This window comes from Triticum aestivum, chromosome 4D (assembly GCF_018294505.1).
Source record: "Triticum aestivum cultivar Chinese Spring chromosome 4D, IWGSC CS RefSeq v2.1, whole genome shotgun sequence".
Taxonomy (NCBI): Eukaryota; Viridiplantae; Streptophyta; class Magnoliopsida; order Poales; family Poaceae; genus Triticum; species Triticum aestivum.
In genome coordinates this window covers 417,639,964-417,712,052 of record NC_057805.1, presented here as the reverse complement: position 1 = coordinate 417,712,052, position 72,089 = coordinate 417,639,964, and the positions used below count along the sequence as shown (strand labels likewise).

The 72,089-nt window shown below is 47.2% G+C and overlaps 1 protein-coding gene, 1 long non-coding RNA gene and 1 pseudogene across 2 annotated transcripts; 1 reads left to right on the top strand and 2 right to left on the bottom strand.

Moving 5' to 3' along the window:
• Positions 1-8,414: 8,414 nt before the first annotated feature.
• On the top strand, positions 8,415-9,543 carry LOC123100155 (uncharacterized). Its single transcript, XR_006448367.1, has 3 exons — positions 8,415-8,822; positions 8,987-9,061; positions 9,258-9,543. It is a non-coding gene; the product is annotated as an uncharacterized lncRNA (long non-coding RNA).
• Positions 9,544-38,762: 29,219 nt separating this feature from the next.
• LOC123100154 (pentatricopeptide repeat-containing protein At5g47360-like) lies at positions 38,763-40,359 on the bottom strand (annotated as a pseudogene).
• Positions 40,360-41,646: 1,287 nt separating this feature from the next.
• On the bottom strand, positions 41,647-46,091 carry LOC123100153 (cyclin-SDS-like). Its single transcript, XM_044522126.1, has 7 exons — positions 45,283-46,091; positions 45,000-45,170; positions 43,875-44,041; positions 42,634-42,762; positions 42,355-42,535; positions 42,167-42,211; positions 41,647-42,036 (listed from the first exon to the last, which is right to left on the bottom strand). The coding sequence occupies exons 1-7, from the start codon at positions 45,946-45,948 to the stop codon at positions 42,004-42,006; spliced, it is 1,392 nt and encodes a 463-aa protein (XP_044378061.1). The 5' UTR covers positions 45,949-46,091; the 3' UTR covers positions 41,647-42,003.
• Positions 46,092-72,089: the final 25,998 nt, after the last annotated feature.

The following is a 72,089-nucleotide window of genomic DNA, read 5'->3' as shown; positions in this document are numbered from 1 at the left end:
ACCATGTACTCCTACATGGCCTCTCACCGCTACCTTTACCAAATCGTGTTCACACACTTAGCTCTCACACAGTAGGACATGTTCACCACTTTCCAATTCATTCCCGATGAATCAGACCTGACACAACTCTAAGCAATAGCAGGCATGACAAACAAGCATGAATGAGTAGGCACATCAGGGCTCAAACAACTCCTACTCATGCTAGTGGGTTTCATCTATTTACTGTGGCAATGACAGGTCATGCAGAGGATAAAGGGGTTCAGCTACCGCAGCAAGTAACAGATGAATCGTTGTTGTCCTAATGCAGTAAAAGAGAGCAGGAGCGAGAGAGTGGGATTGTATCGGAATGAACAAGGGGGTTTTGCTTGCCTGGCACTTCTGAAGATAGCATTGAGTCTTCATTAGTGTCAACGATCACAACGCCGGAACATCGTCTACCGAGAGGGGACAAATACCGGCAACAGAGAAGAAATACAATCAGTGCAATGCACAATATGATGCATGATCATGACATGGCAATATGAATGTGTTTTGAGCTAATGCAACTAGCAACATATTAAATGGAGTTGGTTTGAATCCAAGATTCAAATTCAAACTCCATATGTGGAAATTCAAATGCCATTTACATGATTTGTCCTAAACAGCAAGGTTAAGTTGCTCTAACATGCATGAAACCAGTGCAGATGGATAAATTGGATTTTTCTGATCATTTTTCATATATAATTTGTTTCATTTGGAGCTACGGTTGAATCTCTATGAATTTTAGAAGTTTAGGGCATTTTCTGGAATTCCTGAATTATTTTAAATCCAGAAAAGGATTAATTGCGTCAGCATGACGTCGTGGTGATGTCAGCAGGTCAAAGGCGCCAGCCCAGGTCAAACCTGACGGCTGGGACCCGCATGTCATTGAGACAGTGTTAAACTAAGTTAATTAGGGCCTGGGCCCACATGTCAGTGAGTGTGGGTTCAATTAGTGGCGCCATTAGCTGCTAATGACGCTGCCACGTCGGCACGCCGGAGTTGGGTCGCCGGCGACCATCCAGTGCGGCGGCGACTCGCTGGGGTGGCACTAGGGGCAGCGGCTGGTTGCGCTGAGGGCACCAGGAGGGAGCCCGTGCTCGACCGCATCCAACCGAAGAAGTTGGAGGGCGCGGGGTGTCCGGAAAATGGCCGGCGACGAGCTTTAGCGGCGGCGGGGCTCGGTGAGGTGCGGCGTTGTGGCTAGAGCAAGCGGGCAAGCAAAACGAGCAGCGGGGCAGCAACTACGTGCGTGTGCGAGTGTGTTGGGTCGGTCATTGTGATTGAAAGGCCACCGGAGCATCACCGGCGATGAGCTCGGGTGGCGGCGGGTTTCTGTATCCGATGAATCGATGACTACGGCGAGCAATCGAGGTGGAGGAGAGGGGGGTTCGGTCCGTGAGCTCACAGCGAAGACGTAGGGAAGGTCAGCGTGCTCGGGGAAGGCCTGGGGCGACGAGACGGCGGCGGCGATCTCGGCCGGCCGTGGTTGGAGATGTTGTTGCGGGCGTCGCTTCGGGGCTCTCCTCGTCGCGTGGCTCAGCAAGGAGGAACGAGGATGAAGTAGCGGAGCTTCCTAGCACAGCGAGAGGCGAGGGAGGTACGGTGGTCAGGCGGGCGGCAGCGGCGAGCTCGGTGGCGCTCGGGCGGCTGCTGGAGAAAGGGCAGAGGGGAGGGAGAGAGCGCAGCGAGTGAGGGAGAGGAGACAGGGGCTTCGGGGCGTCGTCGTGGCGTCGCCAGGAGGGGCCGGGGAAGCAGGAGGTGGCCGGATACGCACGTGCGCGCGCCACGCTTCCCCTCTGCCTACTGGCAGGAGGAAGAAGACGGCTCTGCCCTCGGTGGGCTGGGCCGCTACAATGCCAGAACAGGTAGGCCGGCCCAGGTAACTCTCTCTCTCTCTCTGTTTTCTAGTTTAATTTGTTTCTGTTTTCTATTTATTCTGTTTTGTTTTGATTTAGTAAAATACTAAACCATTTTAAAAACTCCTGAGAAAATTTGTGGGCACTTTTAAAATGTTTACTAACAGCCCTCAAATGTTTTCAGAATTATTGAAGCATTTAACATATTTATAGCCATTAAATGCTCCAATTCAAATACTTATGATTTAATCCAAAAATCCAAAAATGATCTAAGAATATATTCATCATTTTTGGCAGAGGTTTCCACCTTAACCAGAAATCATGAACTTTTCTTAGGGACATTTTGGGTTTATTGAAAAGATTTTAATCCATCCTAGTTGAGTTGATTTAATGCTAGGGTTTGAACATCCCCATTTCTAATTTCTTTCAAATATTAAACATGATGCACACATGACTAGCTAGCCTAGAGCAAACCAGAACTAGGGATGTGACAATCTTCCACTGTATTGATATCATATGGCGAATTACATATTTGTTACTAGCTAACGCTGAAGAAATCTTTACGCAAAGAACATTCATTTTCACATTGCTTGCCATGCATCTAGGTCATTCTATTTATTACCATTGCTGAAAGTTGTACTTCTGCATGCCGATAGTTTCAATTGAATAGCTCTCCCTAGATTTTTCTATAGTTCACTCCATCCAGTAGTTTGATAGCTTTCTGATTATTTCGAGAAAAATGATCTGTCTTGCAGACTGAAAACAATCTCATCCAGTAGTTTGATATTTTGGTCATTATTCCAAACTAATTGATCCATGTACCAGACCGAAAACAATTGGATGCTGACGCATTCATGGCCTGAGATTATTAACGAGTGAGGACATGCATAGGGTTGCTTCCTGTACATCACTATTTTCTTTCTACACGTACTATGTTGATTCTTCAGAGATCTCGTCTTCATGAGACTAGCGAAGGGGGTATACGTTAGGAAGAAAGGGAGATGAGGTGAGTTTCTGAAGTTCACCATCCAATCCAGATATCACAAAAGGTGAGCATTACTATTCAAAGGGATGACTAATTATTTAACCTCTTAATCTATTTTTACAGGAATTAACCAGATAGTATATGGGCTGAATAATTTTGAACTAGCTACTATTTCTAAATGGAGTGCCATGTTCAAATATAGGAAGTGAAGTTGTGGTGGGTTCTGAGCCATGCTTCAGGATCGGGGTGTACCGTATTATTTTTCTCCCGTTGCAACGCACGGGCTTTTTTGCTATAATAATAATAATAATAATAAAGCACGGATTGACTCCGTAGGTTCACCGTCATTATTTTTACACAAAGCCCCCTGAAGTTTTGGTCAATTAACCCACGTTGGATTGACTTTGTGGGCTCACCGTCATTATTTTTACACAAAGCCCCCTGAAGTTTTGGTCAATTAACCCATGCTCTAGATTTAGTTTTGTATACCTCCTGGTCATCGTCGGAATGACAAAAAAATGCTAAAGCGTGGATTCGAACTCAGGTTGTCTAGGAAAGAGAACTTAGCCGCTAGCCAACTGGCCCAGCTCATGTTTCATGCAGAAGGAAGAAACTTTCCTTATTTGATTATTCTTATGCAACTCTCAAAGCCTGGGCCAGGCGACTATCTCAAATCGTCCTTTTCGTCCGTTATCTGTTCGTTGTCAAACTAATTAGTCCCACCTCGCCCCTTTCAATTAAATTGAACTAATTTATATAGGCCTACGAGTTGTACTACATCACCAAGCAGCCTTGAGTCGATTGAGGGAGGATGAGATGAGGCTAATTACACGAGAAATAAAAGAAGGAAAGAGAAGCAAGGTCACAGAAATATAAGGAAGGAAAGGGAGGGAAAGAGAAAGGAAAGAGAGTCTTCCATATATGAAAAGAAAAGAAGGAAAGAGTAGTGGCGTGACAGAAATAAAGGTAGGAGGCTTTAAGTGACCTTATTCATTCATTCAATCTGCGCGTGGTAGGCGGGACGCATTTCATTCATTCAATCTGCGCGAATTAAAACGGGTAATGAACGGAAAAAGGACACTGATTGGTGGTAAATAAAGGTCACAATGACCAACCTGGTTCACGTGTCTTTTATTTTTCCACTTCCTTCACATCCTTTTCAAGTCATCATTGTTGGTTGCCTGCACCAATTGCCAACAAACAAATTTATTCACGGGATAAATGTAATAGTGTTATATGCTAATACAAACTTAGGACGCTGGTTGAAACCGGCGCAACTTTATTTTCACTATGCTCAATTTTCAACGGAACCAACCCATGCAGATCGAGGAGCTTCTTCATCTCCATAATAAGATGTCCACAATGGAACAAACATATGTTGCCTCGTCGCGATTGCTCTTTTGCTTGTGAGCTTTGGGAGGCCCCTGCCATATGGATGTAGATGAGCAAGAAGAGTTCAGAAAAACCATCTCATTTAAAAAAAATTAAAAGTGTTTTTTTGGCACCTGAAACTTGATTAGGGCACGTACAATGCAGGAGCTAGGAGTAAAATCCTGGCAGCTTTTGCATCAGCCTGGCTACTTTCGGCATCGACACATAACCTAGAGTCGGACACTAAAAAAGTATACACAATGTAGCCGCTAGGGCCGTATGATTGTGCATGTTAATTTGCTCACGATTTAAACGCTCTTGCATTGGAGCCGGCCTTAGGGTGATATTTTTAACCTTGTCATATGTTGGTCGTTAGCTATTAATGATATTCATGTATAATAACTGGTTCCACATGAGCTTGTCACTTCATGCTAACCTACATAGACAGTGTGTTATGTGGTGGATCAGCTCATCATCTTGCGATTGATCACATTTGGGTGTATTGTGAACACATAGACATCAAAACTATCGCGGACAAGCGCGGGGAAGAGGATAAGCTGCGAAACAGCAAGGGGTGTGTGATATTGATTTTCACCCGTTGCAACGCACGGGCCTTTTTCTATTTTGGACTCACAACATGTAAGGAGTTCCATAATGTTTTTTCTTGTTCATACATTGAATGGCCAGTAATTATTTGTTGCAAGCATTAGGTTTTTGACGGTGCATGCATAAGAAAGTACATACGAAGAATTTTTTTATGAGCAGTTCATTACCTTTTGATTGTAGCAATAATGTACATTTAAGTTCGTATTTGGGTGACAAGAGAGTCAAGGGTGGAACAAGGTCCCTTTTTTTAACAAGGTCCCTAGGTTTAATTGGGAAACAAGAAAGTTGCATCCGGGTGTTTTTTCTACGTAGCAATACATGAGCATGCAAGCATGCATCTCTTTGGGTAGACAAATACATGTATTGTGCATGTATTATGCTTTAACAAAACTAGATGATACCCCACAAATTGTTGCGGGAATACTTTGCAGCATATTTTTAATGTGATTCGTTATATGAATCATGAATATTTAAAGTAATAATACAAAAAAAACTGAAAATACCTATATTTTCGATTACTATATATATAGTTGTAAAATTCTTACTAAATATAAATAGCATAATAGAATAAAAAATCTCATGTATGTTTGCATGATCAGATTGGTCTTTTTTCATGCATGTTTCATGATAAAGTGGCATGATTGCATGTTGTTGAGAGACATATGGTAAGGGTAGTGGGGGTGAGCCTTTTCTCATGCATATTGTGCGATGATGTGGCATGCTTGCATGTTGAGAGGAATAATTAGTGGGGGTTGGCTATTTAGATATAGAAGTTGATGATTAAACTAAATGAAGTTTTTGCTTAACATGATTTTTTAGCATAGTACGGGCGCAGACGCTCATACATACACACATACAATCACCCCTATGAACAGACGCACGCTCACCCTATCCCTATGAGCAGCTCCGAGAGACGGAGCCGGCACATCATCTTGAGATTGACGAAGTCGTCAAAAACACCTTCATGATCGACGGAAACACTTAAGACGAATTTTGATAACATCATATGATCCATGCAAACGCCATGTGTTCTCCCATTGCAACGCATACCGGTCCATAAGCTAGGGACATGAAATTTGTTTTTTCTCCCGTTGCATCCAATGTGTACTTATTATCGAAGATAAAACTAAATTTTGCATGCTTTTATACTGATATATTTGACAGCAGAATTTTAATTCTAATATTTTAAATTGAAGAAAAACTTCGATATTTTGTGTTTCCCAAATTAAATAGCATATGAAATAAAAAATAGAATCTAAATTACTATCATATGCAAATCGCTGGTTTGTTGACTATTTTTATAATAACAAAAAGGAGTACTTTTTTGCCGATGTTCCATCCTTTATCGCCCTTTAAATAATTTTAGATCTTTTTTGCGGGGGAAATTGTTTTTATTTTCATGTTTTATTTGGCTGCAATGCAATGACAACATGTTCAGAGTGTATTCCCGTTGCAACGCACGGGCAATTTTCCTAGTCTCTCCCTAATAATAATAAAGCACGGATTGACTTTGTCGGGTTCACCGTCACAATGCGCTTTCTTCTCATGTTATAATACGCTTTTACGATTTGTATGGACAAAATTGTAATATAAACGAGGTGGTACTAATATTGCCATCGGTATAGAAAACGACTCGAATCGCTACTTTGTGCTACATTGTCCCTCCTACTTCGTACGCCAGCCATACTGGGCCGATATGGTGATGGGCTTCTCCCAGGCTTCATTGGATTATGATCCAAAAAAATAGCAGCTCCGTTAGAGGAAAAACAGAGGAGGGGGAGGGGCGGCGCTCATAGCGAGCTGCAGCTGGGGTCCATGGGAGGAGCTCGGGCTCCTCGGTGGCTGCCTGCTGCGTGGATTGGTTTGGGCGCACCGGGTCAAGGCCGGCTTCGGTGGGGCGCAGTGCGAGCTCTCTGCTCGGGCAGGAGGCGGCTGAGATGGGGCGCGGCGCTCCCCTCCTGCTGCGGCGCACGAGGGAAGGAGGAGGGGGTCGACAGAAAGGAGACGGGGAAGTGGAGGAAAGGGGGCAACCGAGGCGTCAGAGTTGGAGGCGGGGCAGAGAGCCAGCGGGCGGCAGAGGCACAATGGTCCGCCGGCTGCAGGCAAGACGGGATGCCCGCTGGAGGACGCGTGCGATTGTGTGTGAGGCGGCCTGCTACAGGGGCGTGCATGCGGCGCACGGGCAGGGTGGTTCGGCGAGGCATCGAGCAACATGATGGGCGTGGGCGGGGCACGCTGCCCGGGCGAGAGGAGGGGCAATAGGGAGGCGTGGAGGAGGCGGTCGTCGCTAGCGGCGGGGCCGCCCGCCGTCAACGCAGACGCAGCGACCGTCCATGGCGGCTTAAGTAGATATAGGAGGACGAAGAGGAGCTTGCGAGGGCCAGCGGCGCCAGCAGGTTCAAGCTCTCTGTAGAGGAGAGAGAGAGGGGGGAGAGAGAGAGAAGAGGAGAGGAACAAGGCAGAGTATGCACAGTACGTGTATGCGTACATGGATTTCATACGCAGCTAACAAACTCACGTATGCACAGTAAGTCCACACTCATGCACTGTACGACCGCCATCGACGAGGAGCTGGTTCCGCCGGCCGCGGCGACGTCTTACGCACGGCCGCTGTCGAAGAGTAGTCCCTTTTTGAATGTTCGCGTGTTGGTGAGGAAGGAGCTCCCCCTTTCTGAATTTTACATGACAATTTCTGCAGCTACATTGGATTTGTTCATGACCATCACCATGAATGTTCAGGTACGAATTTCTACTGGAGCATCAACACTCAGAACAATATCTATGCATGCAGAGAACAATTATACAAAGATGTGTGTGTCAGTGTGTCTATCAAACAATTCTAAACACTGCATGCATGTATTTGTTTATGTATCATTTACTGTTCACAAGTTATTATGGTCTCTAGGTAAGCTTAATGTAATTTCACATGAGACAATCATCATGCACATACCAAAAGAATATTAGTTTGGATGGGCATGAGATGACTGAATGATTGTCACTCATACAATAAAAGCACCTAGAAAGAATATCATATGGAATCAACCCTCTGAATTTTCAATGAGAAGATTTTGGATCAAAGATACCCTAACGTGGAATAGAGAAACCACCATAGCCACAATTATTATCGAAAGTGGTTGATATTTGTTATGAACTATTTCGACTACAAATAATAGAAAATAGGCCAAACATTTACTAGACTCGGAGAGGATGGGGCGTGCAATGGTGTTGTAATAGGCAGACGCCGAAGTAGATGGTGGCATATTGACCCGCTTACATATATTGTTTTTCTCCCGTTGCAACGTACGGGCACGGATTGACTTTGTCGGGTTCACCGTCACAATACGTTTTTTTCTCATGTCATAATACGTTTTTACGATTTGTATGGACAAAATCGTAATATAAACGAGGTGGTATTACTAATAGCATGTTCGTCGGTCCGTTCGACCTGATTCGTTCTAACCCTCCTGTAATTTTAGGTAATTAACCCGCAGTACAATTTAAAGTTTGTGTTTCGTTCCAGATTGGGCCTTTTTTAATGGGCCTGCAGAAAAACAATACGTGTAGGACACAGGAGCACGGGCTCCTCAATGCGTACGGTAGCGCCGCCGCCGCGCGCCCGTTCCTCTCTGGCGGCGCCGCCGCCCTGCTCTCGTTCCCCTCCCTATCCATCTCAATCTTCTCCCGCACCACCACGATCTTCAACCTCCTGCTGCCGTTTGTTTCCGATTTGGATCGGAGTCCGTGTTCCCCCAGGATAAGTGCTGCAACACGAATCCATGGCGTGCCCGACCCAGATTTCAGAGAGACTTGGCTGCCATTAGAAGGAGCCCTCGACCGGAATCTCCATTAAATCGCTTCATATCGCAACTTTTGAAGAGTCGTCCAGGATCGTCTCAGCCGAGTTCGCCGGAAGAAAATCCGCCGCCCAAGCGTACTACATCTGAGCCGGAAGAACATCCCCTGCCGGACATGCTACCCCAGAGGTATGTACTAGCTTTTGCCAAATTATTCTGTAAAATTTTCATCTACAGTCATAAAAAGTAATGTTCTTCTTGGTCTGGTCAGAAAGTACTGCACCTTTTTTCTGCAATCTTTGTATTTGTTCTGCTTGAAAAAATCTAGGACTGATCTCTCTGCCATTGTTCAGATCACATCTTCCTTTGCTAGAACACGTGAGCTGATTCCGACTTTGGCCTCAAGTTGCTCCCGTCAATGACAAGTGGTTAGTTTTATGGGGTTCACAATTGACTTTTTCAACTATAACACAATAGTCAGTGCATGAGACAGAGATAACTCATGTTGGATCGACACATCCATATCAGATAGCTATATTCAGCGCAAGTTATTGATATATTTCTTCAACTACCTCTCATTTACTGCATGTTGATTTTCTCATGAACTGCTTGCTGCAAATATAGGGAGGAGTGGGAGTGCTGTGTTCATGAAATTGAGTATCTCAGAAGAATTTGGTTTGGCACTTATTTTCCTCAACCTGTTATTCTTCAAATGTGCTTCCCATGGATTTGATAAATTTGGTGAGATAATGTTATGTGTCAGGTATGGCCATAAGATACTCATGAAACTTATTTTATTTTGCCTCACACAAGATGTATGTTGTTTAGACTCATGTACTGCCAGTACTGGTAGATCGATGATCTAAGGATCATATGAATGATTAATGGAGGATAATTCATATTCAGTTCTCCTCTCAATTTTTGTGGTGCCAAGCTTGATCTTTATCCATCTAACTGACTGAAAGTGCCTTCTAATCACTATTGAACGCATATGTTAGTTAGTTTGACTGTATACACCACACAAAAAGTAAAAAATGAATTCTAGAAAAAATTAGACACAAATACTACAGAACCAGTGGACCCTCGAGAAACAAAAGGCACACCTAAAGGATTTTTTCTTAACAAAATGTATTAATTTGACTATTTGAGTATAAAAAATGTGCAATCGCAATCTTGCTTTTTCAAGGAAAACAGGGGACTGCTACATACTCGATATGGATCGAGGCTAATTATTGATCTTCCAAGTTAAAAAATCTGAAAATAACTTTCATTTAGTAATGGATACATAGTCAAGAAAGGATGCCTTTCCCGAAAGATACAAAACAAAATCGTGTTCGTGTATGTCCGGCTGACAGATGAATCGATCTCCTTTCAAGTATCAACCCAGCAACCTTCGTGTACGTACATGTGTGCATCAAGGATGCACGGGTCCATTGGCCTGCGTACCACACATCCCTTCACTAATTCCATCAGTATCATTCTTAACAAGGTAAGTATGATTCCCTAATCCCTGATTTTATTAATTGATCTTTGATGCTTCATCCCTAATGTCGTTATACCTTATTGATTCTATAAAAGATCTCAAACAGGAACATACCATTTTTGAGGCTACGATTCCTATAACTTGCCTTGTCAATTTGATAAAATTACATGTGTAATGGAGGTTGTAACTTATTACGGTTTACATTGTCAGAATGATATCTGTGTCATCTCTGAACATATGTATATATTTGGTGTGCCGGATTTTCTGATGTAGATGCTATATAAGAGGAAGCTATTCGACAATCCTGCTCAAGTTGGTACGGATCAGATCGATTTTATTCAGTAAATATTTATGCTTGATAGATACAAGCCTCCCTCTTCTGTCCTTCTTTTCTCCATCCTCTACAGGTCGCCAGCACATGTGAATCGTTCTCGTCAAGAGCATGCTTGTGACATCATTACTATATGTGATGCAGGCAAAAGGATGCTGTCAGAATGTAAAAGCACATTTAACCATTTCCTGTTTTTTTCCTTGCCTGTTTTCGCCGTCGTATACACTGCATCTCCCACTGTAACGGACAGCCAAATTTGTATTCTTGAAAGTTTTAATCATTTCTATTGCAACTAAGTGTTCAAGTGCAATCTCTAGCCAAGTTCTCTTTGTTGTTGTGTTGAATTTTGAGGAAAGGCGGCCAAGCAGCTCGTGGCATCTATGTCACGCCTGCTCTGCCGCTGCCTTGACCCGTCGACGACGTCGCCGGTTGAGCCGCAAGGGTGCAAGATCATCGTGGGGCCCATTGCATGGGCTCCGAGTATGCTTGATTGCCATGTCGGAGGCGAAGGTGCTAGAGCTTGGTGGCGTGTTTGCATTTCTGGATGCATGAATAATTGTCAAGGAGGCCGAAGCCAGCGCTATTACAGTTGGACTGAAGGAATTGTATAACGTATTCTGAGGCTCCTTGGTGGTGGAGATCGACTATGCAGTGGGGAAATGAGCTAGGGGCTGATTCTGTAAGCAGATCATTGTCCTACCCAATTATTGTTGATATTAAATCTGCGCTGAGTAATTTTTAGGCATTATCACATCAGAACTGTCAAGAGGGACAAACAATGGGCTGGCTCATGAACTAGCCAATGATGCTAAAGCTCATGGAGACCTTGTGGTTGCGTATGGTGTCCCGGACCAACTCCATGATCAGCTCTGAAAGGAAAACAATGCAGCCTTGACGTCGGCCTAAGTCTTGATGTAATCCTCAAAAAAGATACTGCTTGCAGACATGTTATACATAAACATGCATGTTGTAGGTCTGTTAATTTTAATTTTGAATACTGAGATCTATTCAGATGCTTTCCTTACTCTTATGGCCAAAAAAATCCAGCAGACAGTGACTGAAATTTGTTAGTTTCACTCAACGTGCTGCTGCTTGATCCTGGTGTTGAGTAGGTATATGCATTGAATTTTCCGTTGTGCCAAAACTAACAAATTAGAATCTTCCAATTTGGTGCTACCATATTTCAAAGTAAGAACACTATGATGCAAAGGAATCTTATTATGTAGCCATATGTAATCTCAGTTTGTTGCTATGTATAAACTATGATAGGAGTAGGCCCATATAGATGTGTATCCATTTTTGCCTTCTACTGATCTATGACAATGGGGATGTGCTGGACTAAGTGGCCGTTGCTATTGAAGCAAAGGAGTGGAACTCACAATTTTTCAATCAGTGGAGGTTATCTTTCATATGGATTTTATTATTAGATACTTGCAGATGTGTGTCACTTCCTTGGATCATGTTTGATTCTTAAAATTTTAGATGTTTCATGTAACCATCAATTATGCTACGGGCAGTCCCTGTACATTATTTTTTAGCTGCTCTAAAAAATTATCTCGGTTTATAAGCATCATACATTTTAATGTATAAGTAAGATTATGAGTTGATCCAGTGCCGAAAACAATTCAGTTGAACATGTTTGTTCTAGCAGTTTTAGGCACCAATTCATCTGCCGATCGATTGGAGAAGCGTGGTTGGGTCAATTGTGGTCTTTGTCCACTATGCAAGAGAGAGCAAGAAACGGGGCCACACCTCTTCTTCAAGTGTCGTGTCACACTTAGGCTTTGGAGATCTATCATCGAGAAGTTTGGGCTACCTCACGTCAACATTACCGAATGGCATCTTGATGACTCCGTCAAGAAGTGGTGGGTCAAGCGAACCGATGACCGAAACCCGAATTGGCATGCCATGACCTCTCTCATCATGCTCACCTCTTGGACCATTTGGAACGAGCGAAATGCTAGGGTATTTCGGCAAAAATTTGCGCCACCACCTATTCTCCTCCAAACCATCATTGGAGAGGCAAAGTTATGGATTACTGCCGGCGCAAAGAAACTAGGGACTATCATTTTGTGTGAGTAATTGTCATGTCGCTTGTATGGGGTGTCCTGTAAAACTCTAACTCTATTCTCTCCTTATTTAATAGATGAGGGAAATCTTATGCCTCCGTTTCGAAAAAAAAGTTTGATTCCATGTGAAGTCTATGATTGATTTTTTCTGGGATTCTTCAGGTTTGATTGGTGAAGTTACATTCAGCAAAGAAGATATGTTTATTTGTAGGGAATTTTTGTAGGTACAATCCATCCAACCATATATAAGTCTGATATTCTCATTCTTTAACAATGTGTACATGGCCTCTACTCTGTCATGTGTTGGAAAAAGGCTGGGACATATATTGTTGTTTGTATAATCTTACATTGTAAAATAATTTGTGGTAACAAACATGTCAACAAGGGCACAATTTTTTCTATACATAATTTCAGAAGTACTCCCTCCATTGTTAAATATATGACATTTTGGTAGTTTAATTTGAACCACCAAAACGTAAGGAAACAGAGGGAGTACTATTAACTTATTTGGCTGATTTCCCGAACTAAATCGCTAATTTGAACATTATTTCTAAGCTACGGAGGAGAGCAAATATTATTCATGGTATATTATAATTAAGAAAGAATAGTGATTTAATGGTAAAAAAATACATGATAAGTATTTGCACCAATAAAATATTTATGCCACTAGCTTGATTCTCGCACCTTGCATTCTCCCGTTGCAACGCACGGGCATTTTTGCTAGTCTCTCCCTATAATAATAAAGCACGGATTGACTTTGTCGGGTTCACCGTCACAATACGCTTCTTCCCATGAATTTACGCTTTCAGTTTGAATTTAAAACATATTCAAGGTGGTACTAAATTTTGTCTCTAATTTTCGTCTGTGCTTCCGAACATCGTTTGCAGCTGCAAAAGTCAACGGGCCAGAATTTTATATTATGGGCCGCTAAAAAAGTTTGTCCTCGCGACCTGCCATCCACTCCCTTTCTACTGCAGAAACCAGAGTTTGTGCTAAGATTTCAGATTTGAATTAATAGTCCCACACCGCCACTTTGTATCAAATTCTAGCAACTTATATACCTTCCAAATTGCAAGAATCAACAAGCCAAAGGGTGAGATACGACCAATCAAAGAGGAGAAGCGATTGAATCCAATAAAGCAGGCTGGGGTGTGCCAATAAGGAGACAGAGCCGGAGGATCTCAGAAAAAGATTGATAGCGCCGACGAGCTTGCGACACCAGCAACCGAGGCAGCCACCAAGCATGAGAATGCCGGACAGCCTCACGTGCCTCCGCCACAGGCCCGCCTCGCAGGACACGCAGCCACGCCGCAACCGGCCGACGAACGCCAAGTCTACAATCACCGTTGCCGGCCACCGCGCGCTGGGCCCGCCGCCGCAGGCCGAGCCGAGGCCGCGCTCACTCCACCACCACGGCATGGGGACGCTGCCCCCTGGCCACCGCGCGGGGGCTGTTGTTGGTCGGGCGTGAGGGTGCTGAATCCGGAGCACTAGGCTGCGACTAAGCGGGAGGGCCAGATCGAGCGACAGTAGAGCAACTCCAAAACGGAATCCTCCTCAGCGACAGTACAGGGGGTTGCTGTCCTGGATAGAGAAGAAAAGAAGGGAGAGCGTCTGGTGCACGTAGAAAAAGAGGAGGAAGACGATTGTGTTGTGTGGATTTTTTTGAGGGGTTCTGTTGTGTGGATAAGGGGGCCCGTAGTGGGCGGCGGTGGGTGTTGTGGCTAGATGTAGTGCTGGACCGGAAGCTGCTGGATGCATGCATCGATTACATTTTTTTCGGATGAGCACCCGTTATTACTTGCCGTTGGATGTCATAGTTTAATATTAATGCCACATCTTACAAATACATACTAGATATGATATTTAAAAAATGAGTGAAATATTGAAAAAAATATTCCTCAACTTTCGATGTCATCAATGTCTTGATGAGATATGGAGGAGAGAGGGAGGGATGAAAAGCAGAGAGAGAGATAGTGCGACAACGGTGCATCTTGCTCGCGTCCTGTTTCACCATGCACGAGGGTTGGGAGGGGGGAACACTCCCCTTCACTGTACCATCTATACCGCAGCTCTGCATACCCATCGGGGCCCGTTGATAATGTCGAGGGAAGTGGTCATGTTGGTGTGAAGGATGTGCTACTAATACTGGCAGCAACGTGTCAACTAAAGAGGGCCAAGCAGTATAAACTTTTTACTTTCCGGCTATCATATTTTAAAAGTGGGAAAGTATAAATATAAATTGAGCGTTGCTACACATACGATGTTGGCCATATTATTCACCATGACAGACAAACTCCCGAATACCACACAAACTCTCATATTTATTTTGTAGTTGTATTAAGTCAGCGACAATTAATATGGGATCGGAGGGAGTACAAATATCAAATAAGATACCACCCAATGATATGCCTTCTTCTATGAATTAGTGTTATCAAGATGGAAAAAACACATGGTTAGAATGTCATGTGATATTGATTACTAGGAAAGCCGTGAACTAAAAAATTTATACATTTCGTAGCCGCTTTGCAGAGATGGCTAGGATGTGATGCTATGATTACAAGAAAAACCATGAACTAAACAATTCATACACTAAATAGCCACTTTGCAAAGATGCTTTCACTGAAAGCACAATTCTTCTTCATGCTGGAGTATTTGATGTGGGTGCTTATTGGGCTAAGGAGAGAGTGATGAGTTTCCCATCCGTTGCTTAGGTTTTCTCCCGTTGCAACGCACGGGCATGTTTCCTAGTAATAATAAAGCACGGATTGACTCCGTGGGTTCACCGTCACAATACGCTTTTTTCCGTGATTTTACGCTTTCGGTTTGAATTTAAAACATATTCGAGGTGATACTAAAACGTGCATCCGCCAGAAAATACGTTTCCTCCCTATGCTTGTACGTCCGGTTGGGCCTTGTGCTTCTGGCTGGGCCTTGGCGGAAAGAAGCACACGCAATATTTTGTCCATCCTGATTCCTTGCTAAAATATCTGCCTGTACATGAGTCACATCAATGGCTTCACATATTTAAAAGTGCCACCTCGGTCTTTCACATTCACCTACACCAGTTAATATACCTCTAGAAATCTAGCAATCACGTGGCACCTGCGACGTGGGAAAACAGCAAGAGAGCCGAGTATCTTGTTAGAGTAGTAGATTCCGTGCTCGAGAAGCAGGCATTCATGAGGCGATGTGGGAAAACGAAGGGAACAAAAAGCACACATGCATGTACGGCCAAACAAAGATCGACGCATGGTCTCCTTGCGCACGACCATCAGCCACCCGGCCGGCACCACCACGAGCACGAGCCACGAGGTACTTCAGATGTCATATTGGCCGGCAGCAGCAGGCTCGGCGCAACCACCATGCTCGCTGTGGCGAAGGCCGCAACGCCGTACTCCCGGCCGGTGCCGCCTCGCATGGAGAGGCAGGGGATGCTCTCGATGGCCGGGAGCGTGCCAATCGCCGGTGGCCGGGCAGGACGAGGCACGGCGCCTCCGGCCTTAAACGTCGCGCAAGGTGCGGAAGGTCGCGGCCAAGGCCAGGCGGTGCTCAGGCGGCCGTGGACGGGCTAGCAATATCCATGGGGAGGCTAGCTAATAATTGCTTTAATTAAGCCGGTGGAAAGGGACGCGGCTTCAGTGGGGGAGAGAGAGAATCGATCAAGTGGCTAGATAATAATTAAATAAAAGAGGAGGACACCCATATACTTTGAGACATGTACGTGCATGATGATGCTATCCATACTTAAAATCCCCTTTATATTGATATTTTACTTTTTTGTGAGAAGGACCCCAGATAATATTGATATTAAAAATAAGCAGTGATACAACACAACCCAAGAAAAATATGAAATTACAAAGTGCACCATGGGGAACCAATCTAGCCACACCTCCAACGAGGGATGAGGGCGCGCCGCTGTCGCCATCTCCGCCGCTCCCTACCAGAGCCGGGGAAACCCTTAGTTGTGCGCACGGAATAAAGATGTCAGGAAATCACATCCTTGGTCCTGGAGGACCAGCACGCCTGGGATAAGCCAGATCGGAACTACGCCGCCACTTGCGTCGGTTTGTTGAACGATGATGATGAAGCGTCGCCACCCAGGAGAACCTGCAAATTCGGAGTCACCACGCTCCTACTAGAGCTCCATGCCCCCATGTTGAGGCCGGAGAAGCTCCATGCCCCCATGTTGAGGCCGGAGCACGCGTCACCATGACGGCGGGGCCAAAGCAAAAAAAAAGTTCCACCTCGAGATTGGCACCGGCGCCGCACCAGCCTCGATTGGTTAGCTTACTACCAAATTCGCCGCCGACCGCCTCACAGCAACCCATCGGAATCGAATCCGAAGCAAATTTTCCACGCCGCCACCACCATAACCGTCAATGCAGAAACTGGTGAAAGAAGAAAACCTAGCCCTAACCTAACTACACGCCATCGACAAGACGGTGAGGTTCCCCCTTCTCCCGCCGCCGTCGGAGCGGCTGCCAGAGAGAGGAGGAACCCCTCGAGTCGCTGCCGGAGGACGGTGGTAGTCGGGTCACCTTCGGTCCCGCCTCTCTCGCAGGGGAGGGGAAACAAAACGAAAGAATATGAGTTTTATTATTATTTCTAATTCAACACTGCCCTTAGGGCGATTGACCTCTTTAGGTTGATATGTTTTTTTTTCTCAGCCTGACTATTTTTTTTAAGTTTAAAACATTTTCTTGCTCTGGCATGGTTCATCCAACTCGACGACATTATTTTAGATTCTAAACATTCTCTTGCGCTAGCGCGGTTAAGCGACACATGTGCCGTGTGTTGGACGTGCTCACCGCCTTGAGATGATTGACCATGTTCGGTGACCACTACAACCATCATTGACGAGGACGGATAGGAGGATAAACAACAACACGAATAAGATGGGTCTTATAGGATACCGTGTTAAAATATAAGACATGGATCCGGGAGAGAGAGATTTGATCGATACATGTTTATTGGTTATGGGTATATGATGTTTTATTCTCCCGTTGCATCGCACATGCATTTTTGCTAGTCTTTCCCTAATAATAATAATAATAATAATATAATAATAATATATAATAATTAATTAATTTAATATTAATAAAGCAATTATCGCTTCTGCCCGCGTGCTCACCGTCATCGCGCTTTTGCTAAAACCCCCCTGTGTTTTACAGTAATTGAACCCGCCGTCCTCCTAATAAGTCAATCGAACCGGTACAGGCGAGAGAAAAGGAAAAAAAAAAATTCCTACGAGACCTTGCCTTCCATCTCCACCTCCAGTGTATCTCCACCTGCCGCGCCGCCACCCCTGCCACGCCGCCGCGCGCCGCCGCGCGGCGCCAACGCCCCTCCGACGTGCGCCTTCCCCACCCCTGCGGCTTTCCACCACTGGCAACACTCGATGCCGGTGCCGCACCTTACCCCAACCCCTCTCTCTCGCCACGACCCGACGCCGTCGTCATCCACCATCAGCCCAGCCCCCGCGTTTCCTCTTCCAGCGATGCTACCCACGCTCCCTCCTCTCTAGGCCGACGTACAGTGCTCCGGCGACGGCAAAAGACAGTTCCAAACCGTCTGCTTCGCCTCTCAATCACAGGTGAGCCGATGGGAGCCGGTTCCTCTCCTCCCCGACACTCTTCTTCACCTGGCCAGAGCACCTGCTCCTCCTAGGCTGCAGTTTGATGGTCGTTGCCCAGGCTGCGTGCAGTTCAGTGCTGCTCTGCCCCAATCTACTTCAACCACCAGCTCGCGAGGTGCACGCCATGTGTTTGCTAAAAAGACTCAGTGCACTGCAGCACCATTTTTTCTTTGTTTCATGGTCATTTGTAGGTAGCTCATTCTTGCTAATTGTTATATCTTAGATTACTTTAGAACATTTATCCTGTGTGCTCTGCACTTCAGGTTGTTTGTACGAACAGTACACTAGAAGGAATTTTGTCCGTTCGATGTGTGTTGAGAAAAAAGTTTGAAGTGTGTCGAAAAACAGTTGGTTTATATTGTTGTAATGCGATTCACTAGAAGGAATTATGACAGTAGTTCAGCGAAAAAGGTTTACCAGGTTTGCTGCAGGGAAGAGATAGAAAGAGCGAAATAGAGAAGGCAGGGGCGTGATCTGTTGTAGGTATGAAGTGAAGTAATCCTTCCATTATTGTTGTTTGTTTTCGCAAGTCCGTTTTGCACAACTCGGTTTGCAGTGCGTGCAGTAACTGATCGATTGCGTTTTGAGGGTTTTAGGTGTTGAATATGACCGGACCATTAAATAAAAGTTGTATATCTTTTCAAGACCTTTCGAACGAATATTTATTTGCAATTTTTGTCAGATATTCTAGGAGATATTCCTATCTGAAGTTACTGTCTGTCTTCGTCAGACTGCAGTTTCAGGCATGAGTAACTATTTTGCGCGGCGTTTTAAAGTAACTTCAAGGCTGAATCTGTCCATGGGTCTATGGATGTATTTTAAGTATTTGGTTTGAAATTTCCAAGGATAATTTATTCTGAAATTTTCGCTGAGTATAGTGAAAGATACAACCTTCTGAATGCTGTTGTCCATTGCGAGTTCTGTTCTGAACTTCTGACCGTTACTGTTTTCTGTATTGAGAGGTTATTTTCTGTATAGAGGAATTTTGCTATGGGACTGCACTTACTTGCCCCCTTGATTTTTCAGTGTACTAGGCAAAAAATATTGTACTGAATGATCTGCACTAATGTGCATCCCTGAAAGTAGATTGCAGTTAGAATTAGAAACCATTTTTTGGTTTGTTTCCTGAAATTAATAGCTGTTGCAAATTGTACAGGGTTCGTTGATCCCATTTCTTATAGTTTGTAATTGTATTCCTACAGTCTAACAAGACCGTCGCATGGATTGATTGGTTGGGAGGAGAACCGCAACAAGATATGCTGCTGAAAAATCAACATGGAGTTTGAGTCAGGTCGATGTAGTGCATTAACCTCGGCTGATCTATCTTGGGCCTCTCATTTTCCTTTGGTTCTGAATTCCACTGGTGGTAACTTCACTCGTAAATTTTTGCTGCTCAGGTCTTTGACTTTTTTTTTGCTGCTCAGGTCTTTGACTTTTTTTGCTGCAGAGATATTGGACTTGCTCGGGCTGAAAAAGATATCACCCAAGCTTATATTGAAGTGATGTATGAGGCTGATTTAGTTGATACTGCAGTTTGAAGATTGTACAAATAAATTGTATCTGAATAAACAATTTTTCCTGTACACTGGAATGTACTGAATTTTTCATGTAATAGCACACAATGCCGTAGTGAGCTGCCTGAATAAAACTTCAGGAGTTTGTGTACTGGGAGGGGAAGCGGGAACTCATTCAGATTATGTTTGATTTTCAAGGCTGTTTGGGAGGGAAACCAGGGGTGCCTGTACAGGATGGGTGGGGATTGGCGTTGGAAGAACCTGCTGAAGTATTGAGTGGGCTACCTGTAGTGGAAAACGCAGCGAGCGATTGAACCCCCACACTCGCAGCGTTGGACCGATCAATGAGTAATTATGTAGATTCTTGGTACACTTGCTGCACCTACTGTAGCGTGCAATGGATAACGACGATCCATTTGCAGGGAGGGGTGCACATTGTCGGTGGTCGCATGGACAACTCCGGCGATTGCCGCGGTGGTACCATGCAGAGAGGTGTGATGAAGATCGTAGACTGTATGAAGGAGGCGTACATAACTCGCTGACTCCTTTTTCTGGTGGCTGTTCAGGTTCGATCGGATCAGGGCCAGCAGATCGGCGGTGGCATCCCGCAGGATAACTTGACGGGTGTGGCCGTCATAACGACATCACGGTATCGTTGGCCAACCTGTTACATTATTAAAATCGGATATTATGTCCCACAATCTTTTGCTGTGTCCGATCTGCATGATGACAAACGGTGAATGATACCGTGACCAGGTGAGGACGAGCGCGTCAATGAATTTTCCTACCCAGGACTTTGTACTGTACTAATATTCAGAAAAATGTTTGTCTGTATCTCTTTCAGGTCCGTGCTAGCTATTTCTTTGAACGACATTCTGACAATATGTGCAAAAGGATTATGCCCATATGGACTAAATTTCTCTCTTTTGTAGGTTAAAAAAATGGTCTTCTGTGGGTTACAAACCAATGCTTGCTTGCTTGCGTACACTCTGGAGCTCCAGTTAAAGATGGAAAGCCATAATGTACTGTGATGAGTAACCATCAGTTGGTGAATCCATTATCTTATGAATACTACTGTATCTCTCTCATCTCTTATATTGAGTGAGCGAACAAAGTGTACAAATGAAGTCACGATGAGCTGAGCTGAGCAGCTGGCGATCAGATGATTTCTAGTCCTGCTTGCTATTTCTGATTTTGAAGCTATTCCTTCAAGACACATGATTACACTACATTACATGTTGAAGAACTGTGCAAATTGGAAGTTAGTACTAAAGCGAATTGCTCTTTTTGATCTGCAAAGAAATTTCAGTCATAATATGTGACATTGAAGTGGAAACACAAACTAGGACGTGTAAGATTTGTTTCTCCCGTTGCAACGCACGGGCCTTTTGCTAGTCTTTCCCTAATAATAAAGTACGGATTGACTCCTTGGGTTCACCGTCACAATACGCTTTCTTCTCATGTCATAATACGCTTTTACGATTTGTATCTACTGTTGTGCCCGATCACGCGACGGTTTTACAAAAAAGTCCCTTTGCTTTTCGGAAATAGAACCCGCAGTCCCTTCTTTAGTGAATCTGGGAAAACGCTTCGGTTTTACAAAAAAAACCTATGTTTGTTCGATATTCAGTTCGCGGTCCCTGATTCATCTTATCCAAAACTCCTCCCTTTCCAGCGACGGCAGCGATGGCTGAGCACGAGCAGGTGAGGTGCGGCGCCTTCGTCGGACTGCTACTGTCGGATATCGGGTTCCGGCAAAACCCTTGAGGTTCGAACACTGGGGTGCGCACGAAGATTTCCCCCTACCAAAACATGCCCTCAGCCTCGTCCGCGATCTCTAAGCTAGCTCGATGAACTCACAACATAAGAGACATAAGATTTATACAGGTTCAGACCACCGTTTTGGTGTAATACCCTACTCCTGTGTGGTGGTGGTGGATTGCCTCTTGGGCTGATGATGAACAGTACAAGGGAAGAACAGCCTCCTGAGGAGAGGTGTTCTTGTGGTTGGTGGTTTGCTCGGGGGGGGGGGGGAGGGGGGGGATTCATCCGTCTCTGGATGAGATGAGATGAGATGAGATGCCCTCCTACTGTGGTGGCTAGCCCTATTTATAGAGGCCCTGGTCCTTTCCCCAAATATTGAGCGGGAAGGGATCCAACAACGGCCATTTTGAAAGGGACAGCTAGTACAAGCTATCCTGACTAAAGGTGGTCTTCGCCTGTCAAAGGCGCTGGTGGTGACGCCGTCTTGGGCTCCACGGTGACCTCCGTCCTGCCGTTCTGCTGGTCTTGGTCTTGTTGCACCGATATGGAAACCTTTGCCTGATGTCTCGGTACTCCGTGCCTGCGCTTGCCCCCTTAGAACCAAAGGGGAAACGAGGACACTGCGCGCGCTGGCGCCTGCCTGGCGCCCGCCTGCCTTGATCGTCATGGCTTGCGTCACGGGAACCTCGCGAGGTACCCCTCGCCTTGATCTCTCCGCCTCCCTCGCGAGCCTGCCTGGTGAGGCCGCTCCTGAGGAGGCCTTGTGTCGTCCGCCCCGCGAGGCTTGGCCCCTCGCGAGGGTCTTGAGTGTTGGTTGACGAAGACGGGTCGTACTGGGCCACTGGTGGAGCCACGCCACGGGCCGCAGGCAGGCAAGTCTGGGGACCCCCGTTCCCAGAACGCCGATAGTAGCCCCCGGGCCCAAGGCGCGCTCGGACTTGGCTTAGCGGCAAAGCCAAAGGGCAAGTGCGGAGTGCCGCGGGCCCCAACAGCCTGCGGCCTTGGTCGACGCGTGGCGACTGATTGGACATGGGCGTCTCCGCTTTCCCACGCTGTCTCGACAACTGCCCGACTTGACGAGTCCCTGCTGCATGCAAAAAGGGGGTTATCATTACCTGCGATCGTGGAGGCCGACGGTTGGCCTCCCTTGGGCTATAAATGAGGGGGCGAGAGCCCCCGTCGCCCATCTCTCCTTGCTCCGCTTGCTTCTTCTTCCCTGCTCCACCTCCAGCCTTGGCATCAATGGTGCCGATCCGTAAGTTCTCCGCCGTAGAGAAGGGGAAGGCTGCCCCAGAGGGGGCAGTCAAGAGATCGACGCGGCAGGGGCCGGGCCTGCCGTCCGCTCGCCCAACGGCTCCTCCGGTAGCAGCAGCGACGCTTGGGAGTCCAGCGGTTCTCCTGAACTCTTCGAGACTCCGGAGACGAGCGACGATAGCTACGCGCCCCCGAGCTCTCGCCGCGCTAGGGGCAAGGCGGCAGCATCGGGCCGTCGCCACCGCTGATCTGGATGGGGTTGGCGCCGACCTCCCATGGCCCACTGTTGATGATGGCGTCAGCCACGAAGGCGCGTGTAGCTAGGGCTCCTCGAAGTTCTTTTCCTTTTGTTCCCTGCGAGGAATCAAGAAACACCCCGCGGGGGCGTGTAAAGGGTGTGCGATGTCTTTTATTGATGTTATCCTTATCATGAAATCGTGCGAGTGCTTGTCCTGTCCCGGCTTGGTTCCCCCTTTCTAACCTCGCGATGACTTGGTGCTCTACGCTGACAGGTCCCGGTCGCCAGGCAGGCTGCAGCCGTCGCTGGTATGCCAGGTCACGATGCCATGGTCAAGGCCAGGAGGTGAGCGGCCCGAGGTCCAGTAAGAGCCCCTGAGGCGCGATGCTCAGGAGGTCCCCTTTAGCGCGCAAGCAGCCGCCGAGAGGTGAGAAAGGAAGGCAACGTTGCCGTCACAGGGCCGCATCAAGTGAGAGATTCCGCGTTGCAACGATTAGCTGTTCCAGGCGTGAAACTTATCTCGGCAATCTGGAGTCATTCCCTTGCGTTGCGCCAGACTTGTGCGTCGGCAGCCGTGATGCAGCTAGATTAGGCCCTCGCGAGCCTCCCCCTTCTTCCCCGCATTCTCCTTCGTGCTCTACGTCCTCAGGTCCCGGCCCTCGAGCGAGCTCAGCCGCCGCTGGTATGCCAGGTCGCGATGCCGTGGTCAAGGCCAGGGGGTGAGGGCTGGAGAGCCAGTAAGAGCTCCTGAGTCACGATGCTCAGGAGCCCCCCTTTTAACGCGCAAGCGGATCATATGAAAAAGAGAGGGAGCTCATGGTGCCGCCCGCCGAAGTCCTCAGGAGGTTCCTGTAAATCTGCACGAGAAAAGCACGGGTTGCCATTATGATTGTCAGCCGGCCATCGGTTGCTCCGAGAGAGGGGTGAGGGCACTGAGGGCCTGGTGAGGTGAAGCGCGCGGGGCTGCCGTGGGCTAGAGCTCGACCGCTCAGATTTGTCGGCGTTGCAGGGACGGACCCGTGCGCAAGCACCGTGCCAGTGCGAGCGGCTCCCATGGTAGATGGCAAACGAGCAAGCGATAACCATAGGTAGATTAGGCATGAAAGGCGAATCAGCTTAGGTAAATGCAGAATGGATACATGCCACTGGGTCAGACCCAAGCAGCTTGGGGATGATGCAGCCCGGGGGGCGCCCCCAGCAAGGTAAGCTAAAGACATAAGAAAAAGATACATGCCGCAGGGACGGACCCACGCGGCCTGGGGATGATGCATCCCTGAGGGCGCTCCCAGCTTGAAATGAACTTGGAAGATGTCACCTGGTTCCGTTGTAGAAGGGGTGTTGAGGTAGCTGAAGATGCGCGGTGAAGGACCGACCCTCACGAGCCACCGGGGCCCTGGCCTCGGGAGGCTCTGGGATCCTGGTGGTTCCTTGAGGACCGTCTTCATCTCCGCTAGGACCGCGTGATGCCTGGCCTCCTGAGGCGCCAGAATGCTCCGCAGGTGACGCTGGTAGGTGACAGCTGCGTTCGGCAGGCCGAAAGGCATGCGAACGTAGCTGTGCGGCGGACCCTCGCAGCGTCCCACGCGCGAAGGCCAGAAGCGCTCCTGAGATGCGGCTCGGTTGAGCCCTGGGATGTCGACGCAGACGCGCAGCCCAGCATCCTCGCCTGGATGGGGAGCCACGCCAGGCAAGCGGCGGTCGCCGCGCATGGCCCTCGCTTCCTGAAGCTCCTGAGTGGTCTTGGTGATGAACTCCTGAACGTTGGGCTTTCCCTGCCCCGTGCCTTCCTGAGGGAAACGTGTCGCGAAGCACCCCTCCAAGTGGTGCCCGAGCGCCTCCCTCGTGATGTTGGCGAGGTCTGAGGCCCTCCAGAAGAGAGCCCCCGAGCCCTGCCCGAGGAGGGCGCCGGGCGCGCGTTCCTATGCGATGGAAGAAGGCGCGCCAGGCACGGGCGCTGATCCTGACGCGGCACCACCCGGGATGCCAACCTCCTGAGGCCTGGTGCGGAGCGGTTGCTTCTTCTTTTTGGGGACGGCCTCAGGAGGGTTCTCACCCTTGCTGTCCGGGTCCTCGATTGCTGCAGCTTGGAAGGCACGCTCGAGGGAGCACACCGCATCTCTCTCTTCGCAGGGGACCGTGATGATTCCGCCGCTTCCTGGCATCTTGAGGACGTTGTAGCCGTGGTGGGTCACTGCCATGAACTTGGCCAGGGCTGGATACCCGAGGATGGCATTGTACGGCAGGTGGATGTGGGCGACGTCGAAGTCGATGATCTCGGTGGTAGTTGTCACGCTTTCCGAACATGACAGGGAGGCAGACCTGCCCTATCGGGGTGGTGGAACCGTCAGTAACTCCTGAGAAAGGCTTGGTAGGCTGAAGTTGATCATATGGCACTTGAAGGTTGTCGAACATCTCTACGGACAGGACGTTAAGCCCTGCGCCGCCATCGATGAGGGTCCTGGTGACTTGCACGTTGCTAATGACTGGTGAGCAGAGCATCGGGAGAGCGCCAGCAGTAGCCGCACACTTGAGTTGATCTGCCGAGCTGAAGGTGATGGCGCACTTGGACCACCTGAGCGGGCGTGTAGCCTCTGAAAGATCGTGGATGTCGCCTAGAGGGGGGTGAATAGGCGCTTTAAAATAATTACGGTTTAGGCTTGAACAAATGCGGAATAAACCTAGCGGTTAATTTGACAAGCACAAAACCTACAACAACTAGGCTCACCTATGTGCACCAACAACTTATGCTAAGCAAGATAAACAACTAAGTGATAGCAAGATATATGACAAGAAACAATATGGCTATCACAAAGTAAAGTGCATAAGTAAAGGGTTCGGGTAAGAGATAACCGAGGCACGCGGAGACGACGATGTATCCCAAGTTCACACCCTTGCGGATGCTAATCTCCGTTTGGAGCGGTGTGGGGGCACAATGCTTCCAAGAAGCCACTAGGGCCACCGTAATCTCCTCACGCCCTCGCACAATGCAAGATGCCGTGATTCCACTAAGGGACCCTTGAGGGCGGTCACCAAACCCGTACAAATGGCAACCCTTGGGGCGGTCACCGAACCCGTACACTTTGGCAACCCTTGGGGGCGGTCACCGGTACCTGTCAAATTGCTCGGGGCGATCTCCACAACCTAATTGGAGACCCCGACGCTTGCCCGGAGCTTTACACCACAATGATTGAGCTCCGAACACCACCAACCGTCTAGGGCGCCCAAGCACCCAAGAGTAATAAGCTTCTCAACTTGTAACTTCCACGTATCACCATGGAGAACTCAAACCGATGCACCAAATGCAATGGCAAGGGCACACGGAGTGCCCAAGTCCTTCTCTCTCAAATCCCACCGAAGCAACTAATGCTAGGGAGGAAAAAGAGAGGAAGAACAAGAGGAGAACACCAAGAACTCCAAGATCTAGATCCAAGGGGTTCCCCTCACAAAGAGGAGAAAGTGATTGGTGGAAATGTGGATTTAGACCTCCTCTCTCTTTTCCCTCAAAAACTAGCAAGAATCCATGGAGGGATTGAGAGTTAGCAAGCTCGAAGAAGGTCAACAATGGGGGAAGAACACAAACTCAAAAGATAAGGTTCATTGGGGAAGAAGACCTCCTTATATAGTACTACCCCCACTTCAGCCCTACAGAGAGCGGTACTACCGCTTGCCCCTATAAGCGGTACTACCGCTCCCCCTCGCGGTACTGCCGCTGAGCCCAAAGCGGTACTACCGCGGTGGTCAGGGCGGTACTACAGCATACGAGCGGTACTACGGCCCCACTGCCGCGGCTAGTACCGTAAAACCCGACACGAAAAAAAACCATCGAATCGAGGCGGTACTAGCACGAGACCGCAGCGGTACTACGGCTGGGGGCTACCAGCGGTACTACCGCTCTGGAGCGGTACTACCACTCTTGAGCGGTACTACCGCTTGTAGCACCCAAGCGGTACTACCGCTCCAGCCCGCGGTACTACCGCTGGGACCAAAACAGCCATAACTTCTGCATATGAGCTCCGAATTGAGCAAACTCAAGCTTGTTGGATAGAGGAAGACGAGTAGCATCAAAACAGCAGATGTGAAACCTCTAACCGAGAAGAACCGGCATAACCTCCAACATCGAAAACATCATAGAAGATGTGAGTGAACTCCGTTTTCGATGAACTCGAGCTTGTCATCAAGATGACCATAAGCTCCAAAACTCACAAAGAGAAGAACCAAACAAGAACCAAGAAAGATGATGCAAGGATGCAATGGTTTGAGCTCTCTACGAATGATACGATCAAGCTACTCATCGAGAGCCCCCCCTTGATAGTACGGCAATCGATCCTATAACCCGGTCTCCCAACTACCATCATGAGACCGGTAAAATAGAAAACCTATCAAGGGCAAACCTTTGCCTTGCACATGGTCCACTTGAGCTAGATGATGACGATCTTGACTCCCTCAAGTTGGACCACCTTTCTTGGTTGCGTTGGCTCGATGAAGACTAGTTGATTGCTCCCCCATACTCCACTATGGGTGAGCCACTCTTCCGCACATCTTCACAAGTCCATTGTCACCACAATGGACGACAAGCTTCAAGCATTTGATCTCTTCATGATGCTTCACTTGAACTTGCACACCGCAACATCTTCACAAGTCCATTGTCACCACAATGGACGGCAAGCATCAAGCATTTGATCTCTTCATGATGCTTCACTTGAACTTGTACACCGCAACCTAACCCCACAAAGAACTCTCACGAAGATCATGGGTTAGTACACAAAGCGTAATTTACAATGCTTACCACACCGTGGGATCGCTTGATCCCTCTCGGTACATCTTCTACGCTTTGTGAGTTGATCAAGTTGATTCACTCTCGACTTAGTCTTGATCAACCATGAATCTTTTCAACCCTCTTCATTTGGATGATGTCTTGAAGATATACATGAATGATCACACAATCTTCTTCTCCAAGACATGCTTGCAATAAGCTCAACTCTCACATGACCAATCTTTGGATAATTCCTTAATAACACCTTGGTCACCACATAAACTCCTTTAAACCAACACATGAACTTCAAGAAATGCCTATGGACAAATCCTTCAAATATAACTCAAGGCAACTATTAGTCCATAGAGATTGTCATCAATTACCAAAACCAAACATGGGGGCACCGCATGTTCTTTCAACTCGAGCCTGGGGAAGGCTGCATTCACCTCGCGAGCAAACTGCTTGAAGATACGCTGAGAAGCTGGGGCTTGAGCTCCGCCCAAGATGCAAGCGATAGCACGCGGCTCCTGGAAGCCCCCAGCCCCCTCGTCCCGATGATGGTCGTCATTCCTTCTTGGCGGCGGCGGCAGCGGAGGAAGGCCTGCGTTACCTTGCGGGCGGTCCTCGTGAGGCTGATCCCTCCAGGCGCCCTCGCGAGGCTGGTCCCTCCAGGCGCCCTCGCGAGGCTGGTCCTGCCAGCGGCCCTCACGAGGTCGGTCACGCCACTCCTGACGAGGGCCACGGTCGTCACATCGTCCTCCGCCACGTCCTCCTCCTCGGCCGTAGCCCCGGTCGTTGCGCTCGGGGCGTCGACCGAAGCGTCCCTCTCGAACGGCCCTGAGCTCCTGGCATTCGTTGGTGTTGTGGGTGTGGAGGTTGTGGTAGGCGCAGAACGGCCGACTGCCCTTGGACGACTCCGGCTGGTCCCTGCTGCGCTTCATGTCTGGCTCCGCCGCGAGCACGGCCGCTCCCTTGCGCTTCACATCCTTGGACTTGGTCTTCTTTTCTTCCGGGTCAGCAGCCGGAAGCTCGAGGAGGGAGAGGCGTCCTTCCTCAGCCCTTGCGTACTTGGTCGCTAGGTTGAACAGCTCCAGGGAAGTGCACAACTCCTCGTGGATGGCGAGCTCCTCCTTCATCTTGATGTCACAGACGCCATCAGAGAACACTGAGATGATGGCCTCGTCCGTCACCTTGGGGATCTTGAGGCGGACACTGTTGAAGCGCTGGATGTATTTCTGCAGGGTCTCCCCAGGCTGTTGCTTGATGCGGCGCAGGTCACCCGCGTCCAGGGGGCGGTCGTGAGTGCCCTGGAAGTTGGCGATGAAGCGGCTGCGCATCTCGTCTCAGGAGGAGATCGAGCCGGGAGGCATGTTCAGGAGCCACGAGCGGGCACCGTCCTTGAGCGTCATGGGAAACCAATCCGCCATGACTTTCTCGTCGCCGTTGGCCGCCTCGATGCTCAGCTCGTAGAGCTGCAAGAACTCCGCGGGGTCGGGGTGCCGTCATAGCGTGGAGGCAGGTTCGGCTTGAACTTGCCGGGCCAAGCGACGCTACGCAGCTCGGGGGTGAAGGCGCGGCAGCCTGCTATGGTCACCGGGGCCCTTTGTTGACACGAAGCTTGCTCTTGGCGGTACCCGTGCACCGCCGCCATAGGCAGCACGCGGTCTTGTCGCGCCGGTGCAGGGAGCACGGGGGCGCCTTCTTGAGGCCGAGGGACTTCTTGACAGCTTCCTCCTTCTTGTCGCGCGGGCGCTGGACGCGGTGGGTCACGCCCAGGGGCCGCGCGCCTTGGCTCCAGGGCGCCGTCTTGGGGCAGAGGTGGTGGAGGCGCTCCTTGAGCCACGTCGCCCATACCTGGCGGAGGGCGAGGCAACGAAAGGGACGACACGAGAGAGCCCCCTGCAGCGCTGACGAGCTCGGCGATGCGGTCCAGCCAATCCTCGTAGAGGTCGTCGACGGGGCGGTAACGCAGGAGCTCGCGTGCCATGAGCAGCGCGGCCTGCGCGTCCGCGGGCGCGCGACGAGCATGGGACGACGAGCCAGCTGGGGTCAGCGACAGAGTGGCGATACGGCCGTCCCGCCGCACCAAGGGGTGCAGCGAGGATGCTTGCTGCTCGTTCCCGGCCGGGCCAGTGGCGGCGTTGGCGGCAGGCGACGGAGAACGACGGGGAGGTCCGCCGACAGGAGCCGTCTGGGCGTCGCGTGCGGCGAGAGTGGCCCGGCGCTCAACGCGGGCTCGGCGAGCGTCCGACATGGATGCGACGAAACGACGGGACGCGGATCAGCGGAAGGAAGATTCCGGCGCACCCCTACCTGGCGCGCCAAATGTCGCATATCGGGTTCCGGCAAAACCCTTGAGGTTCGAACACTGGGATGCGCACAAAGATTTCCACCTACCAAAACACGCCCTCAGCCTCACCGCGATCTCTAAGCTAGCTCGATGAACTCACAACACAAGAGAGACATGATTTATACAGGTTTGGACCACCGTTGTGGTGTAATACCCTACTCCTGTGTGGTGGTGGTGGATTGCCTTTTGGGCTGATGACGAACAATACAAGGGAAGAACAGCCTCCTGAGGAGAGGTGTTCTTGTGGTTGGTGGTTTGCTCGGGGGGGGGGGGATTCATCCGTCTCTGGATGAGATGAGATGAGATGAGATCAGATGAGATGCCCTCCTACTGTGGTGGCTAGCCCTATTTATAGAGGCCCTGGTCCTCTCCCCAAATATTTAGCGGGAAGGGATTCAACAACGGCCATTTTGAAAGGAGACAGCTAGTACAAGCTATCCTGACTAAAGGTGGTCTTCGCCTGTCAAAGGCGCTGGTGGTGACGCCGTCTTGGGCTCCACGGTGACCTCCATCCTGCTGTCCTGCTGGTCTTGGTCTTATTGCACCGATATGGAAACCTTTGTTTGATGCCTCGGTACTCCGCGTCTGCGCTTGCCCCTTAGCACCAAAGGGGAAACGAGGACACTGCTCGCGCGGGCGCCCGCCTGGCGCCCGTCTGCCTTGATCGTCATGGCTTGCGTCACGGGAACCTCGCGAGGTACCCCTCGCCTTGATCTCTCCGTCTCCCTCGCGAGCCTGCCTGGTGAGGCCGCTTCTGAGGAGGCCTTGTGTCGTCCGCCCCGTGAGGCTTGACCCCTCGCGAGGGTCTTGAGTGTTGGTTGACGAAGACGGGCCGTACTGGGCCACTGGTAGAGCCACGCCGCGGGCTACAGGCAGGCAAGTCTGAGGACCCCGTTCCCAGAACGCCGACAGCTACAGCCGCGGCGGAGGAGAAGGCGGACGCCATAGGCGCGGCTACAAAGGAGGCGAAGGAGAAGGCGGACGCCGTGGGCTTGCTGCGCCGCTACAGCCGAGGCAGAGGAGAAGGCGGACGTCGTGGGCTTGCTGTGCTCGTGGGCGTTCATGGAGGATGGTACGCCGGCCGCCACCGTCGGCTGTGCTGCCGCCAGTACTCTCTGGCCTCCTCCATGGTATCCTTCTCAACCTCCACTGCTCATGTCGTGATTTGGATGGAAAATTGGAGGTCAGCCGTGTCCTTCTCCAACACAAATTGATGTAGTGCCCGCCCCGGATTTGATTGGCTGCTATAAGAAGCAAGGGTCCTTGGCCGGAATCTCCATAAGGTTTTGCCCTTCGACCATAATCTGCATCATCCCGTTGAAATTGCAATTTTTGACCAAACATTCAATGTCGTCGCCAAGTTCTCCGGAGAAAGAAGTGCCGAGTTCGCCGGAGGAACAAGAACGCCCGTCGATCCGTGCAGTGTCTCCTATGGCAGCTACGCGAGAGGTATGTATCCCCTCGAAGCTACGCCACGGCGCCGTGCAGCCTGAAGTTCGTCAGGCCTTGACCTGACCGTCACTGACGCCACCTTGCTGCCGCTGTTGCTGGAGGTGAGCTGAATAGCAAGCTTTGGTTGCCTCTTTGCTTCCGCTTCACTGCTCTTCGACTCTCCATAATTGTAAAACACCTAATACGATACTTCAGCACTTGATACTGGTGTCATGGTCTTCTTCCCTTACTGTTGCGAGACTTGGTTTTAGTTAGTAATCTTGAGATCAACGTGTACTCATGGATTGCTTAGATGGAGGACCACTGTTGGTTTTGTACTTAGATGCGATTGTGAATCATGCACGGTTCAATTCAGATTCATGTGGTATTTTTCCTAAATTTGTGCGTGCCTGAACATTATTACTCTTAAACTATGAATAATGGTTTTTGCAACTGTAGGAGAATTTCTTTGCCGCATCACAAGAAAAACAGTTTGAAACAGAGAACTGTACTAAACCTTCTAATTATTGTACGAACTTGCTTCACTTAATTTGAACTGCATACATAGGCTACTTTGCTCATGCATGCATCGATACTATTGTGTATAAATCATGCTTATGTATCTCAGTATTTGTGTGTCTAAGATGACGATCTCAAAGACCATATTTTTTCATGCTTTTATGATGTTAAAATGTTTTCGACTCCCCTGCTGTAGTTATTATTTCTGTCCCCTTGCTCGATTATTTTTTTCTTTAGTTAACAATTAGCTTTGAAGAATATAGATATGCTAGCTGCACCTAGGTTATGATTTTTCTTCAGTTAAGAATTAGCTTTGCAGAATAGATATGCTAACTGCACCTAGCAAAACAGGATTAGGATGTGTAAACAGGATTAGAAATATCTAGAATTGAAGGACTTCAGTTGGTGTTTGTTAGCTAGATGGAATTAGATTTGTGGAGATATCAGTTTATGGGTGGCTATTTGATTGGTGAATTCACCTGCTATATGAGCACTATTTTTAATAAATAGTGTGTAGCTAGAGAAGTATATGCACATGTTTGATGATAAATGATTCATAGAAAGAATTGTGTAAAAAAATTGCTATTCTTAATTTCTTGAGAACTAGCGTATATTTTTTTCCACTACATTGGCCTTCATATTTTTCTTGAATTTGCTTTCTGCACCAATGTTTTCAGTGCCGTCCTTCTTACGCGATGCTGCTGCATGCCAGGATTCGCAGTGGCATGGCCGCAACTAGCGAGGACACGAGCTCACGGGGATTGTTGCCGCTTCGGAGGACATGGGAGCTGCCATAGCCAGCGAGTACGTGAGCGCACATAGTCAGCATTGCTTTAGAGGATGCGAGAGCCATCTCAGCTTGAGAGGATGCGCATACCATCTACAGGTATATAGCAGTAACATCTCTCCCTAACTCCACTCCGATATGTAGCATTTTTTTCTCTCCTATTGTGAGACTGCAGTGTGTGCAACAAGTGTTCTTCTAAATGTCTGAACATAAAGACTGCTCATGGGTGATGCTTCTGTGACCAAACCTCTATGTATGTCCTTTGCGGCCTTTCCTATAAATAAGTATATGTCCTTGCCATAGTAATTGTGTACTTCTCTATTAGAAAATCAGAAGATAGTTTCAGTGTTGTTGTTCTCAATCATGTTACCCTTAAGTGCAAGACATCAATGTGCTCTTAAGAGAAAGGGAATTTTTGGCAGGAAAGGTACGCAATTCGAAGCAAGCTCGTGCAGGTACATTTTCTTTTGGTTTAGTTAATGAATGCTTTGGTATAGGTCTAATCTCTCCTTCCTGGAGATGATTCTGTCTTATTTCTTTTGTGGGGACTTACTTTGGTTTCTTTAATTAGGATACCTTCACCTGGTATTTTTTGTTTTTATTATTGAATATAGATTAGTTGCGTTGTTTTGACTCACCTAAGCTAGCCGTATAGTTAGAAATTCAGCGTGCACACAAGGCGATCTGGTTGAGTTTTACTAGGTAACTGTATCATTGTTGTCTGCATGCTAAAAAGGTTATGGGTATGTACGGAAACTAAATGATGCTCTTTTCATCTGCTGTCGTTGTTTCCACTAGCTGATGCTTTGTTCATCTGTTGTCGTTGTTTCCTCCCTGTGAAGCCCTCCCAAACGTCATCTCCTTCCCTTCCCTTGCTGCTCGCTGAAATTGCTCCTGCTGCTACGTTTGCATGGTAAGGTGTCTCCATCTCTACATATAATAAATTCAGTATCGGACTACATGTTGTTTATATTGTTTGTACAAGGTCCAAGACCTGGCCGATGTACAGTTTTGACATATATCGATCTGAATATGTATGTCTTTATTTGGGATATATGTATGTCAGTAACTCAGTATACAAATATTGTTTGACACCATCTTTTAACTGATTCAGGTGTTCATTCAATCTGAATTGTGTTGTTTTATTTAGCCTATGCCAGCCTATGATTTCCTGTGCTGCAAACTGTAAATAATTATCCTTAACTGATGTCTTTGATCCTGCAGTTCGGTAATGCACTTGGGATCAATTTTTTTTCTAATAATTATTGAAATTATGTCTAACTTGGATATGCTTCTTACAGCTGGGTAATAAATTAATGCAACTGAATTCATTTATAGATTAACATTGTTATAGCTTACCTATTTAGTGCGTACTCCGACAACTGAGATCGGGATCCCTTTTTTGTAACTGATAATCACTTTGGAAAATAAGTGGGGATATTGTCACTTAAAAAATACCAAATTTGTGGAGCTTGACCGATCAGGACCAATTCTTTCATTGTACTAAGCCTACCAAATTTATGGGAAACAGCTTGCTTCGCTACAGAGCAATACTTCGTGTACATGATCTCTAGATGCTTGAGTTTCTCCCTTTCAGTTTCACTGGATGTTGCACTGTATGGTTTAGAACTTCATATGTAGGTTTGGTCTGCATCATGCCGAGAATTGGTATAATTTTTTGTTAATTTGCTAGGCTCTTTGCAGCAGTAGATTCTAGCTGATATACATATGTCATGCTTGCTTGCTGTTTAACATGAATACTTTTTGGTGTGCTTCTTAGATCATAGTACTTTGTGTCTAATTATATAAACTAGTAGAACGCCCGTGCGTTGCTACAGGTTGTAACGCAAATAAATAAATCAAACAAATGATAAAGATCGTCTTTAAGGTCGAAGTTTATTTCTCCCCCACATGTCTGGGTGTCTTCGGATTTCAAACGAGCGCCCAACACCCTCTCCGAAATCCAATTGTATGGACAGTCCGGGCTCCACCAAATTGAGCAAATATGTGAGGAAGAAATATAGTTTTCCGGATTATCCATCATTTATCTTGCTCGGTCCTACAAAAACACCCCACGTCGCATTCCTCCCTTTTTTCTGTCAGAACCTCTCTCCTTCCTGTTCGATTTCCCGTCGTGGCTGGAAATTTCGTACTGGATCTTTATCCATTAAAATCGGATGATGTCCACTTTTTAATCTCACTCTTTGTATGTCTACACCACCGTGCGAACGAACGGTGCATGCAAAAGATATGCTAAATGACTGATGTGTTGTGTTACCCGGAATCAGCTGAGGCCTTGTTCGGTTGATGGAGATTCAATCCCCTAGTGGATTCAATCCACGCAGGGGTTTGGTGACAGCCACCCCGTCACCCAATCCTCATTATTTCCTTTCCTTCTAATCCCCGTCACTTTAGATTCATTCGGTTAATCCCCAAAATCCCTAATCCTACAAATTCATAGTGTGAGAGGGGAAGGAAGATGAGGGGATGGTAGGGGCGTTGGATCTTACCGGCGAGATGGTCGCCATACGGAGAGGTGAGGGCCGCCGCCGCCGCCTCGAGGTTACCGCCGCGCCACCACTGCTGCCATCGAATCGCGGGAGAGACAGGGGTCGATTGAAGGACTCCGTTTTTTGTCTGTCGTTCGTCGGGCAGGGTTTGGTTTCCACGGCATGGGAGGAGAGGGTTTTTTCCCGGTGAAAACCCAGTGGTTTCGGAGGGAATAGGCCGGGGTTCGACCTCCGCCGGGTTTAACCGAACACACCTATATGACTGACCGGGATCCAACCCCCGCAGGGGTGAAACCCACGTGGATCGGGGGGGGGGGGGGGGGGGGGGTGTGAAGCAAAGCTGACCAGCTACTGGAGACTCTGCAGGAACAGACCACGGATTATGAATGTTAGTCCAGTTCATAACATCAGGGAGCGAGGAAAAGATTGAAGTCACGCAGAAAAAAAAAGAACAGGTCTAAGCATTAGCGTGCACGCAGATCGTTGTTCGTCCTCCTCTTGTGTTACGGAAGAGCAACAGTTCTTATTGGGATCATTACGCCTTGTCAATATTCTGAACCAGAGGTAAGACAAATGTACATCTTTGATGGAGGAGGAGGAGGTCAGTATTACCTCTAGTACCAAAAAAAAATGGCAGGGCCCGTCTCTAGAAAGGCAAGCAGGGGCTGCCACCACGGTTGAGGCCAGGAGGCGGAGGTGTTTATGGTCCAAAAGTGAGAGCAAGGCTGGGCTGAGAACCACATGAACCAGCTAGTCCGTAGCAACAACCTTGCTCCAGTTTGAAGTAATGATTTCTACTTTGAAAGGTATTTGCAGGATACGAGATAGCATAAGACTATAAGAGTATATTGTCCTGCACAAAAACAAGGAACAGGGAACAAACGCTGACATAAAAGAGAACAAACTCAGAAGTTCAACAGTGATACTGCAGTGCAATTCCGTTTCAAAAGTACTGCGGTGTAATGCAAGTGAGTGGACCTGTAATAAACATTAGCTCACATTCAGAAGAGCTGGACTGAATCTGAATAAGACAGGGCACCACATAGTGAACATAATTTTAGTAAGTGTTCGAGGCTAAGCAAGAACAAGAAAGGGCCAACTGAATTCAGGCTTAAAAACCTTAACGAGACCCTACAGAAAAAGGCTACGATTTTAATCATGTGTAACCAAAATGTTGATGCGGTAGGTTTACTTGGGAAGAAGAACAGTCTATACGGTCTATGCAAGTGGAAAATAATCACCAGTTGTCATGAATTGCCTGAAGACTGGCACTACTCTTACAATGCTTAATTCACTAGATTACAAATAAAGTATCCAAATATAAATTGAAGATGCTAACTGCTCTGCTTGAACGGTTGGTGAGATTCACCTGGTCACAGATAAATCAATCAGGATTCAGGAAATTCAATTTCTAAAATGCGTAGGCGACCAAAATTTCTTAAGTAGTTGATAAATCGCAAGGCTTTTTAGTAATCACATGCAGTTATAAGGCTCCAGTAAAATAAGTAACTCCCTATGAGCTATTATCAGTTTATCACATGTTTGTATGTGGATTCCCATATAAATAAGTAACTCCAGTGAAAAGTATATTTTTCGTCCCTTAACTCTTTACGAAAATTTACAAATGGTCCCTAAACTCCAAAACCAGCAAACTGCAGTCCCTCAACTTTTAAAACCGGATAAGTTTAGACCCTGATGCTGCTTTAGGTGGCTTCTTTGCTCACCGGTGTCATTTTTTACTCAAACTGGGCGGGACACACCTGCCAGTGACAGGAGATGCACAAAATATATAGTGGGACCCGTCTGTCAATGGTGGAAACGTGAAATAAATCAACGCGGCAAAAAATGCCGTGTAATAGTCGAACTGGGCACCTCCCACAGCGTCACACTGGAGCTAGCCACCTATCCAAAAATAACCTGATGTTGTATTGAGTGATACATGTTATATATTACTCCCTCTGTAAACTTGCATAAGATCATTAAGATCACTACTTCAGTGATCTAAACGATCTTATAAAAGTTTACAGAGGAAGTACTCAATATTTAGTTAGGGTGCACACACGAAGTCCACATGACCACACCTCACGCAGGGTGCACACACTCGAAATCAGCACCACACGCAGAGTGCACACACAACGGATATAAGTAGAAATGCAGAACAAATGGTACGTCTAAGTCAACTAGTTAGTTAGCTACTTATTAAATTTAAAAAGACTAATAACTACTTACATTATTTTTACCAATTTTGACATTTATATCTCTGTTGTATGAATTCGTACACATCAATATAGCTACTCCATCATGCACATGAGTCCAGAAAAAAAAAAGCGCAGAGTTGAATCAGCAAACACCTAATACAAATGCAAAAGCACGAGTCAAACTACTAATTAATTGAGAAAAACAAGGAAAATAAATACACAGCATGGCATAACTACTTATTCTTCAGTTTTAATTAGGAATAAAGAAAAAGAAATCGCTTTTAAATTAGTTAATTTTGAACACGTTTAATACCCCCGTATATAATATAAATCAATATATACCTCTATGTTAAGCACAAAACATCTCCTGGTGAGTGGCTAGCTTGTGCACTCTTTATGCTGGAGGTCTCAGGTTCGAACTATGCATTGTGCATTTTGTGTAAAGCTATTATTTTCGTTCTCCTGACGCTGACAAGTGGGACCCGCACATGATGTGTCCAGTTTTAGTAAAAAACTACTCCAGGTCAGCAAAGAAACCACACGAAGCAGCACCAGGGACTAAACTTATCCAGTTTTGAAAGTTGAGGGATTATAGTTTGCTGGTTTTGGAGTTTAGGGATCATTTGTAAACTTTCGAAAGAGTTGAGGGACTAAAAATGTACTTCTCCCGCATTATGCACGCAACGCCCGGTAACTTCATATGCCTAGAGCCCCTTTTAAGCATCTATGCGGCAAGAAGCGTGTTCATTAGTCCAATGCCCATAAACACTGCCTCCATCTGCAGCTTCATCGCATGCCCATGCTAAGAAAGTAACAACTAATGTTAAGATAATTATCCTTTTGCAGTTGCTTGTATATGAGCTCTTATCTGAGTAGAAATCTTGCCTCCAAAAAAAAAAGCCTTTTGGGGAATAGTATAATACAATGATTTATCATTTAATAAACTAATTGCATAAATGTATATCAAAATCTTCAGGTGCGAACACAGCGGTGACAGTATTCGCAGAAGTTCTCTATGTCTCAATGCAAATACCGGGTGTATATTTCCCTTGGAAAAAAAAGCATGTTTATGGAGAAGGTTGCATTTGCATGGATATGCACAAAAAATATAATATTAAGATAGTGCACTAAAGAATTGCACATGTGCATAAAATTGATGCAGGTATTCTAGTTGCTATAATTTGCTTCCCTCTCTGCAGATATCTAGAGTTATTGTGATAGCTTTGACAAACTCGGGGGTCTCTCTTCCGCGAACAATAGCAGATCGTGCAATCTACTCACACGAATGTAAAAACAACAGGTCCTCCGATGAATGGTAGTTTTTTCCCTGCACTGTTCTTGTTCTTCAAACCATCTTCTACAAGAATTGAGCACAGAACCACACAATGCTCACAGCGACATCACTTCAGGCGATCTGCTCAATCCTAATACATGTGATGCTAGCTCCTCATCACCATGTTGCTTCAGTAACTCCACCAAACAATCAGCGCAGGAAGCGTCAATGTGTATTCCCCTATCCATGACCTTCCTCGCCAACGCCGAGGCCTCAAGGACATGCCCCTCCTGACACAGCCCCAACAACACGTCAGCATAGACATCAGAATCACAGAGCACCCCATTCTCATCCATCAGTCTCAACCAACAGCAAGCATGCAACCACATTTTCCTCTGACACAGCTCCCTCGCCATTGCACTTCCTGCGAGCGGGCTCAGCTGCACCCCTGTCTTCATCATCCTCTGCGCGAGGCCTTCAGCTTCCCTTGTCATCCCAGCCACAGACAAGCCTACCAGAAGAACATTATAGCACTGCCCGCTTGACAAAGTTCCGTCAACGACCAAACGCTCCACCACATCATATGCCTTGGAAATCAAACCAGCCCCCCTGGCCGCGCAAAACCCATCGATCAGCGTCCGCACAAAAACGCGATTCGGCATCACCCCTCTAGCTACCATCCTATCCAGCACGCTCAGAGCTTCCACCATTCTCCCTTTTCGGCACAGGCATTTCGCCAAACACGTGTACGACACCACATTGGGCACACACCCAGCACCGAGTCTGCCACCCTCCATCTCCTCCAGCAGCCCCACTGCGGCATCCACATGACCAAAAGCGAGCATCCCGTCGAGCATCGCGGTGTAAACCACCACATTGGCCGCGCATCCAAACTCAGGCATTTTGTCAATCAGACAGCGGGCACCTTCGAAGTCGCCCCTGTACGCCAGCCTATGCACCGCGGTCACGATCAGGGGGACGGTCGGGTTGACGCCGGACCTGGACATGATGTCCAGAACGGCGGAGACATCACAATGCGAGCGTGCGGCGCGGAGGGCGGAGTGGAAGCAGGCCACGTCGGGCGCGAGGCCGGAGGATCGCATGTGGCGGAGGACGGCGAGTGAGACCGGGAAAAGGCCGGCATGAGTGGAGATGCCGAGGAGGAGGGCGTAGTGCGGGAGGGGCAGCGGGTGCGGGGAGGAGGAGAGGAGGAGGGGCACGGCGGAGGGGAGGTCCGGGAGCGAGGCGGCGAGCGAGGAGAGGGTGTGCGGGGAGGGGAGCGGCGGGGAGGGGGGCAGGCGCCAGAGCAGGAACCGGAGGGAGAGGAGCGGGGAGGGGAGGCGCGGCAGGAGGTCGGGGAGCGTGTGGAGGGGGAACGCGTCCGACCGAGACGGGAAGGCGCGGGAGCGGCGTGGACGAGGCCTCCGGCGAGCGGAGGACGGCGAGGAGGGTGGCGAGGTTGGGGTCGCTGTGGGTGGAGAGGCGGCGGAGGAGGGTTAAGCGCGGGGGCATCTGGTTTGGACGACGGAGCCAGGTTGGTCCGGCGCGGCGGCGCAGAAGGCAAGGCGAACCGGAACTGGAAGCGTCCGAACGAGACGCCTGAAGTGAGCGTAAAATGGGCAGGCCCAATCTGGCGAGCTCACTTGAGATTTTTCTTTTCTTCTCCATAAACTGCCTGTTGGATGATTTTTCTTTTCGAAAACGATCCAAATCTATTATCAAAGTTCGCCAGAAGTACAAAGCATCTCAAACATAATAAAAATTACATCGAGATTCTGAGACCACCGAACGACCACTACCGCCGTCAGAACGAGCCGGCGATGCGCCGTTGTCGCCGCTCCCGTACCGGAGCCGGCTTGACCTTGTCGATGACAGCCGGGAAGTCTTCGTGCACGTGCCTCTAAGGACCAGCACCATGTAGGCGCAGTCGTCGTCGTTGAACCCCTGAATAGATCTGAAACACCTGACACCAAATCCCGCCATATGACGAGAAACCCTAACCTCACCGTCCCAAGGAGTTTTCAAGTTCATATTTAAAAAAAAGTTTATGTATATTAAAAAATGTTCAACATATACTGAAAATAGCTCATCGTGTATATTTTCAAAAAGTTCAGCTCTATAAAAAAAGTCAGCATATGCTAAATAATTCATCGTACATTAATTTTTTTGTCGCTGCTATATCTCACTTATAGTGAGAATATCTCTCATCTTTCTGGAGGTTTTTCCTCCTCTATAGTTTTCCGGGGCATACGATGACGTCACATGTGCCGCGTACCCTCTTGGAGGCATCATTTTGGAGATGGTCTTGGCTGGAGGGAGCCGTAGTGTCGCAGTTGTCGCTTCTTTGTCTCTTTGTTGCCCTGATTTGGGTGGTTGAGGCATGGAGACCGTGTGTAGTGGTGGGCAGCGCAGATTCTCTACTGTGGTGTGGTTTTGCAGAGATGGCGCACGGTGTCAACGCCGGTGACAATGGCAAATGGTGTGAATATCCCTGCCATGGTTGCTTGATGAAGTTTTTGGCGGCGGACCGCGGACCGATGCCACTGCCATTGCCATCATCGCTGGATCAGGTGGTGGAAAACGACCTGGAATGTCCATTAGTCAAACTGGGCATTTTCTTTGTGTCGGCGATCTTCAGGACAAGCACATCTCCTTATCAATCTTAAGACATACACATCTGCTTGAGGGCATCATCCCGTTCATCCCAAAATCTGAAATCCGAGACCTTCAGTTCTCAAGAGTCATAATGACAACCATAACGGGCCAAAAAAGTACTCCCTCAGTCTTGTCCCAAGCTTATCTCTTAAATGGATGCACTTGATGCTAGATACATCCATGTGAGGGACAAGCTTTTATCAGACGGAGGGTATCATATGTACACTGCCATTAAACAAGACCATTTTTCACTGAGCCGTAGATCCATTTTAAACAATATACCACTGATCCAAAAAAAAAGGCAGTCGAGGAATACAACAACATCCAACCTTATAATTGACCACAAAGAGCTAACTGACGAGCAAAAGACACATGACCACAACAGCTCTCCCTATAGGCTATAGTTACCACCTCAGTACGAAATTCTGCAGTTACGATCTCCCCCACACATCGATAAACATGTTACCGTGTCCTCATATATTTTATCCCGCTGTGCAAACTAATGGCATGCACACTCTCCGGTTGTTGCTAAATGGCTGTGCTACGCTGTACTGTTGATCAGCAGAAGACTAGATAGAATGTTCAACCTGGGAGCCCTGGGTGCTACGAAGCATAGTTTATCAGCCACTCCAGACTCTGCGCGAAAAGATTGCACAGCAGAAGGAATGTTAGTCGTCGTGGCAGCCCAAAAATTCAGTTACATAAGTTTCTGCACGCTGTCAGTTCAGATGGTTCCAAGAACAAGGATGCGAGGGAGGGATCGAACCATTAAACATTCAGGCAGATCGTCATCCTTCGTCCTCGAGTGAGTCTGCATTACGCGAAGAGCAAAGTGGTCAGGCGTTTCTAGTCTTCGTTAGCATCGGTAGGTCTTACGGAAGTTCTGAACGTGAACGATAGAAGACATAAGAGAAATGCATAGCTTTGATGGTGGAGTGAGTTCAGATCATTTACCTCCATTACCCGATGGCACGAGGACTCCTTGTCGGTGGCAAGGCAGGCAAGGGCCACCACCGAGGCTGCCACGGTCGAGGGCCAGTAGGAGAGGTGCTTATGGTCCAGAAGTGTGAGCAGGGCCAGGTGCTTGGCCAGATCCTCCACTTTGTCGTCTGCTTTTGCTGCCTTCAGATAGAACCTGCAGAATTAGAAAACGAAAAGTGAACTGTTAGTGTTGGCTTCTCGTTCAGTTTTGCTCGGCCTGGCACAGACGAGAATGCAGGAAACATGTAGTACCAGAGAAAATTGTGGACTGTCGTGACGAAGCATTGGAAGTCGAGGACCTCCTGAACCAGCCACTCCATGGCGACGACCTCGCTCCGGCTGTAAAGGTTGATCCCTACCATGAAAGACTTCTGCATGATGCTGAAAGAGATTACACACACAGTGAGATTACATTGTGCTGAATGGAGGCAAAGATGAGGCAGCAAATGGTGATCCCAGAGATAATTAATTCAGAAGTTCGACAATGATACTGCAGTGCAACGTAAATAGGTGGACTAGTAAAGAAGAATATGTCATGCTGTTCTGAAGCACTCTATCTTTCTGCATAGTAATGTACTGTGTGCCACTTCTTTTTTTCTTCAGACGTGGTCAAGAATAAGAAAATATCACCAGAATTAAGGCTCAAAAACTTCAACAAAACCACAAAAAGGGCTCTGTTTTCTCTTGCAAGTTATGTAATCACGTGCAACCAGAAAGTTGATGCATAATAGGTTTACTTGGGAAAAGAATAGATAAAACTCTGCCAAGGACTGTCTAACCAAGTCAAAATGGGCACTAAATAATGGTAACTGCCTGAAGTACAAACTAAAATTAGGATCTTATGGTAGCATCACTTTTATGTTCCAAATCGAAGATGAGAACTACTATGCTCAAGTGGTTGGCGAGAGCGACCTGATTGCAGGCGAATGAATTAGGAAAGTCAATTATGCTCAACATCAACATTTCCTAATGTAAGTACTCCCAAGTAATAGCATGCAGAGATAAGCCTTTAATGAGAAAATTAGACATTCTATATGAGCTATTATCACTTGTTTGTATGGTTTTGCCACGGGATTAACCAATGACAGCTTTCAACAAAATCAAGGTATCCCCTGCGCACTTGCTAAGGTCTATCAAATGCCCAATTAAGTTATATTGAAATGAACTCTGGCAAATAGAGAAGAAAATGCATCATAGAAGAGCTTAGTAAGGATTTAACAGTATTGTACTACAACCATCTGAGGAAAGAATAGGAAACTACGCTGAAACTTGGACCTGAATTAAAAGGATGCGTTTATTTGAAGCTTCTTTTGTTGCAGGGATGCTTGAAGCTGTATTTCAGTAAGCAATGCATAACATGGTATAAACCTTAACCCTACCATACGTCAACAACATGGAGTAGTACTCGTACTGAAAGAGGGGAATAAGAAAATATACCATGCACACATTTTACCGAATCAGAATGAACATGTAGCACAAAGGGAGCTCAATACCTATTGTATGGCTGGTTCTCTTCGATGCGGGTGGCTAGGGTGATGCAGGCAATGCCCAGCAACTGCACATTCCTAGAGCCCTGTAGGTATCCACGTGTCAAGAAGTGGTCCATCAGTCCAATTCCCAGGAACAATGTCTCTGGCTGCAGCTCTGTCACATGCCCATGCTACAAAATTCATGGGAAACAGCTATTATTTGCAAGTTGCAGATACATTTTTATCTGAGAACAGTCAAATCCTCATAGTATATGTACAAGGATCTCATCATTTTAATATCTAGTTGCGTATCAAAATCTTCAGGTCAAAACACGGTGCCGACAGTATTCTCAGAAGTTCTCTCAAGTCTTAACGCAAAAATCAAGTGCATACAGAAGCTTAGATTTGAATGGAATGGTATAGCCCCGCAAAAAAAAGAATGGAATGGTATAGAAGGGGCATATACGGACAATGCACTCAGGAGTTGCATATCTACATAGAAATGATGCTGGTATCCTGATTGCTACAATGTGCCTCCTATCCTAGGCATGAAGAGTTGAAGACCATAAGCTAATCAAATAGCAAATGGTTTACTGAATAACTTTGCAGCATAACTGAAGATATTTCCCTTTCCAAACACTGAATGTCAAAATGTTAAAACAAACACCTCCTCAAAATTAATGTCGTGAGCAATCTACTAATCAGAATGTTGTACAATAACATTTTGTTACAACAGTTTCGAAAAAACAACAACACAGGATCAGTCTGCACAACAAACAATGTCTGTGAGCAATCTACTAATCAGAATGTTGCACAATAATATCTTCGACAGTAGACAACTATCCCCTGCAAAATTTAAGAAGGTGCATAGCTGGATCTGCTGCCTTAGCACGCCGAACACACACACACACACACACACACACACGAGATCAACCACACAACCACAGTGCCTTTAGAACAGATATCATTCAGAGAACTAAACCAACACTGAATCTGCAGTACAATGTGACTTCATAGTAAATTACCAGCACAATACCAACTCATGACTGTAAATCTGTAAGGCGAGCTTGTACCATAAATTGGAATTGAGCTAAAGTGGAGTCGCGGTATACATGTAGAATGCAGAGTACAGCGCTGGTGTACACTGACCTCGATAATCCAGTTCACCATGACAGAACGCTGCTCCACGACGTGACGGCCAGAGTTGCCTGACATGGAGGCGTACACCTCTGTGTAGTCGCACGCCACCACTCCCCGCCGTTCGCGCCGCCGGAACTGCTCGTAGCTCTCCTCGTCCTCCAAGTCATCGAACTGCTTCCACTGACACAAACATTCCAACGAAGCCACCAAATCAGATCAAACACCGCACTGATCTCGCAGAGAGACCCAATTTCAAACAGATTTTAAGGGGAACTGCGTGGAACCGGCTCACCTCTGGGATGGGGACGGCGTCGGCGACGGCGTGCGCCTTGTGTTGCACACAGGGGACGAACTGCTTGGCGTAGTCGAGGAAGAGGGAGAAGGTGTAGGAAGGGGGGGCGCCGTCGTCGTCGTCGTCGTCCTCGGAGGAGGAGGAAGAGGAGGTGTCGAGCAGGGGGGTGAGGGAGTAGTCAGTGCAGGGGCTGGGAGCACTGAGCACCTCCTCCTCCGCGTCGGACTGCGTGAGCTCGTCGCAGGCCGAAGAGTACTCCGTCGCCTCGGCGTCGTCGGCGAGCAGCTCGGGGCAGGCGAGGTCGGGGTGGAGGACGGAGCGGAGGCACGACGACTCGGAGGCCTCGACCTCCGCGGGGCGCGCCGTGGCGCCGCCGATGACCTCCGAGCACTCGGAGGCGGCGGGCCGCGCGTCGCCCGAGTCCTGGCGCCTCGGCCTCTTCTCCGGGCGCTGCGCCGCGGCGAGGGCGGCGGAGGAGATGGCGGTGGTGGTGGAGACGACCTCGCTGCGGAAGGAGGAGGAGGCCGATGTGGAGGACTCCGCGGGCCGCTTCCCCGCCATCGCCGCCGCGATCTGGGCTGGGAGCGGAGCAGCCGCGTCCCTCCGGCGGCGGAAGGGGTGGGAGCGCGGCCTCGTGGGCACCGGCGCGAGCATGGTGGGAGGCATGGCGTGCGCGTGGGTGCGTGTGTGCGTGTGGCCACGGCTAGGTGCTCTCTGATTTGGCTTGGTTATATAGCCGTGAGGCCGTCGACAGCGGGGAGGAAGGGGAGGGGAATGGGGGTGCCGTGCCGCAGGAGGATGAGCGCACCTCACAGACCGATCGCTTCATTTGAATTTGAACTTCCGAAGCTTTGCTGAGGAAGCCAAGGGCACGGAGCTACGGCTACGCCCGGTGCACATGCACCGCCCGATATGGCCCCACCTCCTGTCAGCACAGATCCGTGGACCCCTCGCAGCAGAGGACCCACGTTCTTTTTTTTCTTTTGATGGGAGAAGACCCACGTTCTAGAACTGTACTACGAACGATCCCGTTTCCGATCGAAACAGAAGGCGGCTGCTTCCGCCGGTGCGTCCGTGGGAATGTCGTGTTTTTTTTTTTTGACAAAAGAGAGCATTCTCTCCGATTTCCATTAAAAAAAATCACCATGTCTTACGATAAAGCGAGAAGAAGCTAAAGATGCAACATAAAACTCCGCCCCCTATGCAACTGTCACTACCCTATTAAGGAGGGAAGGAAAGCCATCCCTTCCCTCCCAAACCACCTCAAGGTAATAACCTGCGGGAGTGGTCTGAGGCCTGGATTCAAAACAAGAACCCAGCCCCAAAACAGAAACATGTTTGTTTTTTCAGACAGAGACATACATCATGATTAGAGTCTTTTATCATCATCAGAAGAACATAGGCTAACTGAGGAAACGAAGGAAGCAAGCTAAAAAGTAGTGGAAGCAGTTTATTTCATCGCAGCAACGGACTCGTCCTGAAGTAGATTAGCGTCACCCCAGGATTCTCCCAGTCTTCAGGCGCCACCCATGGGCTGCTTTGAACACTTCTTCCGCCACCTCGCTTACTTGCTTCACTCCAGCCTTCATCATCTTACTTCTTGCGGGGTTTGTCTGCAAAATATTCCAATCATTTAGATTTTTGAGAAACAAGTTGACAGGTACACAAGGATCATTCACCCTGTTGTTATCAAAGATAATGTTGTTCCTAAGCTTCCAAATAGTCCAGCATATCGCTGAAACGCTTATCATGACCAAACCCTTTTCATCTTTTTCAAAGGTCTTTACCCAGGTTTTCATTGTCGCATCCAGAGTTTCTGGAATGTTTCTCAAATTGAAAGCACATTTCAAAATGTTCCACAACAATCTAGCAACTGAACAAGATAGAAAAAGGTGATTGATATTTTCTTTACGTCCACAGAAAGGACATCTATCATCCCCTTTCCACCCCCTACGGAGTAGATTGTCTTTGGTAAGTATACTATTCCTAAGAGCCAACCACATAAACACCTTAATTCTGGGTGGCATTTTAATCTTCCACATGTAAAGGTGTGGATATTTGACACCATTTTCAATCAAATGTTTGTAAAAGGATTTTACAGTGTATACTCCTTTTTTGGTCAAAGACCACTTTACCTCATCTTTATCCTCATTTAGAGTCACCGAACTACAAACTTCTTTAATATGTTCCCATAATTCTCTAGCATCTCCTATCAGAGTTCTCCTAAAATGCACATTATCTAAGCTGTTTTCAAACACCTCTTTAACTGTTTTCTTTTTATCTAAACAAAGCTCGTAGAGTCTAGGGAAGTTTTTACTTAGTGGGGCAGAGCCAATCCACCAGTCTTCCCAAAAGCGTGTTTTATCTCCATTTCCAATTCTAAACTTGCACAGAGAGGTAAAATGATCTCTATGTTTCAGTACCTCCCTCCAAAACTGGGAATCTCCCTGTTTGGCCAGTACAGTACCCAGATTTTTATTTTTAACATATTTTTTCCAAATAACATCTTGCCACAACCCCTCAGTTGTGTATAATTTCCACCACCATTTACATAGCAATGCTTTGTTCATATATGTAAGATTTTGAATTCCCAACCCCCCATATCTTTTGGTCTGCATACCTCAGACCATTTTACTAAATGGTATTTTCTTTTTTGATCATTCTCCTGCCATAGAAGTCTGGCTCTAAAGAAATCCATGCGTTTTTCTACCCCAACGGGGAGCCCATAAAAGGACATCATAAAGTAAGGTATGCTCGTCAGAGACGACTGAATCAGGATTAGCGAGCATATACACATGCCAAGTTGTCTCCTACCCAGATCCTCAACACACACACAAAAAAGTTGTCTCGTACACTGCACGCGATAGTTTTGGGTATTAGATCATCTTCAACAGGCGTGCAATGAGCGGCACGCTAAAACAGTTTTTTGGGCGTGAAAATAACGGTTTTTTGCGCGCGACAGGGCGCTGGCTCCAGCAGCGGCTGCAAAAAATTGCGCGCGCGATCCGCTCCAATAGACGCTGCAAAAAAAGGCGCGCGCGAGCAACCAGAACACAAACCAGTTCAACCAAATAGATAATTCAACGATACAAATAGCAAAGTTCAACCAAACACAAACTAGTCCAATACAAATAGCAAAGTTCTACCAAACAGCACAAACTAGAAACTACGGGGACTACTCCGAGTCGTCCTCCTCCTCCTCCTCGCTTGTGTCGTCCGACGTATCAAGAAACGCGTCTTCCCAACGATCATCGTTGTCGGAGAAGAATGATGCCTGTCGCAGATCACACTGTGATATCGCCAGTGCCTTCCTACAACGCATGTCCGCCCATTCCGCGCGCCGCCTTGCCCTCCTCTCCGCCTAGAAGGCGTTCTCGTTGGCGCCGTCCTCCGGGTGGCGCTGGCGCCACTCCGCCATGGCTCGCTCGTCTGCCTCGGCGATGAGGAGGCGGCGCTGCTGTCGACGGTGTTCCTGACGGTTGGCGTCAGTTACTAGCCCGGCGGAGGGGCGAGGTCCTGCGCTTGCTCGCGCGTCCAGGCGTCCTGTAAGTTCATCTGTGCGCGAGGCCTCGAGAGGCACCACGCCGCCGCGTCGTACGCGCGGGCGGCCTCGTGGGCGGTGTCGAAGGTGCCAAGGCCGAGGCGCACGTCGCCGGACCGAATCTCGACGTAGAAGGTGCCGGAGGGGCGCGCGTGTACGTCGCGGTAGCCCGAAGCTCCCCGGCGGCGCGGCGGCATGGTGGCACGGTGGTGGTGTTGGGGAACGTACTAATTTCAAAAAAATTCCTACGCACACGCAAGATCATGGTGATGCATAGCAACGAGAGGGGAGAGTGTTGTCTACGTACCCTCGTAGACCATAAGCGGAAGCGTTGTGAAAACGTGGTTGATGCAGTCATACATCTTCACGATCGACCGATCCTAGCACCGAAGGTACGGCACCTCCGCGGACTGCACACATTCAGCACGATGGCGTGATGACGGTGATGATGACGTTACCGACGCAGGGCTTCGCCTAAGCACCGCTACGATATGACCGAGGTGGATTATGGTGGAGGGGGCACCGCACTGGGCTTGAAACAATCAACTTGTATGTTCTAGGGTGCCCCTGCCCCCGTATATAAAGGAGCAAGGGGGGAGGCCGGCCGGCCCTTGGGGCGCGCCAGGAGAGGAGGAGTCCTCCTCCTAGTACAAGTAGGACTCCCCTTTCCTACTCCTACTAGGAGGGGGAAAGGAAGGAGGAGAGGGAGAAGGAAAGGGGGGCGCCGCCCCCCCTTCCCTAGTCCAATTCGGACCAGAGGGGGAGGGGGCATGCGGCCTGCCCTGGCCGGCCCTCTCTCTCCACTAAGGCCCATGTGGCCCATTAGTTCTCCCGGGGGGTTCCGGTAACCCTCCGGCACTCCGGTTTTCTCCGAAACCACCCGGAACACTTCCAGTGTCCGAATATAGCCGTCCAATATATCAATCTTTATGTCTCGACCATTTCGAGACTCCTCGTCATGTCCGTGATCATATCCGGGACTCCAAACTACCTTCGGTACATCAAAACACATAAACTCATAATACCTATCGTCACCGAACGTTAAGCGTGCGGACCCTACGGGTTCGAGAACTATGTAGACATGACCGAGACACGTCTCCGGTCAATAACCAATAGCGTAACCTGGATGCTCATATTGGTTCCTACATATTCTACGAAGATCTTTATCGGTCAAACCGCATAACAACATACGTTGTTCCCTTTGTCATCGGTATGTTACTTGCCCGAGATTCGATCGTCGGTATCTCAATACCTAGCTCAATCTCGTTACCGACAAGTCTCTTTACTCGTTCCGTAATGCATCATCCCGCAACTAACTCATTAGTCACATTGCTTGCAAGGCTTATAGTGATGTGCATTACCGAGAGGGCCCAGAGATACCTCTCCGACAATCAGAGTGACAAATCCTAATCTCGATCTATGCCAACTCAACAAGTACCATCAGAGACACCTGTAGAGCACCTTTATAATCACCCAGTTATGTTGTGATGTTTGGTAGCACACAAAGTGTTCCTCCGGTGTTCGGGAGTTGCATAATCTCATAGTCATAGGAACATGTATAAGTCATGAAGAAAGCAATAGCAATATACTAAACGATCAAATGCTAAGCTAACGGAATGGGTCAAGTCAATCACATCATTCTCTAATGATGTGATCCCGTTAATCAAATGACAACTCATGTCTATGGCTAGGAAACTTAACCATCTTTGATTCAACGAGCTAGTCAAGTAGAGGCATACTAGTGACACTCTGTTTGTCTATGTATCCACACATGTACTAAGTTTCCGGTTAATACAATTATACCATGAATAATAAACATTTATCATGATATATGGAAATATAAATAACAACTTTATTATTGCCTCTAGGGCATATTTCCTTCAGTCTCCCACTTGCACTAGAGTCAATAAACTAGTTCACATCGCCATGTGATTTAACACGAATAGTTCACATCACCATGTGATTAACACCCATAGTTCACATCGCCATGTGACCAACACTCAAAGGGTTTACTAGAGTCAGTAATCTAGTTCACATCGCCATGTGATTAACACTCAAAGAGTACTAAGGTGTGATCATGTTTTGCTTGTGAGAGAAGTTTAGTCAACGGGTCTGTCAAATTCAGATCCGTATGTTTTTTGCAAATTTCTATGTCTACAATGCTCTGCACAGAGCTACTTTAGCTAATTGCTCCCACTTTCAATATGTATCTGGATTGTGACTTAGAGTCATCTAGATCGGTGTCAAAGCTTGCATTGACGTAACTCTTTACGACGAACTCCTTATCACCTCCATAACCGAGAAATATTTCCTTAGTCCTCTAAGGATAATTTTTGACCGTTGTCCAGTGATCTACTCCTAGATCAAAATTGTACTTCCTTGCCAAACTAAGGGCAGGGTATACAATAGGTATGGTACACAACATGGCATAGTTTATAGAACCTATGGCTGAGGCATAGGGAATGACTTTCATTCTCTTTTTATTTTCTCCGGTGGTAGGGCTTTGAGTCTTACTCAACTTCACACCTTGCAACACAGGCAAGAACTCTTTCTTTGACTGTTCCATTTTGAACTACTTCAAAAAACTTGTCAAGGTATGTACTCATTGAAAAACTTATCAAGCGTCTTGATCTATCTCTATAGATCTTGATGCTCAATATGTAAGCAGCTTCACCGAGGTCTTTCTTTGAAAAACTCCTTTCAAAACACTCCTTTATGCTTTCCAGAAAATTCTACATCATTTCCGATCAACAATATGTCATTCACATATACTTATCAGAAAGGCTGTTGTGCTCCCACTCGCTTTCTTGTAAATACAGGCTTCACCGCAAGTCTGTATAAAACTATATGCTTTGATCAACTCATCAAAGCGTATATTCCAACTCCGAGATGCTTGCACCAGTCCATAGATGGATCGCATGAGCTTGCACATTTTGTTAGCACCTTTAGGATCGACAAAACCTTCTGGTTGCATCACATACAACTCTTCTTTAAGAAATCCATTAAGGAATGTAGTTTTGACATCCATTTGCCAGATTTCATAAAATGTGGCAATTTGCTAACATGATTCAGACATACTTAAGCATCGCTACGAGTGAGAAAATCTCATCGTAGTCAACACCTTGAACTTTGTCAAAACCTTTTTTCGACAAGTCTAGCTTTGTAGATAGTAACACTACTATCAGCGTCTGTCTTCCTCTTGAAGATCCATTTATTTTCTATGGCTTACCGATCCTCGAGCAAGTCGGCCAAAGTCCACACTTTGTTCTCATACATGGATCCCATCTCAGATTTCATGGCCTCAAGCCATTTCGCGGAATCTGGGCTCATCATCGCCTCCTCATAGTTCGTAGGTTCGTCATGGTTAAGTAACATGACCTCCAGAACATGATTACCGTACCACACTGCTGCGGATCTCACTCTGGTTGACCTATGAGGTTCGGTAGTAACTTAATCTGAAGTTACATGATCATCATCATTAGCTTCCTCACTAATTGGTGTAGGAGTCACAGGAACAGATTTCTGTGATGAACTACTTTCCAATAAGGGAGCAGGTACAGTTACCTCATCAAGTTCTACTTTCCTCCCACTCACTTCTTTCGAGAGAAACTCCTTCTCTAGAAAGGATCCATTCTTAGCAACGAATGTCTTGCCTTCGGATCTGTGATAGAAGGTGTACCCAACTCTCTCCTTTGGGTATCCTATGAAGACTCATTTCTCCGATTTGGGTTTGAGCTTATCAGGATGAAACTTTTCACATAAGCATCGCAACCCCAAACTTTAAGAAACGACAACTTTGGTTTCTTGCCAAACCACAGTTCATATGGTGTCGTCTCAACGGATTTAGATGGTGCCCTATTTAATGTGAATGCAGCTGTCTCTAATGCATAACCCCAAAACGATAGTGGTAAATCAGTAAGAAACATCATAGATTGCACCATATCTAATGAAGTACGGTTACGATGTTCGGACACACCATTACGCTGTGGTGTTCCAGGTGGCGTGAGTTGCCAAACTATTCCGCATTGTTTCAAATGAAGACCAAACTCGTAACTCAAATATTCTCCTCCACGATCAGATCGTAGAAACTTTATTTTCTTGTTACGATGATTTTCCACTTCACTATGAAGTTATATGAACTTTTCAAATGTTTTCAGACTTATATTTCATCAAGTAGATATACCCATATCTGCTCAAATCATCTGTGAAGGTCAGAAAATAACGATACCCGCTGCAAGCCTCAACACTCATTGGATCGCATACATCAGTATGTATTATTTCCAATAAGTCAGTTGCTTGCTCCATTGTTCCGAAGAACGGAGTCTTAGTCATCTTGCCCATAAGGCATGGTTCGCAAGCATCAAGTGATTCCAAAATCCCATCAGCATGGAGTTTCTTCATGTGCTTTACACCAATATGACCTAAACGGCAGTGCCACAAATAAGTTGCACCATCATTATTAACTTTGCATCTTTTGGCTTTAATGCTATGAATATGTGTATCACTATGATCGAGATCCAACAAACCATTTTCATTGGGTGTATGACCATAGAAGGTTTTATTCATGTAAACAGAACAACAATTATTCTCTAACTTAAATGAATAACCGTATTGCAATAAACATGATCAAATCATATTCATGCTCAACACAAACACCAAATAACACTTATTTAGGTTCAACACTAATCCCGAAAGTATAGGGAGTGTGCGATGATGATCATATCAATCTTGGAACTACTTCCAACACACATCGTCACCTCGCCCTTAACTAGTTTCTGTTCATTCCGCAACTCCCGTTTCGAGTTACTACTCTTAGCAACTGAACCAGTATCAAATGCCGAGGGGTTGCTATAAACACTAGTAAAGTACACATCAATAACATGTATATCCAATATACCTTTGTTCACTTTGCCATCCTTCTTATCCGCCAAGTATCTAGGGCAGTTCCACTTCCAGTGACCATTTCCTTTGCAGTAGAAGCACTCAGTCTTAGGCTTAGAATCCAGACTTGGGCTTCTTCACTTGAGCAGCAACTTGCTTGCCGTTCTTCTTGAAGTTCCCCTTCTTCCCTTTGCCCTTTTTCTTCAAACTAGTGGTCTTGTCAACCATCAACACTTGATGTTTTTCTTGATTTCTACCTTCGCCGATTTCAGCATCATGAAGAGCTTGGGAATCGTTTCCGTTATCCCTTGCATATTATAGTTCATCACAAAGTTCTAGTAACTTGGTGATAGTGACTAGAGAATTTTGTCAATCACTATCTTATCTGGAAGATTAACTCCCACTTGATTCAAGTGATTGTAGTACTCAGACATTCTGAGCACATGCTCACTAGCTGAGCTATTCTCCTCCATCTTGTAGGCAAAGTACTTGTTAAAGGTCTCATACCTTTCGACATGGGCATGAGTCTGAAATACTAATTTCAACTCTTGGAACATATCATATGCTCCGTGGCGTTTCAAAAACGTCTTTGAAGCCCCGATTCTAAGCCGTAAAGCATGGTGCACTAAACTGTCAAGTAGTCATCATATTGAGCTTGCCAAACGTTCATAACGTCTGCATTTGCTCCTGCAATTGGTCTGTCACCTAGCGGTGCATCAAGGACATAATTCTTCTATGCAGCAATGAGGATAATCCTCAGATCACGGATCCAATCCGCATCATTGCTACTAACATCTTTCAACTTAGTTTTCTCTAGGAACATATAAAAATAAACGGGGAGCTACATCGTGAGCTATTGATCTACAACATAGATATGCTAATACTACCAGGACTAAGTTCATGATAAATTAAAGTTCAATTAATCATATTACTTAAGAACTACCACTTAGATAGACATCCCTCTAATCATCTAAGCGATCACGTGATCCATATCAACTAAACCATGTCCGATCATCACGTGAGATGGAGTAGTTTTCAATGGTGAACATCACTATGTTGATCATATCTTCTATATGATTCACGCTCGACCTTTCGGTCTCCAGTGTTCCGAGGCCATATCTGCATATGCTAGGCTCGTCAAGTTTAACCCGAGTATTCCTGCGTGTGCAAAACTGGCTTGCACCCATTGTATGTGAACGTAGAGCTTATCACACCCGATCATCACGTGGTGTCTCGGCACGACGAACTTTGGCAACGGTGCATACTCAGGGAGAACACTTGTACCTTGAAATTTAGTGAGAGATCATCTTATAATGCTACCGTCAATCAAAGCAGAATAAGATGCATAAAAGATAAACTTCACATGCAATCAATATAAGTGATATGATATGTCCATCATCATCTTGTGCCTTTGATCTCCACCTCCAAAGCACCGTCATGATCACCATCGTCACCGGCTTGACACCTTGATCTCCATCGAAGCATCGTTGTCGTCTCGTCAACTATTGCTACTACGACTATCGCTACCGCTTAGTGATAAAGTAAAGCAATTACAGGGCGATTGCATTGCATACAATAAAGCGACAACCATATGGCTCCTGCCAGTTGCCAATAGCTTCGTTACAAAACATGATCATCTCATACAATAAAATTTAGCATCATGTCTTGACCATATCACATCACAGCATGCCCTGCAAAAACAAGTTAGACGTCCTCTACTTTGTTGTTGCAAGTTTTACGTGGCTGCTACGGGCTGAGCAAGAACTGTTCTTACCTACGCATCAAAACCACAACGACATTTTTTCAAGTTAGTGTTGTTTTAACCTTCACAAGGACCGGGCGTAGCCACACTCGATTCAACTAAAGTTGGAGAAACTGACACCCGCCAGCCACCTGTGTGCGAAGCATGTCGGTAGAACTAGTCTCGCGTAAGCGTACGCGTAATGTCAGTCCGGGCCGCTTCTTCCAACAATACCGCCGAATCAAAGTATGACATGCTGGTAAGAAATATGACTTGTATCGCCCACAACTCACTTGTATTCTACTCGTGCATATAACATCTACGCATAAACCTGGCTCGGATGCCACTGTTGGGGAACGTAGTAATTTCAAAAAAATTCCTACGCACACGCAAGATCATGGTGATGCATAGCAACGAGAGGGGAGAGTGTTGTCTACGTACCCTCGTAGACCGTAAGCGGAAGCGTTATGACAACGCGGTTGATGTAGCCGCATGTCTTCACGATCGACCGATCCTAGCACCGAAGGTACGGCACCTCCGCGGACTGCACACGTTCAGCTCGGCGACGTCCCACGAACTCACGATCCAGTAGAGCTTCGAGGGAGAGCTTCGTCAGCACGACGGCGTGATGACGGTGATGATGAAGTTACCGACACAGGGCTTCGCCTAAGAATCGCTACGATATGACCGAGGTGGATTATGGTGGAGGGGGCACCGCACACGGCTTGAAACAATCAACTTGTATGTTCTAGGGTGCCCCTGCCCCCGTATATAAAGGAGCAAGGGGGGAAAGGAAGGAGGAGAGGGAGAAGGAAAGGGGGGCGCCGCCCCCCCTTCCCTAGTCCAATTCGGACCAGAGGGGGAGGGGCGTGCGGCCTGCCCTGGCCGGCCCTCTCTCTCTCCACTAAGGACCATGTGGCCCATTACTTCTCCCGGGGGGGTTCCAGTAACCCTCCGGCACTCCAGTTTTCTCCGAAACCACCCGGAACACTTCAGGTGTCTGAATATAGCCGTCCAATATATCAATCTTTATGTCTCGACCATTGCGAGACTCCTCGTCATGTCCGTGATCATATCTGGGACTCCAAACTACCTTCGGTACATCAAAACACATAAACTCATAATACATATCGTCACCGAACGTTAAGCGTGCGGACCCTACGGGTTCGAGAACTATGTAGACATGAACGAGACACATCTCCGGTCAATAACCAATAGCGGAACCTGGATGCTCATATTGGTTCCTACATATTCTACGAAGATCTTTATCGGTCAAACCGCATAACAACATACGTTGTTCCCTTTGTCATCGGTATGTTACTTGCCCGAGATTCGATCGTCGGTATCTCAATACCTAGCTCAATCTCGTTACCGGCAAGTATCTTTACTCGTTCCGTAATGCATCATCCCGCAACTAACTCATTAGTCACATTGCTTACAAGGCTTATAGTGATGTGCACTACCGAGAGGGCCCATAGATACCTCTCCGACAATCGGAGTGACAAATCCTAATCTCGATCTATGCCAACTCAACAAGTACCATCGGAGACACCTGTAAAGCACCTTTATAATCACCCAGTTACGTTGTGACGTTTGGTAGCACACAAAGTGTTCCTCCGGTATTCGGGAGTTGCATAATCTCATAGTCATAGGAACATGTATAAGTCATGAAGAAAGTAATAGCAATATACTAAACGATCAAATGCTAAGCTAACGGAATGGGTCAAGTCAATCACATCATTCTCTAATGATGTGATCCCGTTAATCAAATGACAACTCATGTCTATGGCTAGGAAACTTAACCATCTTTGATTCAACGAGCTAGTCAAGTAGAGGCATACTAGTGACACTCTGTTTGTCTATGTATCCACACATGTACTAAGTTTCCGGTTAATACAATTCTACCATGAATAATAAACATTTATCATGATATAAGGAAATATAAATAACAACTTTATTATTGCCTCTAGGGCATATTTCCTTCAGGTGGCGCATCGGCGGCGAGGCGAGGAAGCGGCAGAGGAAGCGGGGAGGGAGCGGGGGAGGGCTCGTGGCGAGGTGGAGAGCGATGGGAGGGCGCGTGGCGGGCGCTGCATTTTATAGGCGTGCCGGATGCCACGCGCCAAATCTAGTGCGCGCCCGGCGGCTTTTTCCCCGCGCGCGCAATCGTTTCCCGCGCGCCTGAGTTTCCCGCCTCCGCTGGAGCGCACGAAACCGTCCCCCGCGCGCTAAAGTCATATTTTACCGTGCGCGCACGTTTTTTGCAGTCACTCTTGGAGATGCTCTTAGAGCAACTTCAGGACCCAAACGTACGGCGATTTAGAAATGTGCACTGCTATGTTCATGTACATTGGTACATATGCCTCAAGTTGCTTGTGTATTAACCATAACAATGCAGATACACACTTGCAGTTACGCTTTCCTCAATTGCGGACGACCTCTTGGCTCTGTGGACTCGGGCCTCGCAGCACTGATCTTATCGCACCGCAACCTCGCTATACCAACCTCGTCGCTACGTCGACTTCAAACAAAGTCAACCGACTCTGGCTGCGACACGACCGATATCGACATCGCCATCACCACAGGGGCGGAGCTACATGTACTACTGGGGTGCCGCTGCCCCCTCAGCCATAGCTTAATTAGTGAAGGAAATTTTTTGTGAAGGCTTAAATATAGTAGAGTGCACTCACTTGCCCCCCACACCCCCAAAGTTACATATTTCCTCTTTGCCCCCTGGTGAGATCCTTCGCTAGCTCCGCCACTGCATCACCAACTTTGTGTTCTCAAGGTCAACTCCTTCGAGGACTCCACTTCTTTGTATAGTCGCTTCAACAACTCAGACCACATCACCAAGCTATGGGGCATGAAACAACTAAGTCACTTTTGTGATTAAATAGAATATTTCACTCCTTGGAGAGTTTTTTTTTGCGTCTTCCGAGCGTCACTCGGGAGTTGCTCCTCACCCACACCCGATTCCAACTTGATGAAATAAAATTTATTAGTTCCTCAACTGTATTATTAAGTTTCTGACCAGTCTACCTTTGAGGGTTGCAGTACACTCGGGGGCATCACCCTCGAGAGTTGCGGCTCATTCGAAAGTGCATGTACTTTTTTGTTGTGTGGCTTTTTCTTAATTTCCACCCACTGGGTGCATCATCAATCGACATGTTTGTCACTCGGTTTTCTTTCTTTTTCGTGAGACGTCTAACTAAATGTGCTCAGTATCTAACACTCACTCTTTGTCTCCAATCCGGTCGCAACCTGCTTGGTTGGCAAGAGCAAAAGCTAATGGTCCGCCGACTCATGAAAAGGTTAATCACAAGGATCAAAGAAAATCAAGTCAAAATAACGATAATGTTAAATACAACCAAAGAGCTTAAGTTTTTATTTGCATTTACACTTGGCTAATCTTATATGCTTGTTTTAGTACCATGTGCATAGTTTTTTAGTCCAACTTTCATTTTAGTAACCATTGTGAAGTTATGACACGCAATGTGCACCGACGCGCTAATTGATCTCTCTGAGGCTAGTCCCGGGGTTGCATCATCCCTGATCTCCCTGAGACATCACCTGAGGGCTGCATTGAAACAATTTAAAATCAATTAATCATGCATATAAATGTTTACTCGGCATCACAATCACTTGGTGAGATGTAGCAGCAAATTTTACTATGTTTACTTGGCCTAAAGGTATTGTCCAACGCAAGTCCCAACAATATAAAGGAGACCCTCCATGAGACTCACCCAGTCTGATAGAGGCTCAGGGGCTACACCCACTGGGTGCGCTGATCATGCTCCCAGTGGACAAAAAGAAGAAAAACTTAAACCTATGCCAGAATTATCCAGTCCGATAGAGGCTCAGGGGAGACACCCTATGGGGGCGCTGATCGTGCCCCCATAGGAAAAGGAAATGCAAAAGCAAGGACTACTGTGTCGAATCAGATTCGCTAGGATGTCATGCATAGGTATGACAAAATTTTTGAGTGACTTCACTCGAGCAGATGTTCCATGACCAGGCACGATGAAATTTCGAGTGAACTCACTTGAGCAGATGTTCCGTGTCCAGACATGAAGAAATTCTGAGTGACTTCACTCGAGTAGATGTTCCATGTCTAGGCATGATGAAATTCCGAGTGAATTCACTCGAGAAGATGTTTCGTGTCCAGGCACGATGAAATTCTTTAGTGACTTCACTCGAGTAGATGTTTCGTGTCCAGGCACGACGAAATTCCAAGTGACTTCACTCGAGTGGATGTTCCATGCTCACATATGACGAAATTCTGAGTGACTTCACTCGAGCAGATCTTCCGTGTTCAGGCACGATGAAATTTTGAGTGACTTCACTCGAGCTTATACTCCATGTTCAGGCAAGATGAAAATTCGAGTGACTTCACTCAAACATATATTCCGTTTTCAGGCACGACGAAATTCCAAGTGAATTCACTCGAGTAGATATCCTGTGTCCAGGCACGCTAAAATTCTGAGTGGATTCAGTCGAGAAGATGTTCCGTCTTTTGGCACGATGAAATTCCGAGTGACTTACTCAAGCAGATATTCCGTGTTCAGGCATGATGAAATTCCGAGTGACTTCACTCGAGCAGATGTTCCGGATTCAGGCACGATGAAATTTTGAGTGACTTGACTTGAGCAGATGTTCTGTGCTAAGGCACGATGAAATTCCGAGTGACTTCACTCGAGCAGATGTTCCGTGTTAAGGCACGACGAAATTCCAAGTGACTTCACTCAAGCAGATATTCCGTGTTCAGGCACGACGACATTCCATGTGACTTTACTCGAGTAGATGTTCTGTGTCCATGCACGATTTTTTTTGCATAGCTTCACTCTAGTAGATGTTCCGTGCCCAGGCACGACCCAAATCTAAGTGACCACTCAGTCGGTACAGACCAGCTCTGCACTTCGTGTTGGAGATATAACTACTGGGTATGAACCGCCCGGGAGGGGCCGGGTTATACCACTGGCAACTTATCAATGAAGATGGCGGGTCATAGCAAGCCCGTTGACGGCCCAAGACCCAGAGGCGGCTTGAGGCCCAAGGGGATGAACCGCCATATGAATAACTTGTATTGTAAGGCAAGCTTAGTTAGTCACCGGGCCGGACACGATGTGTATGAGCCGGCCGGGACTTTGTAAGCCACCGAGCATCAACCTGTGTATATAAAGGGGTGACCCGGCGACGAGTTAAGGGCAAGAAACAAGAGATCGAGAACTAGGTCAAGCGTATTCGCTCCCTGGTAATCGAAACCCTAGCAATACCACCTCAAACTGGATTAGGTTTTTACCTTCACCGCAAGGGGCCGAACCAGTATAAACTCTCTGTGTCCTTTGTCCCGATTAACCCCTTTAAGCTAACCTAGTTGCGATGGCTCCACGACTAAGTCCTTCCGCTAGGACATCTGCCGTGTCAACTCCATGACAGTTGGCGCCCACCATGGGGCCAGCGCACGCTGGTTTCGAGTTCTTGAAGGCCAGCTTTAAAGGGATCAAGGGATACACTGTGGGCCGGATGGCCAGGAGTCGTCGCGGCAAGCTCTACATCGACGATGCAGGCTGGGGCCCTGAGGTTGACTCAATCGCGTATGGATACCGGGTCCCCTTCGGCGGAATCCACGTCTTCATCGGCAAGATCGGCGAACCGGGCCCTGAGCCAGACACCTGCACTGACGTCATCGAGACGGCTCAGCGTGCACGATCCGCCCAGGTTCAACCCGCCGTGAAGCATGCCTTTGTTGGTTTTATCCATGGGGCGGAGTTCGAGGAAGGATCTGTGTCTGATGGTGATACGACCATTTACTCTGATGGTGAGTCGTCAACCGGCGAGACCAATTCGATGTATCAACTGCAAGACGGCCGGCTTGGGGGCTGTTCCGGTGGCGATAGTATTCTGGACCCCTATGAGCCGCCGAACAGAGTGGCAATCTTCCTGGCCGGTACACAGCCAACGCTTGGTTCAATAACTGCCGCGGCTATGACCTCCAGCTCAACGGCTGCGGCGGCGGCTGGTGCTAGTGGCACTGCACGCCCGCCGGCTCAAGTTCTGACAGAATTATTGGAGGCTTTGGCATCTTTCATGGGGGTGGAGGTGACCCCGGACAACCAGGAACAACACAAGGTGGATGTTGCGAAGTTACGGGATGAGATAGCTCAAGCTAAGGAGGAACTGGCGGCTGAGAGTTCTAGGAGGCCACGGAGCGAGCTGCTTTGGACGCTCAGGCACAGTGGATTCAGGCAGACTCTTTCCAGCTCACCTTGGATCAAAACGCTTCAAATGAGATCATGAGAAGGAGGCACCAGAGTCGTTTACCCCCGGTTTATGATGCAAGAAACCTATTCAACACGCCTGGAGCAGGGACTAGTGACCCGCCGGTGGTGAACCGAGCGGCTGAGGCACCCAAGACTGGAGCGTCGGTTCAGCCACGTGTGATGGATCCGCCTCGTTTGAATAATACTCCGCCTCAGCATGTTCCAACACCGCCGGGTCATTATTCTAACCCTTTGGACAATATGATTGCTGCGGCAACACGATTGGTGGCTCTCCCAGTTGAGGGCGAGTCTCCAGCTGCGATAGAGACACGAAGGGCTAGAGAGCTTCTTCAAACAGCGCTGGATCAACAAGCGGCTTATTCGTACTGCCGTGAAAGGATTCACTCAACCCCTTGACCAAGCCGGAGTTACATCCGACACATTGATTCACCAGCAGTTTCAAGCAGTGAACAATGTCGTAACCAACCTCGTGGGTATGACCTGGCGCGTGGTGGTGTCGATGCTCAGACCTTGGTGGATCAGGGCAGAGCGCGTTGGGAGGCTGAGCTGGCGGCTCGGCTAGCGGCTCAACAACAATCTCCGGTTTATCCGTCAGCATCAGTGGAAGCAGGAGTGACTTCTAGAACCTTGGGTGTGCCATGTTTAGTGCCGGCTCTGCGTAATGAGCGTTTACCTAAGGATTTCAAGGGTCCACGTAAGGTGCCTAATTACATGGTGGATCATCCCCCTGAGGCTTGGATTGAGAGCTATGAGATGGCCATGGAGATGCTGGATGTTAGTGATGCTGCATGTGCCAAGTATTTCACCATGGTGTTGGATGGCCCGACTCGTACTTGGTTGAAAGGGCTGCCCGCTAACTCCATTAGGTCATGGGCAGAGTTGAAAGCCCGGTTTATCCAAAACTTTAAAGACACGTGCAAGCAGCCTATGTCGATTCTGGATTTGGATTCTTGCGTCCAAGGTGAGGGCAAGTCAACAACCAATTGGGTGCGCCGAATTTCAGCAGTCCTGATGTTGGAGAAGAATTGTCGTTCCCCCCCTTAAGCAGAAACTGGGGCGGCTTAAACACTACTGCAATGACATGGGGGAGCTCATGGCGGCTCTCGTCGAATATGCCGATTCTGATAGTACCAAAGATCCTGACTCTGATGAGGAGATGGCGGGAAAAGGGAATAAGAGTGGCAGTACGAAGGGACAACAACATAATACGGCGGGTCATGGTGGCAATGGTAAGCGCAAGGCCGAGGGCGGTTTAGACTTTGTGGCCAACACTAATACGCAGAGTCATAATCAGCGTAAGAAGGGAAATCCGCCCCGGCTTGGTGGGCCGAAGTTCAACCTGGAGGCGATGATGAATCAGCCTTGCCCAAAGCATGGTACACATGAGAAGCCAACCAATCATCTATGAAAGGATTGCTTCATCATGAGGGAGTACAGAAATTCCAATTTTTTCCAGAATAATCATGGCCCGAATGGCGGTTCAGGATCCGTCTCTCATGGGCATGGCTTTGGTGGCGGCGGTTCAAGTTCTGGTTTCCAGGGCCAAGGCAATCAAGGTGGTTTCAGTCAACAGTCTGGTCAAGGGAATCAGCAGCAGCAATCTGGTTATCAAAGTAACCCAAAGCAGCTGAATAGTGGACAATATCATGTGTTCACTACAAGTTTGTGTAAATGTGATCAGAAGATTCATAAAAGGGCGGTGAACGCAGTTGAGCCGGCGGTTCCCCGTTTCTTGAGATGGTCTGAACATCCTATTCTTTGGAGCCTTGAGGATCACCCGCCCCGGGTTGACAATCCGGGTCAGTTGGCTTTGGTGGTTGCACCTCAGGTTGGAGGGTACAGGCTCACTAAGGTGCTCAAGGATGGAGGCAGCACCATCAATATCCTTTACTACGAAACTTTTCATCGTATGAGTTTGACTGACAAAGATCTTAAGCCGTCTAACACTGTTTTTCATGGTGTGGTACCTGGTAAGTCGGTGTATCCAGTGGGAAAGATAGCTTTGGAAGTGGCCTTTGGTGATGATCATGATTCCAGAGTTGAGACTTTGACCTTTGAGGTGGTTAAGATTAAGAGCCCTTATCATGCTTTGTTTGGGCGGCCGACTTATGCCAAGTTTATGGCAAGGCCTTGTTATGTCCATCACTGTGCATGGTAACAGGAAGATAACCTTGGAATGTGAAGAATGTGATGCCGCTTATGCGGAGTCTGTTTGTGCAACAGAAGAATTGAAATTTTATAAAGATAATGTTAACCCGGCGGATATGACACCTTTGAAGAAGCCAACCACAAAGCATGACCCCCTGCTGAAATTTAAGTCGGCAAATGATACTAAGCTAGTTGATTTTGTTCCTGGCAATTCATCTAAACAGTTTAGTATCAGTGCTAACCTGGATCCGAAATAGGAAAGCACGCTCATCGAGTTGATCCGTGAGAACCCGGACATCTTTGCATGGAAGCCTTTAGACATGCCAGGTGTACCGAGGGAACTCGCTGAGCACACTCTCAATATTGATCCGAAGTTTAAACCGGTCAAGCAATTCCTTCATCGCTTCAATGAAGAGAGGCGTAAGGCCATTGGTGAAGAGGTGGCCCGGCTCTTGGCAGCTGGGTTCATAGTTGAAGTTTTTCATCCTGAATGGTTGGCTAACCCGGTGCTGGTGCTTAAGAAAAATGGTGTTGGGGAACGCAACAATTTCAAAAAAATCCTACGATCATGCAAGATCTATCTAGGAGAAGCATAGCAATGAGCGGGGAGAGTGTGTCCACGTACCCTTGTAGACCGAAAGCGGAAGCGTTTTATCAACACGGTTGATGTAGTCGTACGTCTTCACGATCCGATCGATCCTAGCACCGAACGTACGGCACCTCCGTGTTCAGCACACGTTCAGCTCGATGACGTCCCTCATACTCTTGATCTAGTTGAGGCCGAGGGAGAGTCTCGTCAGCAAGACGGCGTGGGAACGGTGATGATGAAGTTACCGGCGCAGGGCTTCGCCTAAGCACTACGACGATATGACCTAGATGTTAACTGTGGAGGGGGGCCCCGCACACGGCTAGGAACAATTGATGTGTGTTCTAGGGGTGCCCTCCCCACGTATATAAAGGAGGGAGAGGGAGGGAGGCAGCCTAGGGCGCGCCCAAGTAGATGGAATCCTACTTGGGCCCCTAGTCCAATTCGGCCCCCCTTACCATATTTGGACAAGGGGGAAAGGAAGGAGGGGGGAGGGGAAGGAAGTAGTAGTCCTACTTCATACTTCCCTTTTCCTTCTCTCCTGTCCCTTTCTCCCCACGTGGCTGGCCCTATAGGGGGCGCACCAGCCCCTTGTGGGCTGGTGTGTTCCCTTACTTGGCCCATTAAGCCCATATCTTTGTCGGGGGTTGCCCGGAACCCCTTCCGGTGACCCGGTATCACCCGGAACACTTCCGGTGTTCAAATACCATCGTCCTATATATGAATCTTTACCTCTTGACCATTTCGAGACTCCTCGTCATGTCTGTGATCTCTTCTGAGACTCCAAACAAACTTCGGTCATCAAATCACATAACTCATAATACAAATCGTCATCGAACGTTAAGCGTGCGGACCCTACGGGTTCGAGAACTATGTAGACATGACCGCGACACATCTCCGGACAATAACCAATAGAGGAACCTGGGTGCTCATATTGGCTCCTACATATTCTACGAAGATCTTTATCGGTCAAACCGCATAACAACATACGTCATTCCCTTTGTCATCGGTATGTTACTTGCCCGAGATTCGATCGTCGGTATCATCATACCTAGTTTAATCTCATTAGCAGCAAGTATCTTTACTCATTTCGTAATGCATCATCCCGCAACTAACTCATTAGTCACATTGCTTGCAAGGCTTAAAGTGATGAGCATTACCGAGAGGGCCCAGAGATACCCCACCAATACACGGAGGGACAAATCCTAATCTTGATCTATGCCAACTCAACAAACACCATCGGAGACACCTATAGAGCATCTTTATAATCACCCAGTTACATTGTGACGTTTGATAGCACACAAAGTGTTCCTCCGGTATTCGGGAGTTGCATAATCTCATAGTCAGAGGAATATGTATAAGTCATGAAGAAAGCAATAGCAATAAAACTATACGATCATTATGCTAAGCTAATGGATGGGTATTGTCCATCACATCATTCTCCTAATGATGTGATCCCGTTCATCAAATGACAACACATGTCTATGGTCAGGAAACTTAACCATCTTTGATTAACGAGCTATTCTAGTAGAGGCATACTAGGGACACTTTGTTTTGTCTATGTATTCACACATGTATCAAGTTTCCGATTAATACAATTCTAGCATGAATAATAAACATTTATCATGATATAAGGAAATATAACAACTTTATTATTGCCTCTAGGGCATATTTCCTTCAGTCTCCCACTTGCACTAGAGTCAATAATTTAGTTCACATCGCCATGTGATTTAACACCAATAGTTCACATCACCATGTGATTAGTTCACATCGCCATGTGACTAATCCCCAAAGGGTTTTACTAGGGTCAATAATCTAGTTCACATCGCTATGTGATTAACTCCCAAAGAGTACTAAGGTGTGATCATGTTTTGCTTGTGAGAGAAGCTTGGTCAATGGGTCTGTCACATTCAGAGCCGTATGTATTTTGCAAATTTTCTATGTCTACAGTGCTCTGCATGGAGCTACTCTAGCTAATTGCTCCCACTTTCAATATGTATCCAGATTGAGATTCAGAGTCATCCGGATCAGTGTAAAAGCTTGCATCGACGTAACTCTTTACGACGAACTCTTTATCACCTCCATAACCGAGAAATATCTCCTTAGTCTTCTAAAGATAATTTTGACCGCTGTCAAGTGATCCACTCCTAGATCAATATCGTACCCCCTTGCCAAACTCATGGCAAGGTACACAATAGGTTTGGTACACATCATAGCATACTTTATAGAACCTATGGCTGAGGCATAGGGAATGACTTTCATTCTCTTTCTATTTTCTGCCGTGGTCGTGTTTTGAGTCTTACTCAACTTTACACCTTGCAACTCAGGCAAGAACTCCTTCTTTCACTGATCCATTTTGAACTCCTTCAAAATCTTATCAAGGTATGTACTCATTGAAAAAACTTATCAAGCGTCTTGACCTATCTCTATAGATCTTGATGCCCAATATGTAAGCAGCTTCACCGAGGTCTTTCTTTGAAAAACTCCTTTCAAACACTCCTTTATGCTTTCTAGAAAATTCTACATCATTTCCAATCAACAATATGTCATTCACATATACTTATAAGAAAGGCTGTTGTGCTCCCACTCACTTTCTTGTAAATACAGGCTTCACCGCAAGTCTGTATAAAACTATATGCTCTGATCAACTCATCAAAGCATATATTCCAACTCCGAGATGCTTGCACCAGTCCATAGATGGATCGCTGAAGCTTGCATATTTTGTTAGCACCTTTAGGATTGACAAAACCTTCTGGTTGTATCATATACAACTCTTCTTTAATAAATCCATTAAGGAATGCAGTTTTGACATTCATTTGCCAGATTTCATAAAATGGGGCAATTGCTAACATGATTTGGACAGACTTTAAGCGTCGATACGAGTGAGAAAATCTCATTGTAGTCAACACCTTGAACTTGTCAAAAACCCTGTTCGACAAGTCGAGCTTTGTAGATAGTAACACTACTATCAGCGTCCGTCTTCCTCTTGAAGATCCATTTATTCTCAATGGCTTGCCGATCATCGGGTAAGTCCACCAAAGTCCACACTTTGTTCTCATACATGGATTCTATCTCAAATTTCATGGCCTCAAGCCATCTGTCAGAATCTGGGCTCATCATCGCTTCCTCATAGTTCGTAGGTTCATCATGGTTTAGTAACATGACTTCCAGAACAGGATTACCGTACCATTCTGGTGCGGATCGTACTCTGGTTGACCTACGAGGTTTAGTAGTAACTTGATCTGAAGTTTCATGATCATCATCATTAACTTCCTCACTAATTAGTGTAGGCATCATTGGAACTTATTTCTGTGATGAACCATTTTCCAATTCGAGAGAAGGTACAACTACCTCATCAAGTTCTACTTTCCTCCTACTCACTTCTTTCGAGAGAAACTGTTGGAAATATGCCCTAGAGGCAATAATAAATTGGTTATTATTATATTTCCTTGTTCACGATAATCGTTTATTATCCATGCTAGAATTGTATTGATAGGAAACTCAGATACATGTGTGGATACATAGACAACACCATGTCCCTAGTAAGCCTCTAGTTGACTAGCTCGTTGATCAATAGATGGTTACGGTTTCCTGACCATGGACATTGGATGTCGTTGATAACGGGATCACATCATTAGGAGAATGATGTGATGGACGAGACCCAATCCTAAGCCTAGCACAAGATCGTGTAGTTCGTTTGCTCAGAGCTTTTCTAATGTCAAGTATCAGTTCCTTAGACCATGAGATTGTGCAACTCCCGGATACCGTAGGAATGCTTTGGGTGTACCAAACGTCACAACGTAACTGGGTGGCTATAAAGGTGCACTACAGGTATCTCCGAAAGTGTCTGTTGGGTTGGCACGAATCCAGACTGGGATTTGTCACTCCGTGTAAACGGAGAGGTATCTCTGGGCCCACTTGGTAGGACATCATCATAATGTGCACAGTGTGACCAAGGAGTTGATCACGGGATGATGTGAGTTACGGAACGAGTAAAGAGACTTGCCGGTAACGAGATTGAACAAGGTATAGGGATACCGACGATCGAATCTCGGGCAAGTAACATATCGATAGACAAAGGGAATTGCATACGGGATTGATTGAATCCCCGACATCGTGGTTCATCCGATGAGATCATCGTGGAACATGTGGGAGCCAACATGGGTATCCAGATCCCGCTGTTGGTTATTGACCGCAAAACGTCTTGGTCATGTCTGCATGGTTCCCGAACCCGTAGGGTCTACACACTTAAGGTTCGATGACGCTAGGGATATAGGGAATAGATATACGTGGTTACCGAATGTTGTTCGGAGCCCCGGATGAGATCCTGGACGTCACGAGGAGTTCCGGAATGGTCCGGAGGTAAAGATTTATATATGGGAAGTCCTGTTTTGGTCACCGGAAAAGTTTCGGGTGATATCGGTAATGTACCGAGACCACAGGGAGGGTCCCGGAGGTCCACCAAGTGGGGCCACCAGCCCCAGAAGGCTGCGTGGGCCAAGTGTGGGAGGGGACCAGCCCCAGGTGGGCTGGTGCGCCCCCCACCAAGTCCCAAGGCGCATGGGAGAGTGGGAGGGGGCAAACCCTAGGTCCAGATGGGCCTTAAGGCCCACCCTAGTGGCGCCCCCCCTCTCCTCCCCTTGGCCGCACCCTAGATGGGTTTGGGGGCTGCCGCCACCCCTGGGGAGGGAACCCTAGGTGGGGGCGCAGCCCTCCCTCTCCCCCTATATATAGTGGAGGCAAAGGGGCAGCCCAACGCACGAAGTTCTTCTTCTCTTGGCGCAGCCCTTCCCCTCTTCCTCCTCTCCCGCGGTGCTTGGCGAAGCCCTGCGGGATTGCCACGCTCCTCCATCACCACCACGCCGTCGTGCTGCTGCTGGACGGAGTCTTCCCCAACCTCTCCCTCTCTCCTTGCTGGATCAAGGCATGGGAGACGTCACCGGGCTGCACGTGTGTTGAACGCGATGGCACCGTTCTTCGGTGCTTAGATCGGAATCAACCGCGATCTGAATCGCTACGAGTACGACTCCTTCATCCGCGTTCTTGCAACGCTTCCGCATCGCGATCTACAATGGTATGTAGATGCACTCCCCTTCCCCTCGTTGCTAGATTACTCCATAGATTGATCTTGGTGATGCGTAGAAAATTTTGAATTTCTGCTACGTTCCCCAACAGTGGCATCATGAGCTAGGTCTATGCGTAGTTTCTATGCACGAGTAGAACACAAAGTAGTTGTGGGCGTCGATGTTGTCAATTTACTTGCCGTTACTAGTCTTATCTTGATTCGGCGGCATCGTGGGATGAAGCGGCCCGGACCGACCTTACACGTACTCTTACGTGAGACAGGTTCCACTGACTGACATGCACTAGTTGCATAAGGTGGCTAGCGGGTGTCTGTCTCTCCCACTTTAGTCGGATCGGATTCGATGAAAAGGGTCCTTATGAAGGGTAAATAGAAATTGGCATATCACGTTGTGGCTTTTGCGTAGGTAAGAAACGTTCTTGCTAGAATCCCATAGCAGCCACGTAAAACATGCAACAACAATTAGAGGACGTCTAACTTGTTTTTGCAGGGTATGCTATGTGATGTGATATGGCCAAAAGGATGCGATGAATGATATATGTGATGTATCAAATTGATCATATTCTTGTAATAGGAATCACGACTTGCATGTCGATGAGTATGACAACCGGCAGGAGCCATAGGAGTTGTCTTTATTTTTTGTATGACCTGCGTGTCATTGAATAACGCCATGTAAATTACTTATTGCTAAGCGCGTTGGCCATAGAAGTAGAAGTAATCGTTGGCGTGACAACTTCATGAAGACACAATGATGGAGATCATGATGATGGAGATCATGGTGTCATGCCGGTGACAAAGATGATCATGGTGCCCCGAAGATGGAGATCAAAGGAGCAAAATGATATTGGCCATATCATGTCACTATTTGATTGCATGTGATGTTTATCATGTTATGCATCTTATTTGCTTAGAACGACGGTAGTAAGTAAGATGATCCCTCACTAAAAATTTCAAGAGACGTGTTCCCCCTAACTGTGCACCGTTGCGAAGGTTCGTTGTTTCGAAGCACCACGTGATGATCGGGTGTGATAGATTCTAACGTTCGAATACAACGGGTGTTGACGAGCCTAGCATGTACAGACATGGCCTCGGAACACATGCGAAACACTTAGGTTGACTTGACGAGCCTAGCATGTACAGACATGACCTCGGAACACAAGAGACCGAAAGTTCGAACATGAGTCGTATAGTAGATACGATCAACATGGAGATGTTCACCGATGATGACTAGTCCGTCTCACGTGATGATCGGACACGGCCTAGTTTGACTCGGATCATGTATCACTTAGATGACTAGAGGGATGTCTATCTGAGTGGGAGTTCATTAATCAGATGAACTTAATTATCATGAACATAGTCAAAAGGTCTTTGCAAATTATGTCATACGCTTTAGTTCTACTGTTTAAGATATGTTCCTAGAGAAAATTTAGTTGAAAGTTGGTAGTAGCAATTATGCGGACTGGGTCCATAAACTGAGGATTGTCCTCATTGCTGCACAGAAGGCTTATGTCCTTAATGCACCGCTCAGTGTGCTGAACCTCAGCGTCGTCTGTAGATGTTGCGGAACATCTGACATGCACGTTTTGATGACTACGTGATAGTTCAGTGAGTAATGCTAACGGTTTAGAATTGTGGCACCAAAGACGGTTTTTGAAACGTCGCATAACATATGAGATGTTCCGAAGACTGAAATTGGGATTTCGGACTAGTGCCCACGTCAAGAGGTATGAGACCTCTGACAAGTTTCTTAGACCTGCAAACTAAGGGAGAAAAGCTCAATCGTTGAGCATGTGCTCAGATTGTCTGAGTACTACAATCACTTGAATCGAGTGGGAGTTAATCTTCTAGATGAGATAGTGATGGTTCTCCTTAGTCACTGCCACCAAGCTATTAGAGCTTCGTGATGAACTATAACATATCAGGGATAGACATGATGATCCTTGAGCAACTCGCGATGTTTGACACCGCGAAAGTAGAAATCAAGAAGGAGCATCAATTGTTGATGGTTAGTAAAACCACTAGTTTCTAGAAGGGCAAGGGCAAAAGGGATACTTCATGAAACAGCAAATCGTTTGCTGCTCTAGTGAAGAATCCCAAGGTTGAACCCAAACCCGAGACTAAGTGCTTCTGTAATGAGGGGAACGGTCACTGAAGCTGTACTACCCTAGATACTTGGTAGATGAGAAGGCAGGCAAGGTCAACAGAAGTATATTGGATATACATTATATGAATGTGTACTTTACTAGTACTCCTAGCAGCACCAGGGTATTAGATACCGGTTCGGTTGCTAAGTGTTAGTAACTCGAAATAAAAGCTGCGCAATAAACGGAGACTAGCTAAAGGTGAGATGACGATATGTGTTGGAAGTGTTTTCAAGGTTGATGTGATCAAGCATCGCATGCTCCCTCTACCATCGAGATTTGGTGTTTGCATTGAGCATGATTGGATTATGTTTATCGCAATACGGTTATTCATTTAAGGAGAATAATGGTTACTCTGTTTATTTGAATAATACCTTCAATGGTCTTGCACCTAAAATGAATCTC

What these genes read in the sequence shown, in the direction of transcription:
- LOC123100153 (XM_044522126.1), bottom strand. Translation starts at nt 45,948, where the DNA reads ATGCCTCCCACCATGCTCGCGCCGGTGCCCACGAGGCCGCGCTCCCAC. An exon ending in ACGCCGTCCCCATCCCAGAG is followed by an intron (nt 45,171 to 45,282) that starts GTGAGCCGGTTC and finishes TGTTTGTGTCAG; the next exon opens with TGGAAGCAGTTCGATGACTT. An exon ending in TGGTGAACTGGATTATCGAG is followed by an intron (nt 44,042 to 44,999) that starts GTCAGTGTACAC and finishes TGAATTTTGTAG; the next exon opens with CATGGGCATGTGACAGAGCT.